General features: G+C 36.3%; 5 protein-coding genes and 1 pseudogene across 5 annotated transcripts in view; 5 read left to right on the top strand and 1 right to left on the bottom strand.

Moving 5' to 3' along the window:
• Positions 1-6,723: 6,723 nt before the first annotated feature.
• On the top strand, positions 6,724-7,659 carry LOC116592473 (olfactory receptor 6C3). The gene has a single exon (XM_032345664.1). It carries the CDS (start codon positions 6,724-6,726, stop codon positions 7,657-7,659), a length of 936 nt encoding a protein of 311 aa, XP_032201555.1.
• Positions 7,660-17,657: 9,998 nt separating this feature from the next.
• Positions 17,658-18,596, top strand: LOC116592474 (olfactory receptor 6C1-like). Its single transcript, XM_032345665.1, has one exon. The coding sequence runs from the start codon at positions 17,658-17,660 to the stop codon at positions 18,594-18,596; it is 939 nt and encodes a 312-aa protein (XP_032201556.1).
• A 5,903-nt stretch (positions 18,597-24,499) lies between these two features.
• On the top strand, positions 24,500-25,436 carry LOC116592475 (olfactory receptor 6C3-like). The gene is given in 2 exon segments (XM_032345666.1): positions 24,500-24,900; positions 24,902-25,436. Coding segments are annotated over 2 exon segments (936 nt in total).
• Positions 25,437-28,490: 3,054 nt separating this feature from the next.
• Positions 28,491-29,128, bottom strand: LOC116592476 (annotated as a pseudogene).
• An 18,858-nt stretch (positions 29,129-47,986) lies between these two features.
• Positions 47,987-48,925, top strand: LOC116592477 (olfactory receptor 6C75). The gene has a single exon (XM_032345667.1). The coding sequence runs from the start codon at positions 47,987-47,989 to the stop codon at positions 48,923-48,925; it is 939 nt and encodes a 312-aa protein (XP_032201558.1).
• A 22,760-nt stretch (positions 48,926-71,685) lies between these two features.
• Positions 71,686-72,089, top strand: part of LOC116593579 (olfactory receptor 6C65-like) — a 939-nt gene continuing 535 nt past the window's right edge. The window contains exon 1 of the mRNA XM_032347869.1: positions 71,686-72,089. This exon is cut by the window's right edge and continues 535 nt beyond it. Within this exon, the coding sequence (XP_032203760.1) occupies positions 71,686-72,089 (404 nt within the window).

A 72,089-nucleotide genomic window follows, 5' to 3' on the forward strand; every position in this document is an offset into this window, starting at 1 on the left:
ACTGATCTTCTCATCCTTGATGAAATGAATAAATGTAAATAATTGTGATTTCTCCAGGAAAATGATCTCCAAAATAATTATGAAGAACAGTAAAAGACAATTCCAATAAAATAATTCTTCCAGTCACTCAGTGGAGTCAACTGTGGAGATTTTGTTTCATTCAGGCCGAGTTTTCATATGATTTCTAGTTAATTTGTCAAGAATATCTGAGTAGTGCCAGAAGAGTATTTCAGTGTTACTATCAAGCTGAGCTAGATATTGCCCATAACATTAATTAAATTCTTTTTCTTTCCTCTAATATATTAAGATGAATGTGAACAACTCATTCTGAACAATTTAATAAAGGAAAAAGAAACACAGTAACATGACCAACAAAGCAAATTTCTTTGGAGCACTCTCTGAATATATTTTTCTAATGACTTCTAAAGGGCTTTAACAAAGGGTAAGTGAATAAATATATAAGATTTAAAAAAAAAAACAAAGTTAATGCATTACTAAGGGAGACTTCCATCCAGCACAACATAAAGAATTAAGTTTTTTAATTTTAAGATACCTGAAATGAAGTGCCACCAGTCAAAAGTCTTCTCTCAGACTGACAAAGGGACATCTTTGAGACTTCAATCTCATGTATTTTTTAAAATAGAGTTAGTTTCTTACCTTGGACATCAATGAAATTGCCATTGACTAGCTTATCAGAGGTACTAATTAATCACCATTCATATTTACTTGATGGTAAAAATTTCAAAAGTATAAGATATCAACTTTTTTAAAAGATTGTTTTTTTTTTTAATTTCAGAGAGAGATAGTGGGTATGAGCTGGCAGAACAGAGGAGACAGAGAGGGAGAGGGGAAAAGAATCTGAAGCAAACTCCATCATGGTCATGGAGACTGACTCAGGGTTCCATCCCACAATCTTGAAATCATGATCTGAGCCAAAACCAAGAGTGGGTCGGTCATTCAACTGACTGAGCTACCCAGGCATCCCATGATACCGATGTGTTAAGAACAAAACCTCTGAAGATGCTTTCTAGACTTCTTATTTAGCCAATATTCAGTATTATGTTTCAATTTCAATTCTATTTAATATTTTAAAAAATTATTTGTTTTTGTGAGAGAGAAAGAGGGGGGGGGGGGCAGTGGGAGTCACAGAGAGAATCCCAAGCAGACTCCTCGCTGAGCACTGAGCCTACCTAACACAAGGCTGGATCTAATGACCCTGAGATCATTACCTGGACCAAAACAAAGAGTCAGTGGCTCAACTGACTGGGCCATCCAGGCACCCCTCTAGTTTCACTTTTCAGTGGCTCAGTGAATCTGTCTCAGGAATCCTTAGAAAGCAAGTCAAAATTGTTTGAAAGGAGTGGAAGGAAATGTGTATCCTACTGGCATAAGCCATTACACTGAACTGGAATAAATATATTAAATATATATTTAGTTAGTGTGATAACCAAATGAGGCGGAATTATTCCAAGAGATCTTAAGTGCTATAATTGAACTGTACGTCCAAGTAGGATTTAATCTAAGAGCAAAAACACTAGCTTAAAAAAAAATCTTAAGTTGTTTCTAGGTAGGAATAATATGGTGGATAGTAGTGCTGTCACTGTTATTCTAATGCTGCTCTATATGCAGTGTGAGGAAAAGAAGCAAATGAAGATCAATACGATATTAGAATCTTCTCTAATTCCATCCATAGCCAGGGTTCTCATTATGAGATAAAAAAATATATAAAGGGGTGCCTGTGTTGTTCAGTTGGTTATGCATCTGCCTTCAGTTCAGGTCATGATCCCAGAGTCCTGGGATTCAGCCCTGCACCAAGGTCCTTGCTCAGCAGGAGAGTCTGCTTCTCCTTCTCCCTTCACCCTTACCGCCTGCCACAGGTATGCTCTCTCTCTCAAATAAATAAGACTTTAAATTAAAGAGAGATATATATATATTTATTTTATTAATAAATATATATTAATATATAACATATATATGTATATGGTAGAAGGAGTTTCATAACAATATTGTAGTTCTAAATTTGAATGATAGGTTGAAATTGCCCTCACAGGCATTTTACTTTAAAAAAATATATACGTGTGTGTGGTACCTGGGTGACTCAATGGGTTAGTGGCTGCTTTTAGCTGAGGTCATGATCCCAGGGTCCTGGAATTGAGCCCCACCTTGGGCTCCATGCTCAGTGAGTAGTCTGCTTCTCCCTCTCCCTCTGTTCCTCCCCCCATTCACCCGCCACCATCCACTCATGCTTTCTCTCTAACCTGTGCTCTTTCTCTCTCAAATAAATAAATGACATCTTTTTTTTTACTTTTTTTTATTTAATTTCTTTTCAGTGTAACAGAATTCATTGTTTATGCACCACACCCAGTGTCCCATGCAATATGTGCCCTCCATAATACCCACCACCAGGCTCCCCCAACCTCTTACTCCCCACCCCTTCAAAACCTTCAGATTGTTTTTCAGAGTCCATTGTCTCTCATGGTTCATCTCCCCCTCCAATACATCACCACTAGCCATCAGGGGAATTCAAATTAAAACCACATTGAGATACCACCTTACACCACTTAGAATGGCCAAAATTAGCAAGACAGGAAACAACATGTGTTGGAGGGGATGTGGAGAAAGGGGAACCCTCTTACACTGTTGGTGGGAATGCAAGTCGGTGCAGCCCCTTTGGAGAACAGTGTGGAGATTCCTCAAGAAATTAAACATAGAGCTTCCCTATGACCCTGCAATTGCACTACTGGATATTTACCCCAACAATACAGATGTAGTGATAAGAAGGGCGATCTGTACCCCAATGTTCATAGCAGCAATGGCCATGGTCGCCAAACTGTGGAAAGAACCAAGATGCCCTTCAACAGATGAATGGATAAGGAAGATGTGGTCCATATACACTATGGAGTATTATGCCTCGATCAGAAAGGATGAATACCCAACTTTTGTAGCAACATGGACAGGACTGGAAGAGATTATGCTGAGTGAAATAAGTCAAACTGAGAGAGTCAATTATCATATGGTTTCCCTTATTTGTGGAGCATAACAAATAACACAGAGGACATGGGAAAAAAAATGAAATCTTTTTTTAAAAATTCTGTGTTTTGGCCCTATGCACTGAAAATACCTAGAAAAAATGATCAAACTCATAGTTATTTTCACAGCTAGTACCCAGTTTCTTACCTTGACTCACATTTCCTAACCAATGTAAGGAGGCCTCTTTGGAGAAATGACTCAGTCCAGTTCTAATACAGAAAAATGTAGCATGAGCCTGGAAACACTTGTCCTACAAGATGTGAAGGAAACAACCAAAGAGGAAAATTGTACTCCCCAAAAGAAAAGGGTCTCCCCCTGACTAAAGCACTCTAAAGAGAGAGGGATGACAATTTCAATCTCCCTTGAAATACATATGTCAATCACTAATGTGACCTACAACAAATACAAAATTTATAGAGCTGTGTATTCCTAAAGATACCAACAAAAAGATCCTAGACAACCAACTCTGACTACTGAGTAAAAATGAAGTAGGGCTTTTTCATGTAAACTGGTACAATGAATAAGCAAATGATAAATAACAGATTAAGAACATAGTCATTTTGTAGCATATATGAATTAAAGGATCCAGCCATTGATCAACAGTAGCTGCTAAGAATAAAAAAAGAAGACTAAGCATGTATCTCCTCTTGATAGTTGCAAAAAATTCCCAAACCTACATTTTTGCATAAAAAAAGTCCCCAAATCTAAACCTGGATTAAGAATCTAAATAATGATTACAGGAAATCCTGGGAATGAGAATGCAGTCAAATGAGCATTACTGTCCCTGTGGCCCCCAAGAATATGAGAGAGTTTCTTGTTACCTATTAATTGGGCTTTTAGGGTAAAAACATGACACCATTTCATTCTTGCAACAGAACTGATCTACAAGATTACCATATTATATACTTAAAGTTGCTGAGAGAGTAAAGCTTAAATGTTCTCACCATAAAAAAGAAAAGGTAAATATACAAGTGAAAGATGGGCTAACTAACCCTACCTTGGTAATCATTTCACAAAGCACAAGTGTCTAAAATCAACACATTGTTCCCTTCAAACTTACACAATGTTATATAGATCAATTCTAGCTTAACAAAACTGAAAAAAATATAAATGAAGTGGACAAGGGTATCACTCTCTATGATATAAAGCCACATCTGACAGCATGCTCCTTTACTGACTGCTCCTTTAAGTAAGTTAAATAAATATAGTATGCAGTCATTAAGTTGAGTTATGCCTACCTTTTCCTTCCATTTTTCACCATACTCTGTTCTAATTCCCTTCTAGTAAGTAATTTATTTCCAAATTGCATCCTACCTGTGATTTAGTTCTGAATTGGTGACTGTATTATTTGATAATATAAATTCATTATTATGTATTTTATGTTAAATGTATGTTTTGTTATTTAATTTAGACATATAACACTTATTTAATATTAAGTAGTTATTACATCATATCTATTTATAGGAGTGATGATAATCCTGACTCCATCTCTCGTCCTTCATTTCAAGAGTAATGAAGTCCCTTGGGCTATGATCCAGAACCCCTGAAGTTTAATGTATGCCCTGACTAGAATGAAGGAAGGCTCCTTCTGAGGTCCTTAAATCAGCACACAAGAAGGCACCACTTGAGATAAAGGCCAAGATGAAAATTAAGATGATCAAACTGACTCTGCAATTAACTATTGCTATTTGTATTGAGGACTAAATTGGTTAACCAATGTAATAATATTTTTTAAGACTGTGAGTATGATATGTGCATTATAATAGTTATTATTTGACTTAGAATTATTAAATGGCCTTTCTTCTTGATGCCTCAACATTAACAAAGCCTAAGGATAAACAACAGCAAAAAAGGGTATATGTTGAAAACTTTACATTCCAAGAAGGTTAAATATAAATTAGATTATGATTTATTTTTGTAAGAAAGATTTCACAACTGTTTTTGCTATTCATGAAATATTAAGTAATTGTGATTAATGAAAGTAATTATTCCATAGAAGTCAACATCACAGGTCTTCTGTGAGATACAGGATGAACACAACCATTCTCAAGGGAGATTCACTATAGAGAAGAGTTAAAAAGCTACTGAGAAATGCAAGAAAGGCTTCCAGAAATCCCTCATGGTCTATAAATATACAGTCTGACCTGGACTTGGTCTTGTTCCCAGGAGATCCATGAACAACCTTATTTTAAGGTCAAAACAAGTAGTCTTGGAAAATTTGAGGTATAAGTCCAAGTGAAGGGAAATCAATCTAGTTTAAGAATATACCAATAATGTTATATCCCTTTCAGTCTTCTCTTTAAATCATGCTTTCCTAAATTTTTAGATTAACTTTATTGAAGAGGACTATTGTATTATTTCCACATTTTTAAAAGTTTCTGACATTCCATTTTTACTTCCTGAATTATTTTCTTTGAGCCATCGTAAAATAGAGACAAAGCGAATCAAATTTGATTAGAGTGAGTGTTGCTGGAGTCTGGCAGAGAAGCAATGATTTACATTCTATTCTTCATGCACAAATTTGACAATCTAAAACAAAAGGGAGGACTGTCTTAAACTTAAAAATCAAAATCTACAGCACTGGATATCTAGCACAGCTGGGAAATAGCTGAATAGGTTAGAAGAAATGGCAGAGGTTTTCCTATATGCTTCTGGAATAACTTTATAGGTAAGTTTTCTCATGTAAAAGGTAAGTGTGCAGCAGAATTACAAAAGCATCAAACATTTCTCATAAAGCTAATAAGTAAGATCAGATGGAAAATCTGGGTGACAGCGCTGCTAAGATCTGAGGCAAGTACTCATTTTTTCAATTTGTAGTTTAGTGTAAAATGAAAAAATAGATAAATATTGCATGTCCCTTTAAGCTCAAATATAAAAATGTTTCTATATATACATTTCTAGCAAGTCACAGAAGATGTCAAACATTAATGATTTCAATGAACTTGTAAGACAAACCAAGAAGTAAGTGAATATGTTCTCTGTTAAATAAAATATTTAGGTTATATATTTTATCATACAATACATACATATATATTACTATATAATATATATAGACTGCTCACATACAGTATAGAAAACTACACTAAAACCTATTAATATAAAGTAACTAATTAATTTAAATAATTTATAATTAATACTGTGCTTCATTTGCTAGGAAAATTATTAATTGATTTCTCATCTCATAAAACCTATAACTATACTGGTTGTAAATTTAGTCTTCTAAATTTCACTTTAACCTTGTGATGGAATTAAGATCATCCATTTCTATTTTTTAGGTGGGAGTATCCATTAACAAATATGTGACAGAAAAGAAAGAAAAATGCCTATTTCTCTTAATTTGTCAACAAAAATCAATAATATACATAAATTGGACAAAGGAAGAAGTACTGATTTTATTTACCATCTTTCAATGATGTGAGTTATTGTATAAAGGTTTCCAATTTTCTCCTGCTACATTTCTTTTTTTTTTTTTGACTCCTGCTACATTTCAAATCATGTAAGAAAACTAAAAAAGCAAAACTCACAACCAAATGCAAACAAGACGATCAAAAGAAATTAAGATCATCAAGGACTATAGAATGTATTTTACAATGGTATCAATGATGGTGATATTGATCATCATGAGTTATAACTTGCATCTCCTCCCTTTAATTCTCTTGCCACCTAAATACCTTTAAAAGAAGAAAAGGAGGAATGAACCACACAGTGATCACAGAGTTTGTCCTGCTAGGCCTTTCTGATGATCCTGACCTTCAGATTGTGATTTTTCTTTTCTTATTTATCACATACTTATTAAGCGTCACTGGAAACCTGACTATCATCACCCTAACCTTGGTGGATCCTCATCTGCAGACACCAATGTATTTCTTCCTCCGAAATTTCTCTTTCTTAGAAATCTTATTTACAACTGTGTGTATTCCTAGATTCCTGGGAGCAATTATCACCAGGGATAAGACTATTTCCTATAACAACTGTGCAGCCCAACTCTTTTTCTTTATTTTCATGGGGGTGACAGAATTTTACATTCTGACTGCCATGTCTTATGACCGCTATGTTGCCATCTGCAAGCCCCTTCATTACACCACCATCATGAGCAGGAAAGTCTGCACAGTGCTTGTGCTCTGTGCGTGGCTGGGCGGGTTCCTGACCGTTTTCCCACCCCTCATGCTTCTGCTCCAGCTGGATTACTGCGCTTCCAATGTCATCAATCACTTTGCCTGTGACTATTTTCCCCTTCTACAACTATCCTGTTCAGATACGTGGCTCCTAGAAGTGATTGGTTTTTACTTTGCTTTGGTTGCTCTGCTATTCACTTTGGCACTGGTGGTTTTATCTTATATGTATATTATCAGAACGATTTTGAGATTTCCATCTGCCAGTCAGAGAAAAAAGGCTTTCTCCACATGCTCCTCTCATATGATTGTCATTTCCATTTCTTATGGAAGCTGTATATTTATGTATGCTAATCCCTCTGCAAAAGAAAAGGCATCATTGACAAAAGGAGTAGCTATTCTCAACACCTCTGTTGCCCCTATGCTAAACCCCTTCATCTACACTCTGAGAAACCAGCAAGTAAAACAAGCCTTCAGAGATGTGGTCCATAAAGTAGTATTTTCTTCAAGTAAATGAAATATTTCTCCTGGGGCAGGGTGGGGGAAGGAGAGTCTAAAGAGTAACTAGGTAAAATCCTGAAATTCCTACATATCTCTATCAGTATGCTTCTTCTTGTAGTCTCTTATATGCCCCATTATAGTTAAATATTTTCCTGCCTCATTTCTTCCACTTCCATACCAAAGTGTCTTCATGCATTGTTTATTGACTTATTTTAAAATATGGTAGACTTTATTTTTCCTACAAAACTTTGTCGAAATGAAGTGCATTTCTTTTCTGTTTTGTTTTATTTTGTTTTAAGATTTTATTTATTTATTTATTTGTCAGAGAGAGAGAGAGTGAGAGCACGCACAAGCAGGCAGAGTGGCAGGCAGAGGCCGAGAGAGAAGCAGGCTCCCGGACGAGCAAGGAGCCCCATGCGGGACTCGATCCCAGTGCCCTGTGATCATGACCTGAGCCGAAAGCAGCGGCTTAACCAACTGAGCCACCCAGGCATCCCATGAAGTGCATTTCTATAAGACATACTTTATACACGATATAGAAAATAGTATTAATTCTTTAATAAATTCCCCAAGTGGCACGTATAGTTTCAAAATTAGTGTGTGATCTCTTTTGTTTTTTCAAGTAGTTCATTGATGATCTCTTAACATTAAAAAAAAAGACACTTAATCTCACAAAACAAACTGAGGGTTGCTGGGGGTGAGGTGGTAGGGTGGGGTTATGGACATTGGGAGGGTATGCGCTATGGTGCATGCTATGAAATGTGTAAGCCTGATGATTCACAGACCAGTACAACTGGATCAGATAATACATTATATGTTAATTTTAAAAAGCTACACTCCCAAACTATTGTATATTAAATTCCATTCTTAGAAGTAATAAGAAGCTGTGATTTGCACTTTAAATGTAGAGCTTTTATTTTGTGAAATTTAGTGCATATCACAAGGTAAATATTGATCATGATTTGAGGACTATTTATAGAATTTCCATGTTCTCTAACATTTTTTTTAAGTATTTATACTTGGGGCATCTGAGTAGCTCAGTCAGTTAAGCATCTGCCTTCCATTCAGGTCATGATCCCAGGTCCTGAGATCAAATCCTGCATCAGGCGCCCTGCTCAGTGGAGAGCCTACTTCTCCCTCTCCCTCTGACTCCCGCTCTCCCTATTTGGGCCATCTCTCATTCTCATTCGTTCTGTCAAATAAATAAATAAAATCTTTAAAAAACTATTTATACCTGTTAAAGATTTGAAGCAAATGCAATAAAACTAAAACACATGCCACTTTCCTAATTCATTGAGCATCTTATGACAGTTATTTTGAATAATTTGTCAGATGTGCCTATATTTCTCTAGACTCTGCTAATGAAGATTTTGTTATTTGATTGGAGAATTTTCTCTGTTTCTTCATGCTTCTTGCACCTTTGGGTTGATACTTACACATCTGAAAAAACAATGGCTTCTCACAGTCTCATAAATCTGGAAGACCATCACCCTTCAGTCCAGCTTCAGTCCACAAAATTCTGGGGGCCTCTCAAAACTTTTCCAAGGATGTGTCTTCTCACACTTCCACGGGGATCTTCCCAATTCAAAGACTTTACCCATTTCCTTATTTTCTTATTTTATGGAGTTTGTAATCTCTTGCTCACTCTGTTTCTGTGTTACCTCAAGTCCTTGAAGCAACATCTTGCCATCCAGATCCTTCTTGTTCTCAGCAGCCTACAGTCACCTAGGGTATGTCAAGTGCCCTAAGTTAACAAACTAATGCTTTGTTTTTGTGGATTTTTTTTTTAAAGATTTTATTTATTTATTTATTTGACAGATAGAGATTGAAAGTAGGCAGAGAGGCAGGCAGAGAGAGAGGAGGAAGCAGGCTGGCTCACTGCTGAGCAGAGAGCCCAATGAGGGACTTGATCCCAGAACCCTGGGATCATGACCTGAGCTAAAGGCAGAGGCTTTAACCCACTGAGCCACCCAGGCACCCAACAAACTAATGTTTATTTTTTGTTGTTGTTGTTTTACCTTCGACTCTTCTTTCTGCAGTGTTCTTCCTTACTTTATGTAAATCTCTGACACAGTGAATTATATTATTTTCCTTCTTTTTAAAGCATTTCTCTTAACAATTCTGTCCAGTCTGGATATTGACTTCACATACATTTAATTTCTGTTTGTCTAAGAATTCTGTATTTTTTCAGGAATTGTTTTCGTTGTTGGTGATGGTGGTTTTTTTTTGTTTGTTTGTTTGTATGGGGTTTTTGGATTGTAACTCTGTGCATATCTTTTCATTCTGTTCTTGCTTTCCATCTACTTTACCCCCTAGATCCCTTGTGATATTAATCATATTTATTTCAAATTTCCAGCCTTAATATTCTAATACCTCTGCCATGTCTGGTTCTGAATCATGCTCTGACTCTTCCAATTTTTTTTTTTTTTTTTTTTTTTTTTTTTTTGCCTTTGTTATGCTTGTACTCTTTTCTTGACACCCAGACACGATGCACTGGGTAAAAGGAACAGAGCAAGCAGACTTTTAGAAATGTGATGGTCAGGCATGGGAGGAGGGGAAGAATTCTATAGTCCTGCAGTTAGGGCTCAGTGTCTTAGTGAGCCTTGGCCTCTGGGCTGTAAATTTTGTAAGTGTTTCTCAGTTTTTTTCCTCCACTTTAGTAGAACAGGAAGGTTAGAGTGGGCTGGAGTTGGGTGTTTCCTTTTTCCCACATGGAAGTCTAGAGGATACTGGAGTTGGGTATTTCCGTGTCTGGGGTCAGTTAAGCTCTATAGTGTCCCAGCAGGTTAGGCTCTGGTTAGCTAGATTTCTGTGAGGGCTGGCTCTCTTAAGAGCACAGCACTCTCATGTATTTCAAAACGGTCCCTTTTCCTCTTCCCATGAAGAAGCATGAGGTGATTTTTCTGACATTATATTGAGGTTTTCCTACTCTAGCACTGGACCTTATGGCAGTTCCTGCTCATGAGCTTCTACTCCCTTAAACCTTCACTTCTTATATTTATCTGTCTGATTTTCAATCTTGAGAGCAGTGATTTGCCTGCTCTAAGGATCCAAAAGGAGTTGATTTTTCAGGCTGTTCATCTTCTTTCTTTCATTAGACCCAGGTGGTGATTTGTGACTTCTTACATGCAGAACTGGAAACTGAAGGTGTCATATGTCTTAGAGCACATTATTTTTTGTTTAATCTCACATTTCCATATGCTCTTTGCATGACTATTGATCTGTCTCAAGCTACTCCTTCTTTTGAAACAGAAAGCTCCACATATTATGTTTTACTTAATTTGTTAAAAATTTGCATTGGGGGCGCCTGGGTGGCTCAGTGGGCTAAAGCCTCTGCCTTCGGCTCAGGTCATGATCTCAGGGTCTTGGGATAGAGCCCCGCATCGGGACCTCTGCTCAGCAGGGAGCCTGCTTCCTCCCACTCTCTCTGCCTACCTCTCTGCCTGCTTATGATCTCTCTCTCTCTGTCAAATAAATAAATAAAATATTTTTTAAAAACTTGCATTGTTAAACCAGTTTTAGAAATGAAGAAAGAAAGGCCTTTAACAATTTTCCAGTCTTATAATGTGAGTAAATAGCAAAGCTTGAATTTGAACCTATCTCTCTTGGATCTAAAATTCCATTAAGAAAAAAGATCTTTGGGCACCTGGGTGGCTCAGTTGGTTAAGTGACTGCCTTCGGCTCAAGTCATCATCCCAGAGTCCCAGGATCGAGTCCTGCATCAGGTTCCCAGCTCCATGGGGAGTCTGCTTCTCCCTCTGACCTTCTCCCTCTCATGCTCTCTCTCACTCTCTCTCTCTCAAATAAAGAAAATCTTCAAAAAAAAAAAAATCCTTGTGATATACTGTCTTCCATTGATATTCTTGTATACCATAGGCACTTATATATCAAACTAAAAATATTTTTGATCCCTAAAGTAACAAAATTTTGTATCTATGAAACTTTTAATAGAAATTAAAGATACCTGTTTAAATAGCTTTTTTCACAGATAGGCAGGTTATACTGATTAACTGTGATATAAACAATTAGGTCATCCTCAAACATAATTTTATTAAATACTATGGTTGAATAAGAATAATATAGAATATTTAGCTAAGTCACTGGTTTTGGACTTTTGGTAAATTTCAATCAACATAAAAACTATAAAATATTAAAAGTAAATTTTGGTATACATTCATATTCAAAAAATGACTAAATATAATGAAATATATATATATATATATATATATATATATATATATATATTACTTAGTATAACGGAGAAAGCTTCCTCATTAAAAATACCTTGGCATAGTATCAAAGTTCTGAAATGAGAGGTTACCTTACATATTTTGGGACACTGTTATTTATTTTTAAAGATCATATTGATTTATATAGAGAGGGCAAGAAAGAAAGCATGAGCAGGGGGAGGGGCAGAGAAGGGAGAAAGAATCCCAAACAGACTCTGCACTGAGCTCAGACCCTGAGGTAAGACTCAATCCTAAGACTCTGAGATCATGACCTGAGCTGAAGTTGAGTCAGACGCTAACCAAATGAGCCACCCAGGTGCTTCATAACTTTGGCTATTATTATGTGACATTATTTGGGTCTTTTTCTCTCACTGACTTGCCCTTAATCTTCAGTAATTGCATGTCAGTGGGAATCATATCTATTTTGATTCCATTTTATCCCCAGTGTTTTGTGTACTATTTAAAGATAGCAGATCCTCAAAAGATATTTGTTGAAAGATATTTTGTCATTTCTAAAATGAAACAGAAAGAAATCAGAGTTGTAAAATCCTACCAAGTTCCTAGATTTTATGCTTGCATTAATTACAGGGTTAAACCCAACACAACTTTCAAATAGAAAGGGACCTTCTAGGTAGTAGATACTTCTCCATAAATAGCACCATAACTATGATGGGAGAATAATTTCAAGTGATTCTTGGAAAAGATTGAAGAGTTCAATGAGTATTTAATCCATAGTTTTTAATGTCTTTCAATGGGAAATCACTGAGCATTGAACTCTATCCCATTCTTTTTATTGTTCTGTATTCCGAGTTTTTGAATAATTTATTTGATATCTACGAGCTTGGAGAGCCACTTTTATGGAGACATTTCAGTATATGATAAAAATGTAATGTTTTCATATAAGATTAAGTTGTCCGAGTATTTTACTCAGCAAAAGAAATGGGAGCATCTAATCTTAAGAGAAATCCTGATTTAGGAAATTCAGGAAATCTCTCCCAAAAACCTTGCACTTTAGTTGTTTTCTCATTTAGATCATATGCAAAATATTCCATATGCTTTTGGCTGACTTCTTATGCCCTTTCTATCTCTTTGGGCATTATCCCAAAAAGTTTCCTGTTCCAATATTGGTGCAACTGTTGATAACATTTGTACAATCCCTAGTGTATTTTCCTCTAAGCCCTTGTTGGCATATTTGATTCATTGGAGTATTTGCTGTGAGACATAGGCATATACAGTAAATAAAACATGTGCCTCATGCAGGGGAAAATCCATATAGAATCTTCATCCAGAAAAACCCAAAGTAATTCCAAGTCTAACTTCTCTTCATTGTTTTTGTTACTGTAGCTACAATGGAAAATGTGTAATAGAAAATTAGCTATAGAAATAAAGTAATACCAAATGTTTTTAGAGTGATTTTTAGAAATACTGAATCTCTTAACCTAAAACTGAAATAGTTGTCAATGTGCTTTTTGTATAATTTCAACCAGCTGATGCAGTACATTTATATGACAAATACAGGTAAGATTATAAAACTGAAACCAATGATAAATTTCCTTTTCTTAGCACTAATTCATTAACTCTTAACTCAACTTTTCATCAGATCATGCAGAATAACTTGAGGTTGCTATTTCTTTCCATATATGTCTAGTGTTATAAAAAATGAGTATGTTACATTTCCTGTTTGTCATAATAATTTATTTTTATTAATTTTCAGAAAATTATTTTCTTGCTTTGGTTTCTCCCACTGACTGTAGGTTTACTAAGTAGCCCATGCTCCATTTCCCAGCACAAAGAAATTAGTATTTCAATTCTACCATTTAATAGCTGATTGTTTTTATGTCGCTTAACCTCTCTCATTGTCAATTTCTTCAGATTAACATAAGGTTATCAAAAAGAATAAATGAGGTTAAAAGCATACAGCATTAGCACTGTCTCTCAATGAGTGAGAAAAAAAATGGTTTTGTGATTTTGTAATGGAGCTGTATTCCTCAAATGTGATAACTGATTTTATTTGCTAATAAGATATTAGTAACTACTGTCTAGGAATACATGCTATAATATTTTGGTACAATTTAATTGTGCTTATAATTAAATTAGTCCTAACTAATTCCATGATGATATTCTCATTTCAAAATTAAAAAAAAAGAACTAAAATAGAGATTAAAAACCTGTCAAAACTCACAATACTATAATGTAGCTAAATTACAGTTTAAAATAAAAAAATATTTATTTATATATTTTAGAGGGAAAGACGGAGAACCCAATGGGGAGAAGAAGAGGGAAATACAGAGAAAATTTCAGACTCCACGCAGAGTGCAGACTCCAAAGCAGGGCTCAATCTCATGTCCCTGAGATCATGACCTGAGTCAAAACCAAAGGCAGACTCTTAACCAACTGCGCCATCCAGGCACCCCTAAATTGCATTTCTAATCTATTTTGCTTTGAATGCAAAGCCCACAAGTTGCCCTAAAAATACCACACATTATACATTAAGTTCTGATGCCATACATTTTATAAGAATTCTTTTCCTTTTTTTTGAGTTGAAAATCATCTGCAAATGTAGATACTTTGTTAATAAACTCAGATAATCATGATATAAGTAGAACATCTCTATGACAATCTACAGATTGTGAACGGATTTAAGTGATTACTGTTTTTCCTTTGTTATTCCTATTCATACTGGTCGATCTGACTTGGGATTCAAACTTCCCCTTTCCATTAGGAAAAAAAAACAAGGTCATTTCTTTTTTTCAGAGGATTCAGGTAAAGTGCATTCCAAACTAATTTTGGTACTACTCTAAGGCATTGCTAAAGTAATAGTCTGAAAAAAAAAAAAAAAAAACTACATTGTTTCTTATGACATTTTTTGCATTCAGTCGCCATGAAGTTCTTACATGAGATTAAGTGTCACTAAATATTTTTTCATCAAAAATGGAATGAATCATTGCAGGAAAAAAAAAATGGTACTTGGGGGCGCCTGGGTGGCTCAGTGGGTTAGGCCGCTGCCTTCGGCTCAGGTCATGGTCTCAGGGTCCTGGGATTGAGGCCCGCATCGGGCTCTCTGCTCAGCAGGGAGCCTGCTTCCCTCCCTCTCTCTCTGCCTGCCTCTCTGTCTACTTGTGATCTCTCTCTGTCAAATAAATAAATAAAATCTTTAAAAAAAAAATGGTACTTGGTATAAACCAAGAAATTAATCAAGATATCAAATTAAACCAAAATTTTGCACTCTTCTCTGACAAATTAGCCTAGCATATAGACCTAACACCAAGAAAAAGAATGTCAATGAGAGAGAAAGAGAATTGGAAAACTGTGTATTCATGATATGGGTGCAAATTGCCTTGAAGATATATATATTCACAACTTTTTTAGGACTTCTAATTTAAGAAGAGAGATTTCAGCACATATAGAGAATGCAGAATGGTAAAGTTAGTGTCCAGTTGTGGAATGTAGGGAGCTTTTACCACTACTCTAATTATTAAAAAATAAATAAATAAATAAGCACTTTCTCAATCCTTAATAGGTCTTTTTAAATAGTTGTATTTTTAAATTGGACAATTTAGGAGATGATACCATTCTTTTCTCAAGAAGGCCGTCCTTAAAATTCATATGAAACAACAGAAGAGTCCTAAAAGTCATTTACTTAAATAAATAAAATAACTGGTTTGTGCTTATTATTTTATTCACATATCTGTTATTTCATTTAACATGATAGCAAGTATTTGTTCATTAAATTGATTAAATTTCACTTTCAATGGGCTACACAGGTAATTCAACAGTAAGATATCAGGACAGGTTAGAATTCATTGAAACAAAAAGAACCAAAGGACACACTAAACTTGTGACCATAACTTATATGTGACTGGGAAAAAGAAACATGAATGAGTAGTTAGGAAGGAAAGCCTAAAATTATATATCTTCAAGTCTCAGGTATATGTTTCATTTCTCTACCAAAAACATCACAGAAATGGTTGAGAGATCAGAGTCTATACACAGCTGTTAATTATAGAGAATTGTTCTTTGAGAACAATGACTTTTATGATTGAAATATCCATCATACACTTGAATTGCCATAAGTTTGTTTGCAAAATGTCATTGCGATGCCTGTTTCTCTTGTAAGTGCTCTTTAGCCTGTTTTCTCCAGTCCTGAGAAATAATAAAAGAAATATTCATTTCTTATGAATCTCACATGCTTTCCCAGTAGCTTTGGCAGCATCCATCTCAGTTGGAATTTGCCTCAAATAATCAACAGCAATATTTTTTGCAAAACAGTGAAGTGAGTGAAAAGAGAACTCGGGCATGTAAGGGGAAAAAAGAGCAAGAAATTTCATAGTATTATGAGGCATTATATACCAATGATCAACAATTCTATATCTTGAAACTAAATATCTTATTGCAAGATTTCTCTCATGACTCTGAATTGAAAATTTTATTATTTAATGAGAATGCACAGAATAAGGGATAAGAAAATGGATTGGTTCAATTTATTGAGGGGAATTTAAACTTCACTCTAAAATGCATTGTTGTTGTTGTTGTTGTTGTTGTTGTTCAGGAAGAGAAGATAAAGGGATTTCATATATGATTCATTGATTACTCCAGGGTTGATAAAACAAAGCTTCTATAAATGAATACTGATGTAAATAAAATGAAAAATATAAAAATGTAATATGGGATGGAAAGTAGAATACATACATAGGGAGAATACACTAACAACATTTAGATGGAAAAAACTTGGAAGGAAAAACTATTCTGGAGAAGACAGAGTTTATTTTAAATGCTCATCCAATTTTGCTTCTTTAGCCAATGAAATATGTAGATCCAATCTACTAAATTTCTCTGTCTTTTCATATTCTGTACTCTATAATATCTGAGGACAGTATGTCAATGAATTCATTGCCTACAGCTTAAGATCAGGAGTAAGCGGTTGAAAGGAGAATGTGAGTCAGAGTGAAAACACAGAAATCTGTTACATTGTTAAAGATTTAACTTCAATGAATTTCAAATTTAGAGATACCTCCATTTTAGTGACTTTTTCCTTGACATGTCATCTTTTCTATGTTACACTAGTACAGTGAGTAATAGTACAGGAAACTAAGGGACAGAAATGAGGAAAGGAGACACTTTTATTGTTTTTGGAAAAAAGACAAGTAGTTGTAGTTTCCCATTAAGAAGGGGACCCATGAAAGAAGTACATTTACATCTACAGGCAGCATTTCTATTCCAGTTATCAAACATGCAAAAAAAAAAAGAAAAAAAAAACTAACTAAAACCCCTGTTCTTCTCATTTGGAATACATGGTTTGGATGAGACTTTTTTTTTTTTAAGATTTTATTTATTTGACAGACAGAGATCACAAGCAGGCAGAGAGGCAGCAGAGAGAGAGATGGGGAAGCTGGCTCCCTGCAGAGCAGAGAGCCCGATGCGGGGCTCCATCCCAGGGCCCTGAGATCATGACCTGAGCGGAAGGCAGAGCCTTTAACTCACTGAGCCACCCAGGCGCCCCTGGATAAGATTTTTAAAAATCTTTTTAGATTCAGTTTCCAATCTGTGAAATAAGGATTTTATGGAGAAACATTCTATGTAAAACACAGAGAGCAACACATGATAAAAACTTACTTATACATGTCACCTATTTATTAAGATGTCTTAAAGATCTACTACATCAAATTGGTATGGCATAATATATTTATTTCCAGAGATAAACTCCTGAACTATCCGTGGATAATCCTCTTTTCTACAATCTGCTTGGTTTTATTTTTCCCTCTAGATTATACAAGAGAGGAAATAAATGAATAACCACACAGAAATAACAGAGTTCATCCTCCTGGGATTGTCAGATGATCCACAGCTTCAGGGGGTGATCTTTGTCTTTCTGCTCATCACCTACATGCTCAGCATCACTGGGAACCTGACCATTATCACCCTTACCCTGCTGGATTCCCACCTCCAGACACCCATGTATTTCTTCCTCAGAAATTTCTCCTTGCTAGAGGTTTCATTCACAACTGTCAGCATACCCAAGTTCCTGGGCAGCTTGATTACAAGAGATAAAACCATTTCCTTTAATGACTGCATGGCTCAGTTCTTTTTTTTCATCCTCTTGGGAGTCACTGAATTTTGCCTTCTGGCTGCCATGTCCTATGACCGTTACATTGCCATCTGCAAACCTCTGCATTACATGACCATCATGAATCCCAGAGTCTGCAAACTCCTTGTCTTTGCCTCTTGGTTGGCTTCATTCTTAATCATATTCCCATTACTCATGCAGTTCATACAGCTTGATTACTGTAAGTCCAACGTTATAGACCATTTTACCTGTGATTATTTCCCCTTACTACACCTTTCTTGTTCAGACACAAAATTCCTAGAGATAGTGGGCTTTTCCTGTGCTGTGTTTACTCTACTGTTCACTTTGGCATTAATAATTCTGTCCTACATATATATCATTAGAACAATTTTGAGGATTCCTTCCGCTAGTCAGAGGACAAAGGCCTTTTCTACCTGTTCATCCCACATGATTGTCATCTCCATCTCGTATGGCAGCTGCATTTTCATGTACATTAATCCAGCAGCAAAAGACAGAGTGTCTCTGAGCAAGGGTGTTGCTGTGCTAAACACCTCAGTAGCCCCCATGCTGAACCCCTTTATTTACAGCCTAAGGAACCAGCAAGTCAAGCGAGCCTTCATGGACAGGGCAAGAAAGATTGTATTCTTCTCAAACAAATAAAAAATAAAGGATAAAAGTGTTTTCATAAATTAGAGGCATAATAAAGAACAAGGAAACAAAAAACAAGGTCCCTCAAATGTCTATGAATATCAACATAGTCTCACTACAGTTTTACTTCATTGTTTGTATTTCTGTTGCCAACAGTATACAGAGGATATTTGAATATATATTTTTTCCATTTAAAAACCAACCACTGGGGCGCCTGGGTGGCTCAGTGGTTTAAGCCTCTGCCTTCAGCTCAGGTCATGATCTCAGGGTCCTGGGATCGAGCCCCACATCGGGCTCTCTGTTCAGTGGGGGAGCCTGCTTCCCCCTCTCTCTCTGCCTGCCTCTCTGCCTACTTGTGATCTCTCTCTATCAAATAAATAAATAAAAATCTTTGAAAATAAAAAAATAAAAAATAAAATAAAAACCAATCACTTTCTCATGCATTTCCCTTCCTTTGAGTTAGTCTTTCCACTCTATAACTATAAAAATGACCTCATTTTCTTCTTCTAAATATTTTTAAATTCCAACTTTTCCACAACAATTCTTAAAAATTAAGATACATAAAAAGAACAAGAGCATAAGAGAGAAACTGTTATATGATTCCATCAGGAAACACACCTTCTAGAAATTCAGAAAATATTAAGTCATGTTTAACACTTTTAATTTACTATACAAAGACCATAAATACAGTCATGGCTTAGAGTTATAACATTCTCTTACTTTTTCTGGCGATTTTGATATAACAGTTTATACATACAATTCATTTAAGTGCAAATGATGCAAAATCTTATTTGTTTCATGATATACTTTGTTCACAGAAAAATCATTTTAACAAAAATCAGTTACGAACTCACTATCATTGTGTTTATTCAGTACTATACTGGATGGTCTAACCAGGAGACTAACAGGATAAGCACCAATACATTTACTAATATTAGAAAGGAAAAAACAAATAAACCTTTCTTAGCAAATCACATGATATTTCCTCCTAAGGCCTTAGTGCATTTACACGAGATGGTTCTTAAACCAGACACACTCCTCTCCCAGATATCTGCATGTCACCTCAATAAGGCCTCCCCCAATTTCTCTACATAAAATTATAGTAGGCCCCTACTTCCAAAGTTTTTCAGTTTTCCTTTACAAAATAGTTACTAATTTATAAAAGACACTATAATTTAGGAATCAATCATGCTCATTCCTTATTGTCTGTTTTCTCTCACATCCTTCAGCCCAGGAGAGCAGAGATCTCTGTATCCCCTGCAGACAAAATGTTGTGGTCCACGCAGAAGGGTGCAGGGCCTGACTAGATGCTTCCCAAAAGCCAGTTGTGCTGTGTCTTCTCAATTCTGCATTCAGAAAGCCCACATCAGTAGCTTGAAACCTGCCATGTGAGAGACTTCACATCTTGGAACAGGATCAGCTCTACAGATCAGCCCCTCACCTCCACCCCCTGAAAAGCAGTTGTTAGACTTTTACCAGAAGTCACTAATACTACTCCCTTAGAACCTGCATCTGCCATGTAGTGGGTTTTCAATAAACACTGAGTACATAAAAACATTTGAATAATTTAGAATGGTTCCAACGCTCTGGTGCTCTGACTAAATATTTTACCCAACATAAACATATGTAATAATGTACGTAACAGTGAGCTAGCTTTAAAACAGTGATCAAATAAAATGTGCATTTTATCATAACTAGACATTTTTTATGACAAAGAAATACTTATTGAATGTTTTCTAATGCATTTGTTGTTCATTTTCCTCTTTTATTTTACATTAGACCTTTTGGCAACTATGCAAAGATCAATTTATTTGATGTGTATTGACTTTTCATGAAGTTATTGAGAACAATTCTTGTTAAAGATTGCATTGGAACTTTCTAATGGTAGGAACTCCTATGATGCAAACCCTTATTTATTCCACACACAAAAAGATTCTCTTAACTATATGGGTTACACCAAGTAACTTATCAGATCCAACATCATCTGTCAATCATTACACTTCTGAGATTAAAAATTCAATTTATAGAATAATAGCTCAATTAAATGATGGTAGTCAGTAAGTAGGAGGCCAACCAACATCTTGTGGAGTGGCTTACCTCCACAAGAGCATGATAATATATCACTGAAAATGATTAGTAATACATACTGGAAATATTCAGTAATACGATGCCAGTTCAGGTTTTAGAGAAAGTCTTAAAAGAGTTGGATCCCTTAACCATTTGATTTAACAAATTTTGTCTTTTGATTTAGAACATGTTACAGCAAACCATTACTTGTAATTAAAATCCATCCTCCATTCTTTGAGGAGAGTGAAACCTGGTAGCTTGAACGATGTTTCATTGACCTAAAACATAGTCACTCATCAACCTCAGAATACATGGTGGTAATTGACACATTATTAAAAAGCAGATGCCTACTAGCTTGTGGATAGGAGGGTAACAGATGTAATCAGTCTTCATTAAAAGTAAATTATTCTGAGGCCTAGAGAAAAGCTAAACAGCTATTAGGAAGTAGGACTAAAGCAGTAAGGATAGAAAGTTAGAGAATGAGAGGGTGATTAAGGAGGAAAGAGAGAGACAATCCAGTATCTAGGAGCTTGAGAAAAGACATGGAGAAGAAACATGTCTAGTAGGATATTTCATGAAGTACAGTGCTTTGTGAGATAGAAATTCATTCCCTTTCCCTGTGAGTCACTAAAGATTGTGTTGCTCCAAACACACAAATGGTGGACATCAGACACTTTAACTTCTTTCTGCCTCAGACTCTTTCTTTACCTGAATAATAATAGCACTGACCTCAGACGGTTTTGTATTGTCTGCTTGTTTGAAAAAATGAGACAATTTTATGGTCAGTGCCTGGTAATCAATAAAAGCTCTGAAGAAAATACAAAAAGAATTGCTATTTGGATACAAAACTAAAAGCAAAGGAATAGAATTTTCATAAGTAGAGAAGTAGTTTCACCATCTCCACTGAAATATCTTGAATAAATATTTTCAATGCCTATTTTAATGTGTAGCAGTTATAAATTCTACACATCTCAGCATCTACGTATTGTCCTATGTGTGAGCCAGTGGTTTGTTCATCCTTTCCCACTTCTTTCTTTTGTCTTTCAAATACTCTCATCTCTCAATCCTGTAAATAATCCATACCCCGCTGCCCCACAAATAGTGTTAATCTGCACTACTGGTATTAAATGCACACATGTTTTATGTCCACATCTATAACTGCAAAGAAAATAAAGATAACTCATGAAATATAAAATTATATTACACATATGAGTACATATGGCATTCATATGTATTTATTTTATTTTTTTATTTTATTTTTTTATTTGACACAGAGAGAGAGATCACAAGTAGGCAGAGAGGCAAGCAGAGAGAGAGGGGGAAGCAGGCTCCCTGCTGAGCAGAGAGCCTGATATGGGGCTTGATTCCAGAACCCTGAGATCATGACCTGAGCTGAAGGTAGAGGCCCAAGCCACTGAGCCACCAATGTGCCCCTATATGTCTATAATATATTACCCTTCTAGGAATAAAAATGACATCTCTCATTGAAGGAATTGTGGATTAAACAAGTTCAAAATATCCAATGCCAGATTTCCAGATATTTATTTTATTGATTCATAAATATTCTCAATATGAGAAGATGTCATATGCACAAATATAAATAACTGTTTAATGGAAGTAAATAGCACAGTGAAGAAAGTCGTCAAAAGGCAATAAAAGCCACATTAGGGAGGGGCTTGGGAATGGCTTTCCTAAATTCAAAGGGTTAATATAGTTATAAACCTTCTTGTCAGTCTTTAAAAGGTTGTCCGTTTCAGAAGACAATCAGTCATAATAGAAATCCACAGCAGTGTTTTCCACCATTTCATCCTCATAAAGAATTCTTCTCTAGGTTGCCAAAATTCAGAAGATATCAGCACACTAATTCTACTGAAGACAAGTCCAGTTTGTGGAAGAAAAATGTGCATTCCTTATGCAGTCACAGAAGAGTGAAATTCTACACTTGATCTTAGCCAAAAGGCCGAGAAGCAATAGAAGTGTGAAATTCTAAATCAAGCTTTCACATACTTAGGATCTTGCCACTTGTACATTTGTCTATTTTCCTGAATCATTTTACTTTTTGTACTTTTTAATCAATATTTATAAAACTGATTCACCTCTGTCTAATGATTATTCTCCTTGGCACTCTATTTACTTAATGAATTCCCCCGGGTCAACAAAAAGACACAGATAAAATAAGTCCAGTTCTATTTGTATGTCAGACATAGAGAAGAACATTCCATATATTCTGTTTCTCAAAACAGTGTTTGCAGGAAAATATAGCAGTCCATGAACTTGAGGAAAATATTACTTAGGTTTCACAGATGTATAATCATAGAATTACAAGATATTTATTTTAAATGTTTGCATGAGTAGAAAGAAAAATGATTGGATAAATAACTGTTTTGTAGTATATGAAAAGAGGCAAGTGGAAAAGTAGTAGTCAACCTAGGTGTAATTGAATTTGTATGTGGAGTTTGACAGATGAAAAGCAAGAATGAGTTGAATTATAATAAAATGTTGTCAGCATTTTATAGTATCAGGAATGAAGGATATCATGAGTTGAAGAGAATTATAATCCCTAAGAACCATAAAAAAGTTAAATCAACACACTTGTTTTGAGAGCACAATAGAAACCAAATATTTTGCTAACTCAATTTACCAGCTCTGAAATTGTGTAAATATTTAAGCAAATCAGATGATAAAATTTGAGACAAGATCATCAAGAAGAATCAGGAAGTAAGTAAATTTTTTATTCTTCAATATAAGATATGGAATCTTCATTTTACATAAATGTTTTAAAATCGTGTTTGCATATATGTTTGTGGATTTACAACCATTTCAATATTAAAAATTAAATAACTGCTTACTACCAAGAGACTCTTAATAAAATCCTAAAGCAGGAACACAGAAATTAATCTTGGATTGTTCAGTTTTACTAATTTGAAAATGTATTCTGTTACATACACAAGATTATTATTAAAATTCCCTATTGGAAAAAATATCTGCTTCCCAGTTGGTATTATTTTGACCATCTACTTGTTCATTTTCCATAGAAGTATTATTTAAAAAAAAAAAAAAAGGAAAAGAAAAGAAAATGATTATGCATTGAGTGAATTCAACTACTTCTAGGCAACTATTTAATTTAGTAATAGAATGTTACCTTATTGTACTTCTAGCCTATTTATCAACAAGGCAAAAATATATATATAAAAGTGTGATAGCATCAACCAAACTCTTAAAGTAATTCATGAAAGAATGTCAACAAAACATTCCCATGCATAAACATGCACACTGTACAGTGAGATGATTACTCACAAATTAGATGACGAATTTTGCAACCTTGTGAAAGCTTCCTAAACTATGTAGGTCTCAAATTGTGGAGGCAGGCCTAAATCACCCCTGTGAGATTTGAAACCCTGTATTTAGATGAGCCATAATGCAGACTAGTTTTTATAATATTGAGGAAAAGAAAAATATCAATCAGAATATCTTCATGATTTTTTAAAAAGGAGCTAAATATTTTCAAGAATAATTAGAATCTTAATATTTAAAAAAACATTAGAATAAATAGCATCTGCTTAAATGTTATCACAAGATTTTTTTTTTTTTACCCATGGCCCCTGACAGCACATTTTTAACAAAAAGAAATCAGTATTTAACTTCAAATAATATGTATTACTTGAATGTGAGGTCAGTAGAAATTGGAGAGTTGCTGAAGGAAAACATTTCTTTTTGGGTTTCATAGATTATTCATCACTGTGGATATTTTTAAGATTCTGTACTCTAACCTCAATCTTGTTTTAAATTTTTATGTCCTACAGGGGAATATACAGTTTCGCTCTAAAGGGGGGAAGAAAGGATCAGCAATGAAAAACCACACAGTACCCACAGAATTCATTCTTCTAGGGCTATCAGATGACCCAGAGCTTCAGATTATGATTTTTCTCTTCTTAATTATCACATATATATTAAGCGTCACTGGTAATCTGACCATCATCACTCTCACCTTGGTTGACTCCCATCTGCAGACCCCCATGTATTTCTTCCTCAGGAACTTCTCTGTATTAGAAATATCCTTTACAACTGTCTGTATTCCTAGATTTCTGGGCACAATTATCACCAGAGACAAGACGATCTCATACAATAATTGTACAGCTCAGTTGTTTTTCTTCATCTTCATGGGAATAACTGAGTTTTACCTTCTAACTGCCATGTCCTATGACCGCTATGTTGCCATCTGTAAACCCTTGCATTATACCACCATCATGAACAAGAGTCTGCATTTTACTTGTCTTTTGTGCTTGGCTGACAGGATTCTTAAATATCTTCCCACCAGTTATTCTTTTTCTCCAGTTAGATTACTGTGGTTCCAATGTCATTGATCACTTTGCTTGTGATTATTTTCCCCTCTTGCAATTATCTTGCTCAGACACATGGCTCTTAGAAGTGATCGGTTTTTACTCTGCCATAGTGATTCTGCTTTTCACTTTGGCACTAATAATTTTGTCCTACATGTTCATCATTAGAACAATTCTGAAACTACCCTCTGCCAGTCAGAGAAAAAAGGCATTTTCTACATGTTCCTCACACATGATTGTCATTTCCATCTCTTATGGAAGCTGCATATTCATGTATGCCAACCCTTCTGCAAAAGAAAAGGCATCATTGACCAAAGGAGTGGCTATTCTGAATACTTCTGTCGCTCCTATGATGAATCCATTTATATATACCCTCAGGAACCAGCAAGTAAAGCAAGCCTTTAAAGATACTATCCAAAAGGTTATGATTTTCTCCAGTAAATGAAAGTGTAAGGAGCACTAAAAGGATGACATTCTTGTAAATACTATTATTCACACTTTCTCGAAATTCCCTTTCCTTTACTAGAGTTATGTATTTTCCCCTTTTTTCCACTCCCATATTAAAGTTCCTAATCATTGAACTCAAACATTTGAGGAACTGAATATTGTTTCAGAATTTTCTGTAAATTCAAGTGTTTTTTTTTAATGCAGTAGAACATCTGGGTTAATAATTATGATTCTGATTTTAGCCATTCTGACTGGTGTGAGGTGATATCAGAATCATAATAGTTTACCTTTGAAGAGACACTGGGCATTTAGTTTGATGGAAAGAGTGTCAGGATTGATGTGGATTTCTGAACTTTTCATTCTTATCCAGTAATAGATAGTGTTATTAGAAAACTTTGATTCTCTTTGTCATTTCCATGAAATCAAGTAAACACAATCACCAGAGGACTGGGAATAAAATATAAATATCTACTTTAAAATATTAAAAGATTAGAGACTCACACGTACTAAAAAATATTTACACCGTTTATCATAATTAAGATGCTAATGAGGAGGAAGAGAAAGGAGGTAGAAGGGGGTGGGGATAACAGAAAAATTTTCAGCAATTTCTACCTTCTAGAGCTATTGTTTTCTTTGTATTGACTCATTTAATCCTGCCAACGACTTTATGGGGTGTTATTCATTACTAATCTCTCTTAGAAGTATTTTTCCTTAGGCAGATCAAATGTCTCCAAAAATTAAAAAATAGGTGAAGAACAGACAATGTAAAAATAAACCAAACGTATAAAATGGATGAAACTATGATAAACCACTGGAAGTTCACCTTTCTGGAGAACGGAGCTTTATTTGTGGCATCTAGAACGGACTTTAGGGTTTTGGGAAGTACGGAAGAGAAATAACATCTACTGATAATATTCTACACGCTCTACTCTGTATTAAGCAAATCACATGCAGTATTTATTTTACAAAACTTCTTAGCGAACATTATTGCTTCTGATTTATAGGTGAATGAACATGATGAAATTGAGGCTGAAATTTCAATGTACAGAGATTGCAGCTTTCAGAACTGGCATTTCAATCACTTTCCTTTCATCTCAAAACCCAGACTAGTTGGGTTACTTTCATCTTCACCCTGACTTTCACTTGTAGTAAATTAGGAATAAAAGCTCATGTTCAATATTAGGATTGTTACATTAAAGGACTTTGTAATGTTTAAGGAATTCATTCAGGCTTTTCTTACTTATGGCAAGCTTTGGGGATTCAGTGATGAGAAGGAGGATTCTTGCTCTAACTTATCTCAGATTCTAGTGGGGGAGAGAAACTACATGAAATTAAAATTTAACTTGATCAATGCAGTAACTTAAGCATGAGAAGCCTATTGGCCAGGTAATGATATCATTGTCAAAGAAAATGTCAGTTTTCCTGCCTTAGCACAATTAGTGTCAGTTTCACTATAATTGCTAAGGGTTGATTCTTTTTAACCCAAAGTCACATGCATTTAAGACAAACCTTGTCTGCTTTGACTGTTATCTCAGTTTTCACCTTTATTTTATTTCTTGGTCATAATCACATATGTTTAAAAAAAAAGTCATGCTCTTCCCTCAGTAATAGGGGTTTTTAAAAAATGTTTATTTATTTATTTGACAGAGAGAGACACAGTGAGAGAGAGAACACAAGGGGGAGTGGGAGAAGGAGAAGCCGGCTTCCCGCCAAGCAAGGAATCCGATGCAGGGCTCAATGCAGGGCTCCATCTCAGGACCCTGGGATCATGACCTGAGTGGAAAGCAGACACTTAGCAATGGAACCACCCAGATCCCCCAGTAAGAAGAGATTTTGAGAATAGGATATGATACTCTCCAAGACTCTCCAGCAAGCCTCCCTTTACCCTCAAATGGCATTGTGGCTCATTTATTCATCTTACACTCAGTTAACCTGGTACCACACTCTATCTATTACTATCTCAGATCTATTTTGAAAGAATTCATATCAATGACCATAGTCAAGATTTCTAAGACTTTTTCAGGCATTTATCAATGTACATTAGGAAACACTGAGATATATTTGATAAATTAAGTCCATGCACAAACTAGGTAAATATTTATTTAATTTAAATATTTAACTATATTTAATACCTATTATGTGGATATTAACAGCTTACTATAAGCAGATTAGGAAACTCACAAATATAATTTCTTCCTCCTTTTTTTTCTTACCTATTGTACTTCTTAATGCTTTATAGCAGCAAAGGATGAAAAGTTTTTTTTAGCTCTCCAAATTCTGTGTCTTCCTTTGCCTTTGCTGTTGCATTTTTTTAAACATATAATGCATTATTTGCTTCAGGGATACAGGTCTGTGAATCATCAGTCTAACACAATTCACAGGACTCACCATAGTACATACCCTCTCCAATGTACATCACCCAGCCACCCTATGCCTCCCTCCCCACTCCCCGGCAATCTTCAGTTTGTTTCCTGAGATTAAGGATCTCTTTTAATTTCTTCCTAATTCTTATATTGAAAATCATTCAGATGTTATTTCTGAAAAGACTTTCAAAGCAAATACATTGCAGGCATGCACTAGCCATTTGGATTAATAGAACAGATCATTTCCACCTTATAAGATTTTGAGCAACAGATAAAAAGGGAGACTTTTCAGTATGGAATTAATCTTTTATAAAAACATATAGCCAGGGCCATATGAATATAAAATATAGGACTGCTCACAACATTTCCAACAATGCAGTAAGAATTCCAAGTAAAGGTAAGAAATATAATTTAATGGATATCTTGGACAAAAATAATAATGATCGCAAATTGCAGCTGTCAAAGTGAGTGAAGTGAATGAGAATTGCGTGGTTAGAAACAGAAAACAGCAAGTAGTCATTACTTCTATTTTATGCTTTCTATGAAAAGCTGATTTTATTGATTCAATTTATTATGCACAGAAAAAAGTTATGTTATAAAACCAATACTAGTGATCCTCATATGGATAGTATATATTTCTTTCTTTTTTTTTTTCCTAATGTTAGTACAAGGGTTTATCAAGGTATGCCTTAGTACAGGTGCTGGGACTTGCCCATGATGCTTTTGTTGCATAAAGCGCAGACCTCCTGCCAATCCTTCTTGAGCAACAACACCTGCAAGTTGACAGCTAAGTGGATGTTGCATACAAACTCATCATCTGTCATCTTCATGTGGCCAACAGCCACTGACAGACATAGCAACTTCATCTGGAATTGGACTGTAGACTTCACTTTATCCACTTTGACCCCCATGTTCTCATTGTGGGTCAGCATGAAAGGGAAATTGCCAACTTTATTCAGGCCTGGACCCAAAACTTGTGGATTCTGCTTGATCAGAGATTCTGAAGCCAAAAAGGCATCACACTTCTTGATCATATTCTTGACTAACTCTTTTTTCTTGTTGAGTTTCTTCAGTGTTTTAGTGTCCATGTGGGAAATATCCACAATCTTGAACTCATCACAGTGCTGCTGGTCCCCCAAAACTTGGGGCAGGGAGTGGACTTGAGCCTGAATGTGCCTGAGAAGCATTTGTCCTTCTGTGGGTTGTAGGTCTTCAAGCTGATCTGCAGCTCCACCATCTCCAGAAACTTCTGACACTGGCACTGATTCCCATTCAGGACTTCCAACACCACCAGTACAGGGTGTCGCTTGGATACTTTGCTGCTCATGGTGCCTCATGACACAATAACCAGATGAAAGAGCAACATTATATGTTTTAAACTCTTTTTAACATTTTACCTACCCCCCATAAGATATACCCCTTTAAGTGGGTATACTTTTTTCCTCCTTTTAAAGTAAAAGGCAGATATTCATAGGAAACAAATAATGTATATATCACCAATATGCATCTGAAAAATGATTCAGATCACAACTGTGTCCCCCAAAGCAGCAATTGTGCCAATTTCTAGGGGAGGTAAGAAATTTTTCAACATGAACATACACAAAGAAATCTTAGATTTTCAGAATAGGATGCTATTTCTTCCACAAAAGCACTTTCTTTCACAGGAGTACTAAATAAGCTCATCTAAAATGCCAGGCTTGGCTTATGGGGATTTCTTTCCAAAATAACATATCTTAGAAAATTAAAAATTCAGAAGACAACTACTCTTTTGGAATTAAACTTAAATCCCTAAACTTACATGCAGAATATTGCTTTCACTAAAGAAGCTTAGATCCCAAACTCTTCCACTGGTAATCTCAAATATAACATATGCCTGTATGATACTACCATTTCTCGTTTGAAAGAGTTTCTGTCATTTTTGGATTGAGCACTGAGTTATCCACAACAACAACCGCAGCCATAATCATAGATTATGGGACTAACAACTGATTCTCTCACTGATAGATAATACTTTGTCGTTCTCCATCAGTCTGATTTGAGTCACAGTAAGTCTTTGTATACTTAAATAATCAGATCTCTTTGGTGTTCATCATGCCCTCTACCACTCTGTCTGATGGTAGATCTCCAGCGCGAAAGTCCTCAAATTCGCATTGCCCTCTTTGCTCCATCTATAAAGTTGGCTTTGTATTGCTGTAATTCATAGTCAAATAGGATTACATGAGCCCCATGATACAGTATGTTTATCAATATGATTAGAAATTTTCACCATATACTGGAATGTCATCTTTCTCGATCCTAGATCTTTACAGACTATGAACATTTTGTAGAAAAAGGGATACTTTGTTCATTATTGCCTACCAAAGGGCTTACCATAGTGCCGTCATTTAAAATGACGGCATTTAAAATATTTGTTAATCAACAAAAGGATGGAGGTCTCAAAAAGCCTATTCCTATATAAACTATTAATACCTCCTGCCTTAAAATTATCATTGCTCTGCTCTGATATCCTGTTTGAATAATTTTTTATGACTCGGTTTTCTAGGATGCCTTGTTTTTCAAAACCATGGACAGAAATCACTATACCCCTTCAACAATACAGTTGTTGAACAGCAGCTCCTCTTACACTCATTACTCAATAGGCAGAAACTCTCTTTTCTGGGCGCCTGGGTGGCTCAGTGGGTTAAGCCGCTGCCTTCGGCTCAGGTCATGATCTCAGGGTCCTGGGATCGAGTCCCGCATCGGGCTCCCTGCTCAGCAGAGAGCCTGCTTCCCTCTCTCTCTCTCTGCCTGCCTCTCTGCCTACTTGTGATCTCTCTCTGTCAAATAAATAAATAAAATCTTTAAAAAAAAAAAAAAAAAAAAAAAAGAAACTCTCTTTTCTTTCTAGGTCTACCTCCCAGGATCTCCACTGGGGACAAATACAGGGCAAAATTATATCTTTTAATCATGGTACCAGATGGAACCCTATGGTTAGACTTCCATGAGTATTACAATTTTAATGTTTTCTTAACTTGATATGTTTTCATAAAGACAATAGTGAAAATCACAATGGTACTCAACAATATTATTCACTTAGCACATCAATGGCTTTCTTGACATGGATTCCTTCAGGTCTCAGGAGCAGCTCATATACTCCATCATTCACTCCACTAAGTCTCCATTTGTGCAATCTTGGAAAAATTAGTGAAACTCTCAGTGAGTTACTTATTGATATAAAAATTAAAGAGAATAATGGGAATTACCTCAGAGGGTAGTTTAAATATTTATTTAGACATGGCTAACAAACATGCCTGGTACCTCCCAGTGCTTAATAAATTAAAACTATTACTATTATCTTAAGTACTGTTAGTTTTAATTAAATGTCATAAAGCCAGCAACATGCAATTTACTAAAAAATAATTTGCCTTTATGCATCACAACAGTGTCTGTAGGACAACTGTCCTTGTAGAGTACCTTATGTGGTATTCCTTCGTCTGTAAATTGAGGATGACAATAATATTTACTTCATTTATTGATGAGTAATTTAGATGACTCTTTTACATTTCATTACTCTACTAGTGTTTTATTATGAACATATACATTTTGCATCTTCTAAATTCCATCACATATGTTTATCTATATGCAAGGACTGCAAAGGCTACATTTTCAGTTATCTTTGAAGCTAGGATTCTAAACATCATTTCAGTTCTGCAATTCAGATAACTTCATAAAAGATACGAAATTTAAACATTGTTATAGGGGTGCCTGGGTGACTCAGTTGGTTAAGCGACTGCCTTCAGCTCAGGTCATGATCCTGGAGTCCCAGGATCAAGTCCCACATCGGGCTCCCAGCTCCATGGGGAGTCTGCTTCTCCCTCTGACCTTCTCCCCTCTCATGCGCTCTCTCTCTCTCTCAAATAAATAAATAAAATCTTTAAAAAAAAATTGTTATAGCTAAGCATCTACATTGCTGGTGTAGATCATAGCAGATTCAAATGACCCTAAATTTTATAGCAATAGCACTAGATTCCCGAGGAAGAGTTATCATGGGGACTTAATTTTGTGAAGCAGCTTTAAGGTCATTCCACGAAGCTCATCTTAAAATCTGCCTTCAGGGATGCCTGGATGGCTCAGTCAGTTAAGTGCCTGCTTTTGGCTCAGGTCATTGTCCCAGTGCCCTGGGATCGTGTCCCGCATCAGGCTTCTTGCTCAGTGGGGTCCTACTTCCCCCTCTGCCTGCTGCTTTCCCTGCTTGTGCTCTCTTTCTCTCAAAGAATTAAAAAAAAAATCTTTTTAAAAATCTGCCTTCAGGGCACATGGGTGGCTCAATGGGTTAAGCCGCTGCCTTCGGCTCAGGTCATGATCTCAGGCTCCTGGGATCGAGTCCCGCCTCAGGCTCTCTACTCAGCAGGGAGCCTGCTTCCCTCTCTCTCTCTCTGCCTGCCTCTCTGCCTACTTGTGATCTCTGTCTGTCAAATAAATAAATAAAATCTTAAAAAAAAATCTGCCTTCAGCTCTCCTGATAATTCCTTAAACCAACAATTACTTGATACTAAATAGATTTATTTTTAATTAACTTCCTTAAATACTGCTCTCTGCAGCTGCAGTTGATATATAGAGAACCTATCCCAGGAACAGACTCTTAAACCAATAAAAATCTGGAGCCAATTTATTAACCCGGTTTTGTCTGATATCAGCAATGATTCCATTAGACACATAAACATTGATAGTCTACATTGACACATTTATAAGGGAGAGTTCATCTAGAATTAAAAGCCTACTAAAAGCAAGGTTGAATAAAACTGAACAATGAAAACAACACTTATTTAGGAGCTAGCTGCTTCCAAATACATTAGACAGTTCAAAAAAAGAAAATGTAACTTTAAGGTTTCAATTATGTCATAACTGAAGAGATGATATAGCCAGTATTAAATCCTTATCCTACAAGTTCCTTAGTTATAAAGCTGATTTAATTCACAACTTCTTCACATGTCTTATGTGAATGCTAAGACACTGATTGGGAAAGAATGGGGATTGATCAATGGAATGAAGGTATCTCTGTGGATTCAGATGACTCAGAGTACCTGAAAGTGAAAGCACCACCTAGACTCTCTTGCCAACAGAAGGAACTATATTTATCTTCCTCTGCTTCGTGAAACTATAGAACCTCTGTAGTTACCACACATGAAGGAATTAGCTTTAAATTTTTCCTTATGTGTACAGTCACCATGCTTATTTTCTGACCTATAATATGTATCAGAATCTAGTCTTACCAGGAAGTGGTAAGCAAGCACAAACTCAGGAGAAGGCATAATTACATTGAAAAATTTTACCTGATTTTGATAATTTATCAAAATTAAATATGGGAACTTATGTTAGGATGGATTCTCATGGCACATATCCAGGAGAGAAGAAACAGAATTTTATATTATGCCAAATTCATTGAAATAAGTGCCTCTATCAGAAATTGGGGGTTTGGAGGAGTCAAGATGGCAGAGAAGTAGCAGGCTGAGACTACTTCAGCTAGCAGGAGAGTAGCTAGATAGCTTATCTAAAGATTGCAAACACCTGCAAATCCATCAGCAGATCGAAGAGAAGAAGAACAGCAATTCTAGAAACAGAAAAACAACCACTTTCTGAAAGGTAGGACTGGCGGAGAAGTGAATCCAAAGCGACGGGAAGATAGACCCCGGGGGGAAGGGCCGGCTCCTGGCAAGCCGTGGAGCAACGGAACACAAAATCAGACTTTTAAAAGTCTGTTCCGGGGCGCCTGATTGGCTCAGTGGTTTAAGCCGCTGCCTTCGGCTCAGGTCATGATCTCAGGGTCCTGGGATCGAGTCCCATATCGGGCTCTCTGTTCAGCAGGGGCCTGCTTCCTTCCCTTACCCTCTCTCTGCCTGCCTCTCTGCCTGCTATGATCTCTGTCAAATAAATAAAATCTTTAAAAAATTATTTAATTAATTAATTAAAAAAATAAAAGTCTGTTCCGCTGAGGGACATCGCTCCAGAGGCGAAACCGGGGTGAAGCCCACGCGGGGTCAGCGTGGCCTCAGGTCCCACAGGGTAACAGAAGGATTGGGGGTTTGAGTGTCGCAGAGCTTGCAGGTATTGGAACAGGAAAGCCGGCTACAGAGACAGAGCTGACAGTAAGCTCACAGCTCGGGATTACCTTGAACCGGTTGCAGCCTTGGTGAGTTCGGAGCGCGGCCGGAGGTCAGGCAGACTGGAGTTAATGGACGCTGTTCTCTGAGGGCGCACCAAGGAGTAGGGCCCTGGGCTCTCGGCTCCTCGGGCCAGAAACCAGGAGGCCGCCATTTGTATTCCATCCTCGGGAACTCTACGGAAAGCGCTCAGGGAACAAAAGCTCCTGAAAGCAAAGCTTTGACACTTGAGAATCACTACAACAGGCCCCTCCCTCAGAAGTTCAACAAGAAATCGAGCCAAGACCAAGTTCACCTACCAAGGAGTGCGGTTTCAATACCAAGGAGAGCAGAATTCCAGAGGAGGAGAAAGCAAAGCACGGAACTCATGGCTTTCTCCCTGTGATTTTTTTAGTCTTGCAGTTAATTTAATTTTTTTTCTTTTTCATTTTTTTTCTCTTCTTCTGCTAAAATTTTTTTAACTTTTACCCTTTTCTTTTTTAACATTTTTTAACTATATATTTTTTCTTTTTTATACTTTTCTTTATTCGTTTTCTTTTTTCAATTTTTTTCTCTTTCTTTCTTTTTGAACCTCTTTTTATCCCCTTCCTCCCCCCTCATTATTTGAGATCTGTTCTGATTTGGTTAAAGCATATTTTCCTGGGTTCTTGCCACCCTTTTAGTATTTTACTTGCTCCTTCATATACTCTTATCTGGACAAATGACAAGGCAGAAAAATTCACCACAAAACAGAGAACAAGAGGCAGTACCGAAGGCTAGGGACCTAATCAATACATACATTGGTAATATGTCAGATCTAGAGTTCAGAATGACAATTCTCAAGGTTCTAGACGGGCTTGAAAAAGACATGGAAGATATTAGAGAAACCTTCTCGGGAGATATAAAAGCTCTTTCTGGAGAAATAAAAGAACTAAAATCTAAACAAGTTGAAATAAAAAAAGCTATTAATGAGGTGCAATCAAAAATGGAGGCTCTCACTGCTAGGATAAATGAGGCAGAAGAAACAATTAGCGATATAGAAGACAAAATGACAGAGAATAAAGAAGCTGTGCAAAAGAGGGACAAACAGCTACTAGACCATGAGGGGAGAATTCGAGAGATAAGTGACACCATAAGAAGAAACAACATTAGAATAATTGGGATTCCAGAAGAAGAAGAAAGAGAGAGGGGAGCAGAAGGTATACTGGAAGAATTATTGGGGAGAATTTCCCCAATATGGCAAAGGGAACGAGCATCAAAATTCAGGAGGTTCAGAGAACGCCCCTCAAAATCAATAAGAATAGGCCCACACCCCGTCACTTAATAGTAAAATTTACAAGTCTTAGTGACAAAGAGAAAATCCTGAAAGCAGCCCGGGAAAGGAGTCTGTAACATACAATGGTAAAAATATTAGATTGGCAGCTGACTTATCCACAGAGACCTGGCAGGCCAGAAAGAGCTGGCATGATATTTTCAGAGCACTAAACGAGAAAAACATGCAGCCAAGAATACTATCCAGCTACGCTATCATTGAAAATAGAAGGAGAGATTAAAAGCTTCCAGGACAAACAAAAACTGAAAGAATTTGCAAACACCAAACGAGCTCTACAGGAAATATTGAAAGGGATCCTTTAAACAAAGAGAGAGCCTACAAGTGGTAGATCAAAAAGGAACAGAGGCAATATACAGTAACAGTCACCTGACAGGCGATACAATGGCACTAAATTCATATCTCTCAAAAGTTACCCTGAATGTTAATGGGCTAAATGTCCCAATCAAAAGACACAGGGTATCAGAATGGATTAAAAAAAAAAACAAAACCCATCAATATGTTGCCTACAAGAAACTCATTTTAAGCCCAAAGACACCTCCAGATTTAAAGTGAGGGGGTGAAAAAGAATTTACCATGCTAATGGACATCAGAAGAAAGCAGGAGTGGCAATCCTTATATCAGATCAATTAGATTTTAAGCCAAAGACTATAATAAGAGATGAGGAAGGACACTATATCATACTCAAAGGGTCTGTCCAACAAGAAGATCTAACAATTTTAAATATCTATGCCCCCAATGTGGGAGCAGCCAACTATATAAACCAATTAATAACAAAATCAAAGTAACACATCAACAATAATACAATAAGAGTAGGGGACTTTAACACTCCCCTCACTGAAATGGACAGATCATCCAAGCAAAAGATCAACAAGGAAATAAAGGCCTTAAATGACACACTGGACCAGATGGACATCACAGATATATTCAGAACATTTCATCTCAAAGCAACAGAATACACATTCTTCTCTAGTGCACATGGAACATTCTCCAGAATAGATCACATCCTCGGTCCTAAATCAGGACTCAACCAGTATCAAAAGATTGGGATCATTCCCTGCATTTTTTCAGACCACAATGCTCTAAAGCTAGAACTCAACCACAAGAGGAAGTTTGGAAAAAACCCAAATACATGTAGACTAAACAGCATCCTTCCAGAGAATGAATGGTTCAACCGGGAAATTAAAGAAGAATTGAAAAAAATCATGGAAACAAATGATAATGAAAATACAACAGTTCAAAATCTGTTGGACACAACAAGGGCAATCCTGAGAGGAAAATATATAGCGGTACAAGCCTTTCTCAAGAAACAAGAAAGGTCTCAGGTACACAACCTAACCCTACACCTAAAGGAGCTGGAGAAAGAGCAGGAAAGAAACCCTAAGCCCAGCAGGAGAAGAGAAATCATAAATATCAGAGCAGAAATCAATGAAATATAAACCAAAAAAAAACAACAGAGCAAATCAATGAAACTAGGAGCTGGTTCTTTGAAAGAATTAATAAAATTGATAAACCCGTGGCCAAACTTATCAAAAAGAAAAGGGAAAGGACCCAAATAAATAAAATCATGAATGAAAGAGGAGAGATCACAACTAACACCAAAGAAATACAAATTATTATAAGAACATACTATGAGCAACTCTACGCCAACAAATTTGACAATCTGGAAGAAATGGATGCATTCCTAGAAACATGTAAACTGCCACAACTGAACCAGGAAGAAATAGAAAGCCTGAACAGACCTATAACCAGTAAGGAGTTTGAAACAGTCATTAAAAATCTCCAAACAAACAAAAGTCCAGGGCCAGAGAGCTTCCCAGGGGAATTCTACCAAACATTTAAAGAAGAACTAATTCCTATTCTCCTGAAACTGTTCCAAAAAATAGAAATGGAAGGAAAACTTCCAAACTCATTTTATAAGGCCAGCATCACCTTGATCCCAAAACCAGACAAGGATCCCATCAAAAAAGAGAGCTATAGACCAATATCCTTGATGAACACAGATGCGAAAATACTCAACAAAATACTAGCCAGTGGGATTCAACAGTACATTAAAAGGATTATTCACCACGACCAAGTGGGATTTATTCCAGGGCTGCAAGGTTGGTTCAACATCCGCAAATCAGTCAGTGTGATACAACACATCAATAAAAGAAAGAACAAGAACCATATGATACTCTCAATTGATGCTGAAAAAGCATTTGACAAAGTACAGCATCCCTTCCTGATCAAAACTCTTCAAAGGGTAGGGATAGAGGGCACATACCTCAATATCAACAAAGCCATCTATGAAAAACCCACCGCAGATATCATTCTCAATGGAGAAAAACTGAAAGCTTTTCCGCTAAGGTCTGGAACATGGCAGGGATGTCCATTATCACCACTACTATTCAACATAGTACTAGAAGTCCTAGCCTCCGCAATCAGACAACAAAAGGAAATTAAAGGCGTCCAAATCGGCAAAGAAGTCGTCAAATTATCACTCTTCACAGATGATATGATACCAAATGTGGAAAACCCAAAAGACTCCACTCCAAAACTGCTAGAACTGGTACAGGAATTCAGTATAGTGTCAGGATATAAAATCAATGCACAGAAATCAGTTGCATTTCTCTACACCAACAACAAGACAGAAGAAAGAGGAATTAAGGAGTCAATCCCATTTACAATTGCACCCCAAACCATAAGATACCTAGGAATAAACCTAACCAAAAAGGCTAAGAATCTATACTCAGAAAACTATAAAGTACTCATGAAAGAAATTGAGGAAGACACAAAGAAATGGAAAAATGTTCCATGCTCCTGGATTGGAAGAATAAATATTGTGAAAATGTCTATGCTACCTAAAGCAATCTACATTTTTAATGCAATTCCTATCAAAGTACCATCCATCTTTTTCAAAGAAATGGAACAAATAATTCTAAAATTTATATGGAACCAGAAAAGACCTCGAATAGCCAAAGGGATATTAAAAAAAAAGCCAAAGTTGATGGCATCACAATTCCAGACTTCAAGCTCTATTACAAAGCTCTCATCATCAAGACAACATGGTACTGGCATAAAAACAGACACATAGATCAATGGAACAGAATAGAGAGCCCAGAAATAGACCCTCAACTCTATGGTTAAGTAATCTTCGACAAAGCAGGAAAGAATGTCCAATGGAAAAAAGACAGCCTCTTCAATAAATGGTGGTGGGAAAATTGGACAGCCACATGCAGAAAAATGAAATTGGACCATTTCCTTACACCACACACAAAAATAGACTCAAAATGGATGAAGGACCTCAATGTGCGAAAGGAATCCATCAAAATCCTTGAGGAGAACACAGGCAGCAACTTCTTTGACCTCAGCCACAGCAATATCTTCCTCGGAACATCGCCAAAGGCAAGGGAAGCAAGGGCAAAAATGAACTATTGGGATTTCATCAAGATCAAAAGCTTTCGCACAGCAAAGGAAATAGTTAACAAAATCAAAAGACAACTGACAGAATGGGAGAAGATATTTGCAAACGACCTATCAGATAAAGGACTAGTGTCCAAAATCTATAAAGAACTTAGCAAACTCAACACCCAAAGAACAAATAATCCAATCAAGAAATGGGCAGAGGACATGAACAGACATTTCTGCAAAGAAGACATCCAGATAGCCAACAGACACATGAAAAAGTGCTCCATATCACTCAGCATCAGGGAAATACAAATCAAAACCACAATGAGGTATCACCTCACACCAGTCAGAATGGCTAAAATTAACAAGTCAGGAAATGACAGATGCTGGCGAGGATGCAGAAAAAGGGGAACCCTCCTACGCTGTTGGTGGGAATGCAAGCTGGTGCAACCACTCTGGAAAACAGCATGGAGGTTCCTCAAAGTGTTGAAAATAGAACTGCCCTATGACCCAGAAATTACAATACTGGGTATTTACCCTAAAGATACAAACGTAGTGATCCGAAGGGGCACGTGCACCCGAATGTTTCTAGCAGCAATGTCCACAATATCCAAACTATGGAAAGATCCTATATGTCCATCAACAGATGAATGGATAAAGAAGAGGTGGTATATATACACAATGGAATACTATGCAGCCATCAAAAGAAATGAAGTCTTGCCATTTGCAACAACATGGATGGAACTAGAGTGTATCATGCTTAGTGAAATAAGTCAAGCGGAGAAAGACAACTATCATATGATCTCCCTGATATGAGGAAGTGATGATGCAACATGGGGGCTTAAGTTGGTAGGAGAATAATAAATGAAACAAGATGGGATTGGGAGAGAGACACACCATAAGTGACTCTTAATCTCACAAAACAAATTGAGGATTGCTGGGGAGGGGGGTTGGGAGAAGGGGGGTGGGGTTATGGACATTGGGGAGGGTATGTGCTTTGGTGAGTGCTGTGAAGTGTGTAAACCTGGCGATTCACAGACCTGTACCCCTGGGGATAAAAATATATGTTTATAAAATAAAAAAATTAAAAAATTAAAAAATTAAAAAAAAAAGAAATTCTGGGTTTGCTAAGCCATCTTGAATAGGTAGAAGTTCCAGTGGAGGGGTACCTGGGTGGCTCAGTGGGTGAAAGCCTCTGCCTTTGGCTCAGTCATGATCCCAGGGTCCTGAGATTGAGCCCTGAATAAGGCTCTCTGCTCAGTGGGGACCTTGCTTCTCCCCACCCCCACTTCTGTCTCTGCCAATTTGTGATCTCTGTCAAATAAATAAATAAAATCTTTAAAAAGAAAAAAGAAGAAGAAGTTCCAGTGGATTCTCAAGAGATCACTGAACTGATAATTCTGAGTTAAATTATAACAAAAAAGTTGAAATATTATAAATTCCTTAATATAATTATAATCAGTATATTGCTGATATAGTTTGGAAAGCATTCAGCAGGTTTAAGCTATTCACTGACCTCCAAACTCTATTCCCTAAGACACCAGGAATTGAAACAAATACAATGACTTTCTTTTTTAAAAAACTGAGGAGGGCACCTAGGTGGTTCAGTTGGCTGGGCAACTGCCTTCTACTCAGGTCTGATCCTGGAGTCCTGGGATCATTTCCCACATTGGGTTCCAGCTCCATTGGGAGTCTGTTTCTCCCTCTGAACTTCTTCCATCTCATGCTTTCTCTCACTCTCACTTTCTCTCTCTCAAATAAATAAACAAAATCTAAACAATTAAAAAATTAAAAACTGAGTAAAGGAGCACATAAGTGTCTCGGTCTGTTGAGCATTTGAATCTTGATTTCAGCTGTGGTCATGATCAGGGCCATGAGATCAAGCATCCTGTCATGTTCCACACTCAGCAGGGAGTCTGCTTGAGAATTCTCTTCCTCTCCATCTGTCCTTCCCCTGCTCATGTTCTCTCTCTTCCTTTCTAAAATAAATAAAATCTTAAAAAAAGAAAAAAAAAACAGGAAAAATGGAATAAGGGGTAATGACTAAAGTGGGAGGTACTTTTAGTGAAGGAGCAATTGAGCATCCCCACTAATGTCTCCTTTAAATCTTCAAATGATGTAAGCAAGGTATTATCCAATACCCAAGGATGTCTAGATTGGTAATAAAAATTATAATTGACAAAATCGACCTTGCTATAGGAGATTCTTCATGAAAGTCTAAGAGAGAAATAAATGGCCAACCCACTGAGGAAACTCTTATTCATTAACAATAGCAGCAACCACAATAAACATAATTTTTTGTGAAAGCCTGACCTGAATTACCATGGTTAATCATGAACTTTCATCCAATGCAAATCTGAATCAATTTCCAGAAAAAGAGCATCTTCTGTGCAGCAGAAAGTGTTCTGTTACAACTTAAGAAAGACCCTGCAGATTCACAACATACATACAATGAATTTCATTGTCAATTTATAGTGGCTAGTTACCAGAGGAAGAAAAACCTGAAACTGGTTGACAGACAATTCTGCATCATATAATATAAATGCAATAAATAATGTACTGAGTCAATGAATCTCACTCAGGAATGGCCCTAAATCATAGGATAGGATGTTTTTCCAGTAGACTCATTTTCAGAAGCTTACAGATAGTCAGAGGTTAGGATTTTGTACTGTTTCATTAACATTAGTTGATGATATATTGGGTAGCAAGAGGCTTAGAAGAAATATTGGAATATCAAAACAAAGAGAGTTAGGAAATTGGTACTTGAATGAGACTCTCATAATGGAACCAGAATATTTAGGTGTTTGTGAGCCATGTGACTTTTCAACAAAAACTCATCTGAAAAGGAGATTTATAATAAGAGGGATAAGATGACCCATTTTACGAAAGCCATTCACTTTTCCTGAACCTTTTATTTGAATACTTCATTACTAAGTTAATGAAAAATATGGCCATGAAGGCGATGATTAAATTTATGTAAAAGTTACCTGGATGTCAAACCTGCCAGTACCCAGGATCATGCTGAGCTTTTGATATAGCTCATATGCTAGAGGGAACAACCAGCTACCTGACAGAAAATTGATAAGTTTACACCACTTTCTTCATTGAGGGGACTCCAATTTGTACTCACTGGAAGAAAATTTTTTCTGAATATTTGCTTCTGTTTCCCACAAGTCTTCTTCCTGAAATACCATCTGTAGGGTACTAAATATTTTATCCCAAGTCACAATGACCTAAAGAAAATTGGTTCTGAAAATGAACTCATTTGAGAGTAAAAGAAGTGATGCAGTGACATGTATACATATTACTAGGTACTATATCATCTAGAAATGACAAACACAAAATAGCTATGATGATAAATTCTGGTCATTCATGAAAATTATGAGTATTAACCCAGTAACTGGGGTTTGTGGAAAATGTCTAGGTGCCAAGTATCTGCAGGGGTCTTACTAGCATCACCATTTAAGGGGTAAATTAAAATGGAATGTACATGAGAGATACAGGAAGCATTCATGTAGGTAAGACATTTTGGTTTCTCGGAAATGAGGTTTAGGTCACCATACCAATAGCCAAGCAAGGTGCTGACTGAAGAAAAAAAAATGTATATATATACACTACATAATGATAAAATTAAGAAAATATCATTTAAGACATCTTTTTTTCTGACTTGGGGAGAAGCTCTTAGGACGTGCTAAGAAGCATTGCTTTGTTTACAACAGAAGATACAATGAACAAGGTAAATCACACAAGCAGAAAGGAGTTTATTAATATGCCATCTATAGATCTGACCATTTTTTTAACCTGTCTTTTGCTTATTTATAATTTTATATATACTCATTAATTTTCATTTATTCATTTTTTTATTTCATTTCAACTTTATAAAATGAAGGAAAATACTAGATATTCATATTTTTTTTAAATTGTGCATACTGGATAACTAATTGCTGAATAGTACCATGTCTATCACTGGGGTAAAAAATATGGTGTCAGGTGTAAATTTAAAAGTAAACTAAATTAAAACCACATTGAGATACCACCTTATACCACTTAGAATGGCCAAAATTAGCAAGACAGGAAATAACATGTGTTGGAGAGGATGTGGAGAAAGGGGAACCCTCTTACACTGTTGGTGGGAAAGCAGGTTGGTGCAGCCACTTGGGAGAAAAGTGTGGAGATTCCTCAAGAAATTAAAAATAGAGCTTCCCTATGGCCCTGCAATTGCACTACTGGGTATTTACCCCAAAAATACAGATGTAGTGAAAAGAAGGGCTATCTGTACCCCCAATGTTTATAGCAGCAATGGCCATGGTCGCCAAACTGTGGAAAGAATCAAGATGCCCTTCAACGGACAAATAGATAAGGAAGATGTGGTCCATATACACTATGGAGCATTATGCCTCCATCAGAAAGGATGAATACCCAACTTTTGTAGCAACATGGACGGGACTGGAAGAGATGATGCTGAGTGAATTAAGTCAAGCAGAGAGAGTCAATTATCATATGGTTTCACTTATTTGTGGAGCATAAGAAATAGCATGGAGGACAAGGGGAGATGGAGAGGAGAAGGGAGTTGAGGGAAATTGGAAGGGGAGGTGAACCATGAGAGACTATGGACTCTGAAAAAGAACCTGAGGGTTTTGAAGGGGCAGGGGGTGGGAGGTTGGGGGAACCAGGTGGTGGGTATCAGGGAGGGCATGGATTGCATGGAGCACTGGGTGTGGTGCAAAAACAATGAATACTGTTACGCTGAAAAGAAATAATTTTTTTTTTAAAAGTAAACTAAAGCTAAAATACAAACAAGTCTTATCATCAGTAAAATGATATGGCATACCATAGACTTAACACAATCTTCAGTCTTTGATGGATTTGTCTTTAATGTGTAACAATCATTATTGACATAACAATCATTATTTATATGGTTATTCTTAATTTAACAGATTTATTACTTATATTCTGTCAATCTTTATATATTGTCCTACAATCTATTATTGAAGATATTGATATAAAAGCAGATTCTACTAAAAAGTTTGAAAGTAAATAAGTTACTATGCTCACTGGAAATATGTTTTTGTTTAAAATTGTTTTTAGAAGTATTTGTTTGGGAGCACCTGGGTGGCTCAGTTAGGTTAAGCCTCTGCCTTCAGCTCAGGTCATGATCTCATGGTCATGGGATTGAGCCACTCCCTTGCTTCCTGCTCAGTGGGGAGACTGCTTCTCTCCTTTCTCTCTGCCTCTCCTCCTGTTTGAGCTCTCACTCTCTCTCTGAAATAAATAATTAAAAGCTTTAAAAAAAAAAAGAAATATCTGTTTGGGTACTGTACTGTGTTGCATAGTATGCTTCAAAATTCATCTCTACCTAGAACCTACAGAAATGAGCTTATTTGGAAATAGGATCTTTGCAGAGGTAACTGAAGGGGAGCAGAATAACATTCCAAAATATGCCTTTTTGGCATAGGATTATTTTGAGCTGGTTACTCTTAAAAAATAACAAAGGAAAAGCTCTGAAAACTGAGAAGTTACTTCTTTGGAAGACACATTTTTTTTTTTTTATGTTCAGTTAGCTATTGTAAAAAAAAAAAAAAAAGAGAGAGAGAGAGAGAAAATATTTAAAGGAAGAGACAAAAATTACTCAGTCCACCACCCAAAAAAAAAAAAAAAAAACCTTGCCAAATTTCTAATGTATTTTTCTTCTGTTCTTTCTCCTATCTACAGATTGTTGTTCACTTTTCATAGACATTTCATGTTAAACACCATATGTTTAATATATTATCCTGATGAATATAAACGTTTCCTATATCATTAAAAAAAGACACTTTTATATGAGGAAGCTCCATTTTTAAGGTTGTCTCCCTCTCTGTACAGCAAAGTGGAGGATAATCAAATCTCTAGAGACTCTTATCAAAGGAGAAGGTGGCTACTCAAATCTACATAACAACTATACCCTCCTTCACCGTTCTTTCCCCTGATTACTTCCTGTAACTGGCTCTCTCTCCACCCCACAACATCTTCCTTTAGCTTTAGGGGAAGATATTATTTAGGGTGGTGGCCTTGGGCCATTTTGGCATGTTACTCAGTTTTCCTGGGTCTCTGCCCTGTGTACAGGAGGTATTTGTGCTATTAAACTTCTGTTTATTTTTCTCCTATTAATCTGTCTTTTGTTACAACATGCTCTCAGCCAAAAATCTAAAAGAGTAGAGGGAAAGTTGTCTTTCCACCCCTACATAATCAAATGAAAATGCGGTCATACACATTAAAGCGATTTTCCATGTCTCTGGATGTAAGAAGAGTTTCCCCATAATGTATAATTTTAAATATTTTTGGCCCACATAGACACCTGGGTGGCTCAGTCGAGTTGTTTGCTTTTGTCTGCTTTCAGCTCAGGTCATGATCCCAGGTCCTGTGATGGTGTCTCACACGGAGCACCTTGCTCAGCAGGGAGCCTGCTTCTCCTTCTCCCTCTGCTGTTCCCCCTGCTTGTGCTCTTTCCGAAAAATAAATAAATAAAATCTTTAAAAAATATTTTGGCCCACAAATAAACATCATATAAATATTATTGTGACAATGTTTATAATGAAACATGAGCATATTTATGACACATTCAAGTTCTTGATTTTTATCATGAATAGATTAAATATTTTGAGTTTAAAATATCTGCTCTGCTTTTACAGTCTCCTTCAATGCGCACTCTGTATTCCTTAGTCATATACCTTGATTAACTCCATGTCTCAAAAACACACAGCAATATCTTAAAATCTTTCTTCAGGAAGTGCCTGGCATTTTAAGATCATCAAATAATCCCAATTTTCACTGAATGTAAATTATTTATATGCTTTATGGAATTCCAGGATTAAATAGCAACTAAATATAGGTCTCAAATATGAATGTAAATGGGATAGTATAGATGGCTTTAGAAATAAAATGATGCATGGGATGAGGGAAATATTGCTTGTATTGGACACGAGAAAAGGAATCTGACATTTCTAAAATAATATAGAATTCTCACACTTTGCTGCAAGAAGTGAAAATTATGCACACAGATATCTCTAGCATTTGTGCGCTCAAAACCTAAGCTTGAGCCCAAGACATAATAAGCATCTAAAAATAATAATTGAATCAGTAAATGGAATGATTTAATCATGGTCAGGCTTTCTATGTCATCATTCAATGAAAAGATATAAAACCTTAAAGGCAAGCCTGACATCTCTTATGGTGTAGAGTCATAGAAACCTCAACCCCCGTCTAAATCATCACAGTGAATTCTTAATATTTCCCTAAGATTGGAGAAAAACCCACTATTCACAACCTAAATCTATTGCCATTGAAAAATTGCTTATCTCTTACTCCATTAAGTTTCTTCTCTTTATAAAGTTAGGGATTATTATAAAAATTTAAATCTTGTTTTATATTTTTCTGTTCTGAATTTAGGCCACTGTCACCAAAATATTCTATTCTAAATTGTGTACTAATTTGGACTATAGTTTAATGCTGGTGTCTTGAGAACACCAATCTCCATGGTACCTTTTGTTTATTCTTTCAACTAATCCCCCTGAGTCCATTGTGAATGGAGCAGATAATATGGCTAGTCTAATGACATTATTAAAATCATGTCATCTTGCCCACCAAACAGGAAGATATTATATTCGCCTTCATTTCAACTATAATTTATTTCAAATATCAAGTTAAACCCTTAAAGTAGCAACACATAGGACATCTTGGGACCTCAGATCCTTAGAGAAATTTGGGTTGATGTATACCCTTTATGAAAAGTTTTAGAGGAGTTCCTGGAATTATTCTTTACTATCAGTGTTTTGAGGATCTGGTTACAAATATAAGTTGACATAGAAGAAACCAATTGCAAAGAATTTTGAGAAAAAATCTCAAAGCACTTGTGTTTAAACAAACTAAAGAAGCCATTAGAAATGACATTGTCTAAACCAGTCATATATACCAATAAGTAAGTATGTCTTCAGTAGTTTCAGAAATAACTTTGCCTTAATAGGGTAAATTTATGCTTTATACAAGTACTCTCAATTATGCACAATGGTATATGTGAATAAATTTAAGCCACACAATTTATATGAAATATATAAATGAAGAAATTTTTAAAACTGTTATAATTTAAGAGTTTTATGCAACCATTTATGTTCATTATAACATAAATATTTTGTGACCGTTAGGACTACATGATGGTTTTGTGTTCTTATCTAAGTATCTTTCAATAATTTTTAATATAATCAATATTAGAATAACTTGTAATCATTTTTGTATGAGTCAAAGTAATTTATTCTGTATGTCTTAACACTGAGCAGATCTACTTTATGTTTTAGTTTTGCACAATATGAATTTTATAGACTGAAGGTTATCATCCATCATAATGGGACAGAACCCCCCAAAATGCATATCTTATGACCAAAAGAGGACGATGATGGAAAATAGAAATAATTTCCTCCCAGGAATTTTGTAGGTAAAGAATTTAATAAGTTCATTAATATATTAAGTTAATTGGCTAATTGTGAGTAGATATTATTCCTTTTGAAGGCTCTGAAAGATACAGAGAACAACTGAGACATTACAGACGTAGCCAGGCTGTCTGGAAAGTTAAAACTTTCTTAAAATAATTTTAGATGATGGCACTTCTAAAGATTTTATAGAAAATAATAATTTTAAACAGGAAAAACATTAAACAAATCCTGTAAAGCATCAAGAGTTGTGTTAAAGCTAAAAGTAAAAAAAAAAAAAGAGTAATAGGAAATAATCTTTGCCTCCCAAAAGCTTACCTTGAACGTTTACTACGTCTATATACTGTTATCAGATGCACATTACTCTACCAGATGGGCAAATGGTTTCTGTAGATTGCAAAAAGTTGAATGGGAAAAGAAAACAGAAATACGTATTCAAAATAGAAATGTTAAAAATATATGAAGAAGAAAGCAACAAAAAAAACCTTCAAAATTTTGCAATATGTTGGGAGTAAGCTCTGAGTTTTAGATTTTTGTCTCAGAGGTCTCTTTTTTTCTTTTGTTTTCAGGAATATATCAAAACATTCAGAAGACAAGGATTTATAATGAGATATATGAGAATACAATGAAAGAAATATAGGAATAATTAATTGATACATTACATAATAATATGTCAGTCAGTTTTAATAAGTATTTTGTTTCTACATACCACAAAATCATTTCTCTCTAAAAACATAAGACAACAATGATTTTTTTTTTAAAGCATGTCTATATTCCTGTGTGTGTGTGTGTGTGTGTGTGTGTTTCTTTTCTGGTGTCATAACTTTCTTATTTTTTCATCTACTTTTCAGCTGAAACAAAGAATACCATCATAAAGAAGGAAAATAATGAGAAATCACACAACAGTGACAGAGTTTATTCTTCTCGGGTTGACAGATGACCCACAGTGGCAAGTTGTACTTTTCATATTTCTTCTTGTTACCTACATGCTCAGCGTGACTGGGAACCTGATCATTATCACCCTCACCCTTACAGATCCTCACCTGCAGATTCCAATGTATTTCTTCCTTCGAAATTTCTCATTCCTAGAAATATCATTCACATCTGTCTGCATTCCCAGATTCCTTGTCACTATCATGACGAGGGACAGAACCATTACCTACAACGGTTGTGTGACTCAGCTATTTTTCTTTATCTTCTTGGGGGTGACAGAGTTTTACCTTCTGGCTGCCATGTCCTATGACCGCTACGTGGCAATCTGCAAACCTCTACATTACATGACCATCATGAGCAGCAGAGTGTGCTTCCTTCTTGTCTTTAGCTCATGGCTTGCAGGATTCTTGGTCATCTTTCCACCAGTAATGCTGCTGCTGAAGTTGGATTTCTGTGACTCCAATATAATCAATCATTTTATCTGTGACTCCTCTCCAATTCTACAGCTTTCTTGCACAAATACTCACTTTCTAGAACTCATGGCATTTTTTTTAGCGGTGGTAACACTTATGGTCACCTTAACACTAGTTATTCTCTCTTACACATACATCATCCGGACAATTCTGAAAATTCCTTCCACGAGTCAAAGGAAAAAGGCCTTTTCCACTTGTTCCTCCCACATGATAGTGGTCTCCCTCTCTTATGGTAGCTGTATCTTCATGTACATTAAGCCTTCCGCAAGGGAAAGGGTGACTTTAAATAAAGGAGTAGCTGTGCTTAATACCTCAGTGGCTCCTCTCTTGAATCCTTTCATATATACACTAAGAAATCAGCAGGTAAAGCAAGCCTTCAAAAACATGGTCCAGAGAATGGTCTTCCCTTCAAATAAATGAATGTGGTCATGCAAAAAGTAAATCCCTGAAAACAAAGTTGAATGAAGAATTCTGTCTTTTTCTACCTAAATTCTCTAAACACCTTAATTCATTCTTTCAGACCGGCATATATACATCATCAATGCCTCTTTTCCTTATTAGCCTAAAAACCAAGTCTTGACTGGTTTTCTAAATAGGAAACAGTCAATCTCTTCCTGTGTAACTAAATTTCAGATGTCAATAATCTACATTGTTTCTCACATCAAAGCAAAGCTGCTTATATGTTCATAGAAAAGATACAGGTTGCTATACTGTAAGAAACTACTAAAAACCACATACAAATATATACCATATTTTATGTCAAATAAAAATATGCATCAATTAATATTTCTCAAATTTCTTCTGTATCACCAAGAAAACAGTCTTAGAGATTTTATGTATTTTTCAGAAAGAGAGCACAAGCAAGGGGAGTAGGAGGCAGAGGCAAAAGCAGGCTTCCTGCTGAGCAAAGAGCCTAGGCAAGATCAATCCCAGGACCCTGGGATCACGACCTGAGCTGAAGGCAGCGCTTAACCAGCTAAGCCACCAAGGGGTCTCAAGAAAACATGTTTAAAAATTAAAAGCATTATTAAAATGTCTCCATGAATTTACCAATAAAATGTGATTAAAACATGTTGAAGAATTAAATATAAATTTAAGACAAAAATCTGCTGTCAGATTTATCTTTGCCATTTGAATGAGGTTGTATCCATTTTGTATTAATTTTTTGAGAAAAAATAGCAGTTTCAGTGTAAAAGAAAAGATGAAATTTACTTTATGTTCTAAAAATATAGGTTAACTGAAGATTTCTCTATTTCTGACAAGAATATTTGAGAGGGAAAAGAATGGTCTATAAAAGTAAATTAAGCTATCCTAATAGATTCCGTATTTATGTTCAGACTCTTCCAACTGATACCAAAATGGTCTTTTCTACTGACATGAAAATGACAAATTCATAATCTAGAACAGTGTGAGAGGTAGACTCCAGAGAATATCTTGGAAATGATATATGAGTTCCTTAGGCTTTAGTTTTCCTTTAGCAGCAAATCTACATACTGTCTCTATCTTTCTATTGTCTCTTTCACAACAGGTTCTCTCTCTCACCCAAATCCAAGAAAATGACTCTTGTAGGTGTCAGAGAATGTAAAAAATGTGCCCAAGCCTGGTTCCTATAGTTAATGAGCCCCTTGACTCCAAGGTATTAGTAAGAAAATTGGTTGACAACAGTAGTTGTGAATCTAACTCAATACCGCGTAAGTGGATTTGACTTTGGCTTTTTGATCTCCAGCTTAGCCTAATACATAGGTTGAGGTAAAGAGCTCTACACAGTTTGTAAGTCCAAGATAGAATTAACTTTTCTTATTTCTTATGGACAGACAAGAGTGTCCATGAGCACTCACTCACTTCTTACCATTGTCTTTCCATGGAATCGGTTACATTTTTTAAAGAACAGATTTAACATATTACTACAAAATGAAAATTAAATGATAATTTTATTCAATTTAAATTCTTTATTGGATAATTTGTAAGAAATAAAATTATATAGGTTTGCTTTCTTAAGAATGTAACAAGAAAGCAAAAATGCAAAAGTAAAAATTAGGAGAGTATACAAATGATATGAAAATGTTAAGTAAATAAATATATACTGTATATATGGCATATATAATAGATAGGTATGCAGGTAGACAGAGAAGTAAAGAGAGGGGAAGGAAAATAAGGGTAAGGGAAAGTTGATCCTCTTAATCAACAGAAACTTCTCTGAAGATGTGGTTTCTAATATTCACCTTGTTAGTAGGTTTAAGTTGAAATACTATTGTAAAGTATTGCAAAATAATGAAATTTCTATTGCAAATGTGATGGTTGGGGAAATGTATCAGATATATGCTAGAGGTCATGTTTTTAGAGGCTTTCAAAATTATTTAAATTCCTATTATTGTTCATACTAATATTCTAAAATACTATTCCTTTAACAATAGGGAAAATTACATGTATGTAATGACCACACAGAGCACACCTGTGTCATAATCTTTTTAAAATTCAAATGGCAATTACTGTCACATTCTTGTTTCATGGTTATGGAAAACATAAATAGTAATTTATTTCCCTTGGTTAATTATCATCTTGAAAGTGGATTCTGATAAACATAAAGTTAAATGGGAGTTTAGAATAAAAATTTCTTTTTTTTAAATTAATTTATTTATTTTCAGAAAAACAGTATTTATTATTTTTTCACCACACCCAGTGCTCCATGCAATCCATGCCCTCTATAAGGCCCACCACCTGGTACCCCAACCTCCCAACCCCCGCCACTTCAAAGCCCTCAGATTGTTTCTCAGAGTCCATAGTCTCTTGTGATTCACCTCACCTTCCAATTTACCCCAACTCCCTTCTCCTCTCTAACACCCCTTGTCCTCCATTATATTTGTTATGCTCCACAAATAAGTGAAACCATATGATAATTGACTCTCTCTGCTTGACTTATTTCACTCAGCATCATCTCTTCCAGTCCCGTCCATGTTGCTACAAAAGTAGGGTATTTGTCCTTTCTGATGGAGGCATAATACTCCATAGTGTATATGGACCACATCTTCCTTATCCATTCATCCGCTGAAGGGCATCATAGTTCTTTCCATACTTTGGCGACTGTGGGCATTGCTGCTATAAACATTGGGGTACAGATGGCCCTTCTTTTCACTACACCTGTATCTTTGGGGTAAATACCCAGGAGAGCAATGGCAGGGTCATAGGGAAGTTCTATTTTTAATTTCTTGAGGAATCTCCACACTGTTCTCCAAAGAGGCTGCACCAACTTGCATTCCCACCAACAGTGGAAGAGTGTTCGCCTTTCTCCACATAATCTCCAACACATGTTGTTTCCTGATTTGTTAATCTAGGCCATTCTAACTGGTGTAAGGTGATATCTCAGTGTGGTTTTAATTTGAATCTCCCTGAGGGCTAGTGATGATGAAAATTTTTTCATGTGTCTGATAGCCATTTGTATGTCTTCATTGGAGAAGTGTCTGTTCATATCTTCTGCCCATTTTTTGATATGTTTGCCTGTTTCGTGTGCGTTGAGTTTGAGGAGTTCATCATATATCCTGGATATCAACCTTTTGTCTGTACTGTCATTTGCAAATATCTTCTCCCATTCCGTGGGTTGCCTCTTTGTTTTGTTGACTGTTTCCTTTGCTGTGCAGAAGCTTTTGATTTTGATGAAGTCCCAAAAGTTTATTTTCGCTTTTGTTTCCTTTGCCTTTGGAGACATATCTTGAAAGAAGTTGCTGTGGCTGATATCGAAGAGATTACTGCCTATGTTCTCCTCTAAGATTCTGATGGATTCCTGTCTCACGTTGAGGTCTTTTATTCATTTTGAGTTTATCTTTGTGTATGGTGTAAGAGAATGGTCGAGTTTCATTCTTCTACATATAGCTGTCCAGTTTTCCTAGCACCATTTATTGAAGAGACTGTCTTTTTTCCATTGTATATTTTTTCCTGTTTTGTCGAAGATAAATTGACCATAGAGTTGAGGGTCCATATCTTGGCTCTCTACTCTGTTCCACTGGTCTATGTATCTGTTTTTATGCCAGTACCATGCTGTCTTGGTGATCACAGCTTTGTAATAAAGCTTGAAATCAGGTAACGTGATGCCCCCAGCTTTATTTTTTGTTTTTCAACATTTTCTTAGTGATTCAGGGTCTCTTATGATTCCATACAAATTTTTGGATTATTTGCTCCAGCTCTTTGAAGAATACCGGTGGAATTTTGATTGGAATGGCATTAAAAGTATAGATTGCTCTAAGCAGTATAGACATTTTAACAATGTTTATTCTTCCAATCCAAGAGAATGGAATGCTCTTCCATCTTTTTGTGTCTTCTTCAATTTCTTTCAAGAGTGTTCTGTAGTTCCTCCAGTACAGACCTTTACCTCTTTGGTTATGTTTATTCCCAGGTATCTTGTGGTTCTTGGTGCTATAGTAAATGGAATCGATTCTCTAATTTCCCTTTCTGTATTTTCACTGTAGTGTATAAGAAAGCCAATGATTTCGGCACATTGACTTTGTATCCTGCCACGTTGCTGAATTGCTGTATGAGTTCTAGTAGTTTGGGGGTGGAGTCTTTTGGGTTTTCCATATAAACAATCATGTCATCTGCGAAGAGAGAGAGTTTGACTTCTTCATTACCAATTTGGATACCTTTTATTTCTCTTTGTTGTCTGATTGCTGTCGCTAGGACTTCTAATACTATGTTGAACAAGAGTGGTGAAAGTGGGCATCCTTGTGTTTTTCCTGATCTCAACGGGAAGGCTGCAAGCTTTTTCCGATTGAGGATGATATTTGCTGTGGGTCTTTCATAGATAGATTTGATGAAGTTCAGGAATGTTCCCTCTATCCCTATACTTTGAAGCATTTTAATCAGGAGCAAATGCTGGATTTTTCTGTATCAATTGAGAGGACCATGTGGTTTTTCTCTCTTCTCATATTAATTTGTTGTATCACATTGATTGATTTGCGAATGTTGAACCATCCTTGTAGCCCAGGGATGAATCCCACCTGATCATGGTGGATAATCTTTTTAATGTGCTGTTGGATCCTGTTTGCTAGGACCTTGTTGAGAATCTTAGCATCCATATTCATCAGTGATATTGGTCTTAAATTCTCCTTTTTGGTAGGGTCTTTGCCTCGTTGGGCGATCAGGGTAATGCTGGCTTCATAGAAAGAGTCTGGGAGCTTTCCTTCTGCTTCAATTTCTTGGAACAGCTTCAGGAGAATAGGTGTTATTTCTTCTTTGAAAGTTTGGTAGAATTCCCCAGGGAATCCACCAGGTCCTGGGCTCTTGTTTTTTGGAAGGTTTTTGATCACTGCCTCAATCTTGTTATTAGATATTGGTCTATTCAGGTTGTCGATTTCTTCCTGGTTCAATTTTGGTAGTTTACAGTTTTCCAGGAATGCATCCATTTCATCTAGGTTGCTAAGCTTATTGGCATATAACTGTTGATAATAACTTCTGATGATTGTTTCTACCTCCTTGTTGTTAGTTGTGATCTCTCCCTTTTCATTCATAATTTTAGGAATTTGGGCTTTCTCTCTTTTCTTTTGGATTAGTGTGGCCAATGGTTTATCGATCTTATTGATTCTTTCAAAAAACCAGCTTCTATTTACATTGATATGTTCTACTGTATCTCTGGTTTGTACCTCATTGATCCCAGCTCTAATCTCGATGATTTCCATTCTTATGTGTGGAGTTGGTTTGATTTGTTGTTGATTCTCCAGTTCTTTTAGGTGTAGAGACAGCTAGTGTATTCTGGATTTTTCAATTTTTTGGAGGGAGGCTTGGATGGCTATGTATTTCCCCCTTAGGACCGCCTTTGCTGTATCCCATAGGTTTTGGACAGAAGTGTCTTCATTCTCATTGGTTTCCATGAATTGTTTCAGTTCTTCTTTGATCTCCTGGTTGATCCAAGCTTTTTTAAGAAGGTGGTCTTTAGCTTCCTGGTGTTTGAGTTCCTTCCGAAATTTTCCTTGTGATTGAGCTCCAGTTTTAAAGCATTGTGATCGGGGCGCCTGGGTGGCTCAGTGGATTAAGCCGCTGCCTTCGGCTCAGGTCATGATCTCAGTGTCCTGGGATCGAGCCCCGTATCGGGCTCTTTGCTCAGCGGGAGCCTGCTTCTCTCTCTCTCTCTCTGCCTGACTCTCTGCCTACTTGTGATTTCTCTCTCTGTCAAATAAATAAATAAAATCTTAAAAAAAAATAAAGCATTGTGATCTGAGAATATGCAGGGAACAATCTCAGTCTTTTGGTATCAGTTGAGTCCTGATTTGTGACTCAGTATGTGGTCTATTCTTGAGAAAAGTTCCATGTGCACTTGGGAAGAATGAGTAGTCTGTTGTTTTAGGGTGGACTGCTCTCTATATATCTATGGGGTCCATCTGGTACAATGTGTCATTCAATGCTCTTTTTTCTTTATTGATTTTATGCTTCAATGATCTATTTCTGAGAGAGGCGTGTTAAGATCTCCTACGATTAGTGTATTCATATCAATATGACTCTTTATCTTGATTAACAGTTTTCTTAAGTAATTGGCTGCTCCCATATTGGGGGCATAGATTTACAATTGTTAGATCATCTTGATGGATAGTCCCTTTAAGGATTATGTAGTGTCCTTCTGTATCTCTGACTACAGTCTTTAGTTTAAAATCTAATTTATCTGATTTGAGAATCGCTACCCCAGCCTTCTTTTGAGGCCCACTGGCATGAAAGATGCTTCACCATCCCTTCACTTTCAATCTGGATGTATCTTAAGGTTCAAAATTGGTCTCTTGTAGACAACATATGGATGGGTCCTGTCGTTTTATTCAATCTACAACCCTGTGCTGTTTGATGGGTGCATTTAGGCCATTCACACTGAGAGTGATTATTGATAGATATGTTTTTATTGACATCAAGTTACCTTTGAAGTCCTTCTTTCTGTAGACTTTCTCTATATTTCTGTTCAATGCTATTCTTAGGCTTTTTCTTCTTTTATAGAACCCCCCTTAATATTTTCTGCAGTGTCGGCTTGGTGGTTGCATAGTCTTTTAAGCCTTGCTGGTCTTGGAAACTCTTTATTTCTCCATCCATTTTGAATGTCAGTCTTGCTGGATAAAGTATTCTTGGCTGCATGTTCTTCTCATTTAGTGCCCTGAATATATCTTGCCACCTTTTTCTGGCTTGCCAGGTCTGTGTGGACAGGTCTGATGTTATTCTGATGGGCTTCCCTCTGTAAGTAAGGAGGTTCTTTGCCCTGGCAGCTTTCAAGAGATTATACCTACAATTATAATTCCTCAATTTGACTATCAGGTGTGGTGATTTTTTTTGGAATGTATAATCTTGGGTGGAGACCGTTCAGCCTCTAGTACATGAACGTTGGTTCCATTCACGAGATTGGGAAAATTTTCATGAAGTACTTGTTCCACTATATCTTCTAGACTTCTTTCGTTCTCCTCCCCTTCAGGGATTCCAATAATTCTGACGTTGGAATGCTTCATGGCATCATTTATTTCCCTGAATCTGTTTTTGTGGCTTCTAGGCTGTTTGTTCCAGGCTTCCTCCTGATCCTTTCTCTCTATCTGTTTGTCTTCCAGATCATTAATTCTATCTTCTGTCTCAGTTACCCTAGCTTTGAGAGAGTTTAGATTAGATTGGAACTCATTGAGAGCATTGTGAACCTCCTCCCTGGTAGCTTTAAGCTCCGCCCTAACATTGTGAACATCCTCTCTCGTCGCTTTCAGTTCAGCCCTAATCAATTCCATTTTGTCATCCACGGCTTTCTCCAACCTAGCTATTGCCTGGATAATTGTTAGCCTGAATTCTCTTTCTGACATATTGTCTATGTGGATAGCCATTATTTCTGTTGCAGAAGGTCCATCCTCCGTATTTTTCTTCTGTTGGGCATTCCTCCTCCTAGTCATTTTGGTGGGAGATGAGTGAACGGATGTAGCTGGATGTATCAACTGTGGTGCAGTCAAGGTGCACCCTGGAACACTTAGAGCAATCAGGATTCCCCACCCAAATGAGAGACAAAAGAAAAGAAAAAGGAAAAAAAATGAAAAGAAAAAAAAAGAGTGAGAGACAGGAAAGAAAGGGAAGATGAAAGAGAAGTTTCAGCCCAGATGGGCCCCAAGGTAAGATTTATGAAGTAGACAAACAAAAAGAGACAAAAAGACTGATACAAGTATATGACAAGAGAAAAAAATATATATGCAAATAAAGGAAGAACCTTGTCAAAAAGAACCCCAAGTGTAAGGTTTATATGCTATCAGGACATACACAAAAACACAGAAACACTGGTGGAAGAAGAAGATGGGAGAGTTCTTATAAATTCTCAGTGTGTTCGAGGAAGGTTGTTTTGATTCTTCCTGGATGTATCTTGATATCTTTGTTAAAGGACTCAGCTTTCCTAATATAAAGGGGATTAAAAATTGGTTTACCTATATGGGTAGTATTGATTGGGGAAAGGGGATTACTTTGAAGTTTAACTCTATATGAATATTAGAGGATAAAAATATAAAGGAATAAACTAGACTAAACTAAAATTTAAAAAAAAGGAATTCCAAAAATAAAAATGCAAAAGAAAAAACATAGGTGTATGTATCAAAAAGTTCAGGTTAGAAGGGTATTATGGAATTTGATGTACTGTACAGCTCGCTGTGATGGTAAATAGGTTAAAAAAATTACCTATGTGTGAAAAAAAAATGAACTGGAATAGTGGGAACGAGTGAACAATACAAGTTTGCCTATGAAGTAGTGGTTGTTCTCTTGTAGTCCTTTTTTTTTCTCTCTCTCTCTTTTTTTTTTTTTTTTTCTTTCTTGGTTTGTTTTCTGGGGGAGAGGCCTACCACATGGGTTGTCAGTCAATGATGTTTCCTGAGTTAAGTCCTCCCGCCCCCCTCAAGGGGGTGGTCTCTGAGGAAACTGGGTTTTTTCAGGCTTTTGTTCTCTGGCTGTTTTTATGTTTGTTCACTTTTTTTCCCTCTCATCTTGACCGCCTTTGATGTTTTTTGTAGTTTTAGAGGAGAACAAACCGCACCCTGATCTCCCCCTCAGAGAGAAGCCTCAGTCTGGGTGCAGAGCCTAAGTAAGTTCCCCCTTAGCCGCTGGCAGAGCAGGTTCCAAGTTGCAGACCCTGGGAGTGCAGGATCTTTTGCTTGTACCAAAGCCAAGGCAGTGGCAGCTGTCTGGGAGCTCCCGACCGCCAGATAGTTTCCAAGCAGCAATCGCACACTCAGATTTTGCCGCTGGCCCAAGCTGGGAGTGCCTGGTCTTACTGGGGCTTAGAGTGCCCAGCTTGCGCGCACCTCTTTCAGGGGCGGCTGTGGGTCGCGCACGCGTCTCAGGCACTGAGAACGGGGCACCGATCCGAAAGCACCGGGCTGGGCTTTTGCGCACCGCTGTCATGGGAGAGTTTGGGGCATGTGGCTTAGGCTTTGAAACAAAGGCGCAGGTCAAAAAGCGCTGGCTGGGCCTTTGTAACTCTCTCAGGGGAGCATGAGGGACGTGCGCGCGTATCTCAGGCTTTGTAGTAGTTCTCGCGCATTCTGCTGATGCGCCTGGCTCCCATCCCCTCACAGGAGCCAGAACCCACGCATTCTGGAGCGCGCTGGCGGCTTAGGGACCAAGACCTGATTTCTCAGCCGCACTCTCTGCCTCAGCGCTGGGGAGGCTGTCCTGGGACCGGGGACTTAAGCCCCTGTCCCTAGCTGCCCCGATTCCCACAATTTCCCCCCGCGATCCTTTGCTCTTTTGGAGTGCTTTCAACCAGTCTCCAAGTTAATGCTGGTTCCCAGAGGCAGGGCACTCTAGCTTGTATTGGGGTATTACTTTTCAAACGGTCGCCTCTGGTGGCTCCCTCCCCCTTTTGTTTATCTTCTGATATCAGTCCGCCTTCCCAACCGCTTTACCTGCCCACTGGCGTCTTCTGCCCCTGTAGAGATCCAGACGTGTATAATTCTGAATGGAGTTCTTTGGTAGGTAATCAGCTCACTTTGGGGTACGGGCTGGAAAGGCGCCTCCTCCTACTCCCTCCTACTCTCCCGCCTACTCTTGTCCCTTAAGCAAAAATTTCTTAATAATATTTCTTATATTTCTTAATAATAAATAATAAGAAATAATTTCTTAATTATAAATAATAAGAAATAATTTCTTAATTTCTTAATAATACTACAAATTAGAATTTCATTGACTCATATTCCCAGGAAGCATTCCTCAAATTCTGGAGATTACAAAATACTCCCAACAGACTATTAGTCATTTATTGACTACTGAATCTCTTGGGATATTAATAACAAGCGATGAATGGCTGAAGGAAAAGTTATAATCACTAAAACTTACTGATGACAAAATCTAAGAATCACACAAAAAGACAAATTTAGAAAAGCCTTCATTTTGTCTTATGTATAAAAATTTTCAGAAGGAAAAGTGAACCAAATGAACCAACAACTTAATTAGAATAGAACTGGAAGACACAGCTATTTTATACGTTTCATGGAATTTCTGCCTTATCTTAACCAGGCTACCTGTACTCAGATTCTTCTAAGTATGAACAGAATAAATGCGATAATATTTTCTAAGACATTCCACTTAGTTATGTTTTCTGTAAAAGGCAAACTACATATTTCTCTTCTCTAGAGGCAACATTATAACATAGGAGAGGGGGTATTTTCTAGTTCTCTATAACTACTTTTTATACTATCCATTTGTTTTAATAAATATTCAGTTATTTTTTATCTCTAATTCATGCAGTACTAATAGAAACCTTTCAATACAAGCTTTCAGGAATTCTGTCTTAAATCCCTGCTTAAATTGAAATCCTTAATATAGTTTAGTTTATGAGGAGAGAGGCAGAAATAGGTGAAAAGGCAGAAAAGGAAGAATCGAAGAGCACAGAAAGAATAACAAGTTTTGCTGTAAAGAGGATTGGGGTTGGACACTCAAATGAAATTATTTACTATTCGAAATAACATGCAGAGAACATTGGACAAAGCATGGTCTTTTCTCCCATTTATGTGGCCAAACATGCTATCTGGCAAATTCCACATGAAAAGAATCACTTATTAGAAACTGTTTACTAGTTAAAAACTATGTGAATAGATTTTACAGCATATTCAATTGCTAAAGGTTTTCTCCTTTTATTTACACTGAGATGATTAAAAGCAATAAAGATATTATCTTAAATTCATTGATTGCATAATAAGTGATCTGATGACTTGCTGAGTTTTTAAGAAAGAGTGAATACTCTGAGCTGGAAGTAATATGCAGTTTGAATGAGGAAAACTTCATATCACTAACCAGGTACTAGATTCCACAAATCTAATGGACAATGTTTTTACTGAAGAAATGAATGAATGAGTGGGTGAATGAAGGCTTGGAAGGCAGTTGGCTCTGGCAATAGCAAAAAGAGGTCATTCTCAGTATCATCTCTTTCTTTCCAGTTTTCTAGGATATGGTATTTGCTGCTATTTTTCCTGTTAAGTTTTCATTTTCCAGCATACATAAATCTGTAAAAACAGTGATATCCTGTATGCTATCTTCTTAACTGTGTGTGTGTGTGTGTGTGTATGCAGTATCCCATATTAACACCAAAACTAAATCTTTCTGTAAAAATTTGAGAGCATAAAATAAAATAATTTTATTTTTTTAATTTTATTTATTTATCTATCTATCTATTTATTTATTTTTGAGAAAGAGAGACATTAAGCAGGGAAGGGCAGAGGGAGAAGGAGAGAGAGATTCTCAAGCAGGCTCTATGCCCGGCATAAAACCTGACAGGGGGCTCAATCCCATGATCCCAAGACCAAGATGCAAGCCAAAATCAAGAGCCAGATGCCCCACCAACTGAACCACCCAGGTGCCCCCTTGTGTGTACTTTTGAGATGACCTGAAGGTTTCAATACAATGAACCTTTAGTTTCTTAATAAGGAAAGGAATCATTCTTCTGTATATACTGTGAGTCAAAATTGACTCTGCTGTAATAAACACATAATTAACTTCTTATCCCATGTGTAAATTTAATGTTAAAAATTATCATTTTTAGGGGAATCCTCTTACACTGTTTGTGGGAATGCAAGCTGGTGGAACCACTCTGGAAAACAGCATGGAGGTTCCTCAAAAAGGTGAAAATAGAGCTACACTATGACCCAGCAATTGCACTATTGGATATTTACCCTAAAGATACAAACATAGCGATCCAAAGGGGGCACATGCACCTGAATGTTTATAGCAGCAATGTCCACAACAGCCAAACTATGAAAAGAACCGAGATGTCCATCAACGGATGGATAAAGAAGATGTAGTATACACACACACACACACACACACACACACACACACACACACACAGGAATACTATGCAGCCATCAAAAGAAATGAAATCTTGCCTTTTGCAATGATGTGGATGGAACTAGAGGGTATTTGCTTAGTGAAATAAGCCAGTCAGAGAAAGACAACTATCATATGATCTCCCTGATATGAGAAAGTGGAGATGCAACATGGGGGTTTTGGGGAGTAGGAAAAGAATAAATGAAACAAGATGGGATTGGGAGGGAGACAAACCATAAGTGACTCTTAATCTCACAAAACAGAGGGGGCTCTGGGGGAGGGGGAAGGGGTAAGGGGGTGGGGTTATGGACTTTGAGGAGGGTATGTGCTATGGTGAGTGCTGTGAAGTGTGTAAACCTGGCGATTCACAGACCTGTACCCCTGGGGCTAATAATACATTATATGTTTATAAAAAAAAATAAAAAATTATTTTTAAAAAAGATAATCATGTAGCCATTTCCAAATATAAATAAATAAATAATAATAAAGTCTTGACTCACAAAAAAAAAAAAAATTATCACTCTCAATATTAGAAATAATTCCAAAAACTTTTTCCAGGCACCAACTTGGATTTTTCCTATAGCAGTTAGTACTCATTGAAGGGGTATAGCAGATAAAAATGAACTCTGGTTACAATGCATAGGACAACTTGAAGGAAGGTCAGGGTTTTGTAATGGTTCAAACATAGAATTGTAAGATCCAGGACTAAAACATCAGTTCTGAAGATGTAAAACTAAAAAAATAAAAATAAATAAGAGGGATTTTCAGGAAACAAAACTTTCTTGAAGTGATGGTGGGGTACAAATGCAATACTGTGGGGATAAATAGAGGAAGTGATGACATCTAGGAATCTCTCTGAAGAGACACAATTTATTGTGAGCTTTTCAGTGAAGACAGGGAAAGCAAGAAGAGTAGATAGTGGTGCAGATAAGGAGTGAAAAAATGCCAATTGCTGTCATATTCACTTCAGGGATGAAGTAGTAACAAGGAACAAACTACGTGTAAACATTTTGAAGACAATATGACGTCAGATAAGGAACGTTGTGGAAAGTACTAAAACACATAAAACTATCTCTTCTAATACTACTTCTTAGCCATACCCAGGGTTAAATTTATTATTCTCTGGAGACTGAGTTTCATGCAGTCTCTCTGCACCCTTGAGAATGTCCTTACACTCATCATTTGAACCGCCCTAGAAAATAACACTTTTAAGTAATATGGATGACATGGTCTAAAATGGCATTGCATCTCAAAATTAATGGAAAAATGGGAAGTAGGGAGAAGGAGCTATCAGGGAACAAGGGCCCTTTTCCAGGACTTTCTCCATTCTTTATGTTGTTCCTTCCCAATTTCTAGAAATATTGAGCAAAGACTTAATCTGTTACCTAATGAAAAAGAGTCTTTCCATACACTCATCAAAATCAGTAAGCTTCCTGGAGGGTATAGTCCACAGATAAATAACATGATCTGAGCACACCATAAGCCTGGCAACAACATTATGTAGTCAATTCCATAACTATATAAGGGACAGTATTACGAATGCAATAGCATTTTAAAATTTTGTTCTCATTTGATAACAGTAACCAAGAAAACCTTATGCCAAAGCAAGAAGTACTAATCCAAACTCTACATTGATATCAGTCACAGTATGTTCCATGTATTGAATGTTAACAGTGCAGAATACATTTACAATTGTTTGATCACAGCAAATGTATTGTCTCATTTAATCCTTACAGCCACCTTATCATCATTGCTGTGTTTCAGGTAAGTAAAATCAGCCTTGCCTTTTCTATGCTCCCTGTCTCCCAATCACCTCCTTATGGTATAATGTTTCTGTAACCATATAGTATTGCAAAAGCTTTGAAAGAACAGGACCTCCAGGAAAATTAAATTCCAACAGGTGTCATGCTCATAAGTGGAAGAGCTGAATCTCAAAGTCTGCTTTCAATACACAGAAGAGAGACTCATACTTACACGTGAAAAACAGTAATTATATAATTTTTAATTAAGTAGATCTACAGATAATTTGAAAATAAACTATATGACCCATCGCAAAGTTTCATTTCACATTTGGCATTTTATTGTAAGCAAATGGTAGGAATACTTAAATGGTATTGACAAATTGTTGAGAATAAGTGTGGACTAGCATTAGAAAATTCAGAATGACCTCACACTTTCATGGAGGTTACCTGCAGACATTTTTGTGAAAAACAGAAAAACCCCTTCCTGCTGAAGGAAAAATAACCTTGTCTAGACACACCAAAATTGTTCTCCATTACAAAGGCTTATTTTTCAGTGAACTTTATTATATCATTATCCTAATTGGGCAAAGCACATTACTCACAATCCAATCCTCTCTAAACCTTAGGTCTCAACTCAAAGGCAGATGTTTGGGACAATTATACTCTAGAGAAACGGTTGTGAAAATCACATCATAGAGACACAAGCTTAAAATGTTGAAGGCAATCATAAGATTCCCAAACACTATCCTTTTCCCACAACTACTACCACACAATATACAATGTAACAGTGGATTACAGCTGTAGAGCTCTTCTCTTTCTTGGAAAGAATACTTACAGAAAGGGAGATAAAAAGCAAAGACACTAAAGGATATGAAAACATCTTCAACCTACAGTTCAGCTGCAGTAAATATTAAACACATCCCAGCAAAATTATCTTAACAAGATTATCCTAAATCTTCATATTAATGGCTTGTCTACATCAGTTTATATTTCAACAATAAAAAATTGCAATGCATAATAAAGGAAAAAAAAATACCCTACCTACCATCTGATGATAAAGTAAGCTACAGAATTAGAACAAATATAACACAGATGTTAAAGATATCTAGCAAGGAGTTGAAAACAACTATGATTAATATGGTAAGGACTCTAAAAGAAAAAGTAGAAAGCATGCAGTGACAGATGACAAAATTAAGTGTAGAAATGAAGCCTATAAGAAAGAGTCAAAGGAAATACTAGGAAAAAAAAAAAAAAACATTTACAACTAAAATGAAGAAAGCCTTTGATAGGCATGTTAGTAGACTGAACAAGGTAGAGGAAAGAACCAGTGATTCCTGAAGACAGGTCATAAAAACCTACCAAACTAAATGCAAGAGAAAAAAAAATTAACAAAACAGCATCCAAGAATTTGGGACAAACCCAAACTTGTAACAAAGGCATCATTGGAACACCAGAAAAAGAAGAGAGAAATGAGAAAAAAATATTTGAAGAAATAGTGGTTGCAGAACTTTCCAAAATTAATGACAGAAACTAAACCATGGACACAGGAAAATTAGATAAACTATGTGCACAAAAATTCAACTACCCATATAATATTCAAATTCAGAAAACACAAAGAAAATCTTCAAATAAAACATGGGAAAAATACAGTTTATCTAGAGAAAAATGTAGAAAAAGGAGAGAAAATCCTTAAATAAAAGATGGGGAAAATATAGCTTATCTAGAGAAAAACAAGTGTGAAATTACAGCACACTTTTAATCAGAAAATATGCATGCAAGAGGAGAATAAAATGAAGTATTTCAAGTGCTTAAAGAGAAAAACCACTAACCCACACACAGTTAAGTTATACTTCAAAGGTCAAGGAGAAATAAAGACTTTGTCAGACAAACAAAATGAAGGAATTCATTATCAGCAGGCCTGAACTTTAAGGAATTCTTCAAAAGTTCTTCAGGCATAAGAAAATTATACCTATCAGAAAACTTACTCTACATACACAAAGAAAGGATGAACATGGAAGAAGAACTAATTAAAGGTCAAATACAATATTCTCACTATAAAGATAAATTAATGAAGACAGCAGGGTATTGATAATAGAATATACATAAAGATCAATGAAATGGAATAGAAATTCCACAGGTAGGACAACACACATACAGCTGATCTTTGAAAAAGAGCAAAGGCAATTCAACAGAGAAAATATTTTCCACAGATGTAGAATTGGACATTCATATAAAAAAATCTAATCACAACAATAGCCAAACTGTGGAAAGAACCTAGATGTCCATCAACAGATGAATGGATCAAGAAGATGTGGTATATATACACGATGGAATACTATGCAGCCATCCAAAGAAATGAAATCTTGCCATTCGCGACAACATGGATGGAACTAGAGCGTATCATGCTTAGTGAAATAAGTCAAGCAGAGAAAGACAACTATCATATGATCTCCCTGATATGAGGAAGTGGTGATGCAACATGGGGGCTTAAGTGGGTAGGAGAAGAATCAATGAAGCAAGATGGGATTGGGAGGGAGACAAACCATAAGTGACTTTTAATCTCACAAAACAAACTGAGGGTTGCTGGGGGGGAGGGGGTTGGGAGAAGGGGGGTGGGGTTATGGACATTGGGGAGGGTATGTGCTTTGGTGAGTGCTGTGAAGTGTGTAAACCTGGTGATTCACAGACCTGTACCCCTGGGGATAAAAATAAATGTTTATAAAAAATAAAAAATTTAAAAAGAAAAAAAAATCTAATCACAGACCTTTCACAAACTTAACTCAAAATGGATCAAAGACCTACCACAGAACTTCAACAATAAGTAAATGGGTGGTTATCAGTGGAGCCAGGATTCTCACTTTTGGAGTGGGAGTTTACAGAGAAGGGGAGGAAGGTTGCATATAGTAATACTTATGTATTTATATACAAGTTATTAGGATCCTATATATTTCCTGGCTCTGTCCTCTTAGAGGGTCTAGAAGAAATGACACCATGGTATCAATGAACAAACCTAGAGCCCAGATCTTGGTTTCTAATACCATGCTGGTCCAATAAGAGTAACTAAGTATTATTGCACAAGTATCTTATTAGAGGGCTCTGGTAAGAGATATGTAAGATGACCCTGAAATATCTTATAGTACCAGAAAACAAGGAAGTGATTTTTTAAAAACATACTATGGGACGCCTGGTGGCTCAGTGGGTTAAAGCCTCTGCCTTCGGCTCAGGTCATGGTCTCAGGGTCCTGAGATCAAGCCCCACGTTGGGCTCTCCACTCAGTGGGGAACCTGCTCCCCTTCCTCTCTCTCTGCCTAATTCGCTGCCTACTTGTGATCTCTGTCTGTCAAATAAATAAATAAAAATCTTTAAAAAAAAAACACCATACTATGGTCATTGGATATCAAATGGAAGAGTAGCTAATTAAAAGGCCTCCCAATGGCCAAAGCTAGATAAAATTAGCAACAAAATAAATTGTATTGGCTATAACTCAGAAGTATAAAATAAGGATCCATGAGTCCATACTGGATATAAATAAATGGATATTTATCAGTAAATTAATAAATGGGGAAGAACACAAATTTCCCATGTAAAGGAGTTCCAAATAATTTATACAGATACCCTATCTTCTAGGCAGAGCATAATTCCCATTCCTTCAATGTCAGCTGTTCATAGTGAATTCCTTCCACAGAGTAAAATGTGGAAAGTGCAGGATGGGAGGACAGCAAATTTGTGGAGGACCCTAACAATTAGTGCCTTTATCAGGTGATCAAAGTTCCCATGAAAAATGATAAATTATTCTGATAGTAAAAAAACTCATGATATAGATGTGATGAAAATGGCAAATTTAACCCCATGGGCTTCTTTTCCAAAACACATAACCCTAATTTAATATGAGCATAACATCATATAAATCCCCATGAAGGTCTATTATACAAACTACTTGATCAGAGTTCTTCAAATTCTTAAGATCGTCAAAATTCTGAGAGAGTGCCCCATCCAAAGAACCCTCTTAAAGAGATGATTAACGTACTGTAGTATTCTGGAAGAGATCCAGGAACAAAACAGAAACAGTAGGTAAAAATCAAGAAAATCTGAATAAATTAGGTTATTTATAGTTAATAATAATGTATCAATCCAACAACATATCAATAAATGTATCAGTTCACTGATTGTAATGAATCTAAAATATTAACATGATAATAGGAGAAATTGTGTTAAGGACATATAGGGAACTCTACCTTCACATTTTTTATAGTTCTAAAACTGTCCTAACTACATAATTTATCCAAAAAAAGAGAAAAAAAGAACCTTGATGATATCTTAATTTGAGTTTTGTTGAATCTATCAATACATTTGTTAAATATTGATACCTTAAAAATATTAAGCCTTCTAAAACATGAGGATTTCATAACTTTCTGCTTAATTATATGCTGATGTTTTAAATTCTACATCACAAAGAATTGGTTTACTTATTTTTCATTGAAACATAACTAACATACATGTTATATTAGTTTCAGGTATACAACATATCCAACAATTCTACACATTACTCAATGTTCATCACAATAAGTAGTATACTATATATTATCATAATAATATTTACTATACTCCTTATGCTGTAGTTTTCATCTCCATGAATTATTTATTTTATAACTGGAAATTTGTGCCTCTTAATCCCCTTTATTTATTTCACCCATCCTTCCATCCATCTTCCTACCCTGGCTGGCAACCACTAGTTTGTACCCTGTAGTTAGAGGTCTGTTTTTTCTGTTTAATCACTTGTTTTGTTTTTTAGATTGCATATATAAGTGGTATTTGTCTTTCTCTGACTTCTTTCATTTATCATAATACCTTCTAGGTCCATCTATGTGGTTGCAGATGGCAAGCCCTCATTTTTTCCTTTTTTTTGGCTGAGTAGTATTCCATTGTATATATATCACATCTTTTATTTTCCATTCATCTATCAATGGACACTGGGTTGCTTCCATATCTTAGCTATAATGAATAATGCTACAATAAGTGAGAGGTGCATGTATCTTTCTGATTTAGTGTTTTTGTTTTCTTTGGATAAACATGCAGTAGTTAGATGACTCAATCTTATGGTATTTTTATTTTTAATTCTTTGAGGAGCTTGCATGCTTTTTTCCATAGTGGCTATCACAATTTAGATTCCTATCAAAGGGCATGAAAAGATTCTCTTTTCCTGCACATTCTTACCAGCAGAGTTTCTTGCCTTGTTGATTCTAGCCATTCTGACAGTTGTAAGGTGATATCTCATTGTGGTATTGATTTGTATTTTCCTGATGATTAATGATGTTGAGCACAATTTCATGTGTCTGTTAGCCCTCTGTACAACTTCTTTGGGAAAATCACCTACTCAGAATCTCTGCCCAATTTTTATTTGGGTTAATTGAGGGTTTTCTATGTTGAGTTGTATAATTTCTTTATATATTAGGATATTAACTCCTTATTGGATATATCATTTGTAAATATCTTCTCCTATTCATGAGGTTGCCTTTTCATTTTGTTAATGGTTTCCTTCACTGTACAAAATGTTGCAGGTTTTCTTTTGTTTGTTTGTTTGGTATACTCCCAATAGATTGTTTATTTGTTTATTGGCAATAGATTTTTATTAACAAAATATTTGAATTGAACATTTTATATCCTTGTGGCCCCTTCTTCTTGCAGTTTTCTGCTTCTTCACAAGTTTACCTGTAATTGAATTATAGTGCCTCAGCAGATGTTTATCTCAGGTAAAAATAATATAAGACTGAGCACCTGGGTGGCTCAGTTGGTTAAGCAACTGCCAGGTCATGATCCCAGAGTCCCATGATTGAGTACCATATCAGGCTCCCATCTCACATGGGGAGTCTGAGTCTGCTTCTCCCTCTGACCTTCTCCCCTCTCATGCTCTCTCTCACTCTCTCTCTCCCAAATAAATAAATAAAATCTGGTTTTTTTAAGATTTTATTTATTTGACAGACAGAGATCATAAGTAGGCAGAGAGGCAGGCAGAAAGAGAGGAAGAAGCAGGCTCCCTGCAGAGCAGAGAGGCTGATGCGGGTCTCAATCCCAGGACTCTGGGACCATAACCTGAGCCAAAGGCAGATGCTTTAACCCACTGAGCCACCCAGGCTCCCCAATAAATAAAATCTTTAAAAAAATATATATATATATAACATTGACAATATGAAAATTCCAAGACTGCTTTTCCCTCACTGCTATTCTCTGCACCTCTACACCTCTTTGACATTTAATGTGTTTTTGGAGGGGGAGACGAACCATGAGAGACTGTGGACTCTTGAAAAACAATCTGAGAGTTTTGAAGAGGTGGGGGGTGGATGGATGGGAAGTTGGGTGAGCCTGGTGGTGGGTATTACGGAGGGCACGTATTGCATGGAGCACTGGGCGTGGTGCATAAATAATGGATTCTGGTACACTGAAAAGAAATTTAAAAAATTTAAAAAATCATTTCCCTAGGCTACCTAATTAAAATTATTCAACTAAACGTTAGAATATACTCCTCAGGAACATCTCTCTCCAGAGACATTTTAATTGCTTTTTCTAAGAATCTCCTGTGACTATTTTGAGGGGTGGAGGGAAGATAAAACGAATCTGTTTGTTTTGGAAACAAGAGTTGGAAAACCAACTTTTCCCACTGGAAGGGAAGAGTAAGTTTTTTTTTGTTGTTTTTTGTTTTTTTTTTTTAACAAAATTACAACTCATCTTTATTTCACCAAAGTTACTGGGAGTCAGGTAAAATGTTATATTAATAGGTCTCCCTAGAATCTAGAGTTAGGATATTTTTCTTTTCTTTCTTTCTTTTTTTTTTTTTTTTAATTTATCTATTTGACAGATAGAGATGACAAACAGAGAGGCAGGCAGAGAGAGAGAGAGAGAGACAGAGAGAGAGGAGGAAGCAGGCTCCTTGCTGAGCAGAGAGCCTGATGCTGGGCTCCATCCCAGGACCCTGAGATCATGACCTGAGCTGAAGACAGAGGCTTTAATCCACTGAGCCTACCAGGCACCCCAGGATATTTTTATTTTCATAGAAATTTTGGGAAATAAGGGGTACTAAATGCTGGCTCGTGAACTGTGTAACTTAGGATAGTTCCCTTACATTTCAAGGATTTTCTCTCTCAAACATTTTTTTCATTCCTATGCAGATCACCTCATTCCTATATCTGTTATTTCTTGATTCTCACTCATGGCTTTAGCCTCTCCTTTTGAATGAAGAGCAGCAAAATATGCAACTTCGTCACCTCTATTTGCCTATTTCACGGTAACTAGTGCCTCGATCCACATTTTGCTCCTTCTTTTACTTATTTATTTTGAGAGTCTAACCCACATTCCAGGAAAGTTCAGTCTCTAGTTCTCCATGTTACCAGGCAGAAATTTAGAGCAGAGGTCCATTTTGCTGCTCCTCTCTCCATAACTCTGGCTTTACTCCTAAACAACAGCATAGTGCCAGAGATACTGCTACCCAATGAAAAACTTTTGCAAGACCATTTGAGTCTCAGCCTTTCAAACTAAACATGGATTGACTACATGAAACAGTCTGTAAACCTGTTTCCACTGTGTCACCAGCTGTTTCCTGGATTACCAGTTACAGATCCTCTTGAATACTTTGTTTGCAGCTTCTACCAGCAACTGGGGCTGTGTCAACTTTCTATGAGGGCTTCCCCAATGTCAGGAATAAACTTTTTCCTAAAGTTATTTTTCAATATGTGTCATCTTTCTCTATGTGACCAGGATCATCCTGCCAAATTCCACCTACACACTACAGAAATAGCTTCTTGCATAATGAAATTAAAGGCAGAAACAAATTGTGAAGTCTATAAAAAGCTCCAGAAGGAAAGACTCAAACACAGACAATTAAACTAAGGCAACAGAACATTTGGATTTGAGAAGCCAAACTGTTACCACAGAAGATTATTTAACTGTAACTATATTTTTCATTTCTTACCTCATTTACTTTTTTCCATTTTCTAATCAATTTGTAACTTAAATCACTTAAATGTTTCCCTTTGAATATCTTCTAAAAAGTAGTAGACTGTTATTTAATTTAAAAAGGAAAAGTTTTAATTCTTGGTTTGTTTAGGATTATATAAATTTCAGATTTTATAGCTTTGATTCTTTTGTTAAGTTATTAATTCTCTATTTAGGCAGGATGGATATGAAACATCCTGAGTAAACTGTAGAAACTATTTTAAAAAGCAAATTTCAAATGTTCTTTTTTTTTTTAATTAATTTTTTATTTTTTATAAACATATATTTTTATCCCCAGGAGTACAGGTCTGTGAATCACCAAATTCATTATAACATGGTCATTAGTAAAATATTTTAAATAAAAATAAAATAATATCAGGTGCCTGGGTGGCACAGTGGGTTAAAACCTCTGCCTTCAGCTCAGGTCATGATCCCAGGGTTCTGGGATGGAGCCCTGCAATGCGCTCTCTGCCCTAAGGGATACCTATTTCCTCCTCTCTCTCTGCCTGCCTCTCTGCCTACTTGTGATCTCTGTCTGTCAAATAAATAAATAAAATCTTTAAAAATAAGAGAGAAAGAAAGTGTTTGAAATAAAATAATATCTTATATTTTATAGTTTTGATACACATAAGAACAAATTTTTAAAGAAAGTAAAACATTTGATAAGTATATTTTTCATATACAGATGTGTTCATGAGACCTATCAAGTGACTTACTCAATGTTAAATGGCTAATGGTCTAAAAGGAAGATACTAGGGATAAGTTTCTTTGTGCTGGCTCATATATATTTTCAAAATTCAATGCAATTTGATGGACAATTCATTGCTCCATATATGTCTTACATACTTTTTAAACCAGCAGAAGTGTAAAAGAAAATAAATAAATAAATAATCCTGGGGACGCATGGGTGGTCAGTGGGTTAAAGCCTCTGCCTTTGGTTCAGGTCATGATCCCAGGGTCCTGGGATCTAGCTCTGCATCAGGCTCTCTCTGCTCAGCAGGGAGCCTGCTTCCCTCTGTCTCTCTGCCTGCCTCTCTGCCTACTTGTGATCTCTGTCTGTCAAATCAATAATTAAAATCTTAAAAAAAAATAATCCTGAACTCACAAAAATCATTGTTTTTTGTTTGCATTTACAGACTTAGAAGAAGTCAGCAGTAAGAAATGAAAAATCAAACATCTGTGAAAGAGTTCATTCTTCTGGGATTAACAAATGACCCAAAACTAAATATTTTGATTTTTCTATTTCTGTTTTTCATATATATACTGAGTTTAGCTGGAAACCTGACAATTATAACCCTCACTCTGGTAGATCCTCACCTTAAAACTCCCATGTATTTCTTCCTTAGGAATTTCTCTTTTCTAGAAATCTCATTCACAACAGTTTGTATTCCTAGATTTCTGGTCAGCATTTTAACGGGAGATATGACCATTTCTTATAATTCCTGCATGGCACAGGTGTTTTTCCTCATACTCCTTGGCACAACAGAATTTTTTCTTTTGACTGCTATGTCTTATGATCGGTACATAGCTATCTGCAAGCCACTGCATAACACAACAATAATGGA

This window comes from Mustela erminea, chromosome 6 (assembly GCF_009829155.1).
Source record: "Mustela erminea isolate mMusErm1 chromosome 6, mMusErm1.Pri, whole genome shotgun sequence".
Lineage (NCBI taxonomy): Eukaryota > Metazoa > Chordata > Mammalia > Carnivora > Mustelidae > Mustela > Mustela erminea.

What these genes read in the sequence shown, in the direction of transcription:
- LOC116592473 (XM_032345664.1), top strand. Translation starts at nt 6,724, where the DNA reads ATGAACCACACAGTGATCACAGAGTTTGTCCTGCTAGGCCTTTCTGAT.
- LOC116592474 (XM_032345665.1), top strand. Translation starts at nt 17,658, where the DNA reads ATGAATAACCACACAGAAATAACAGAGTTCATCCTCCTGGGATTGTCA.
- LOC116592477 (XM_032345667.1), top strand. Translation starts at nt 47,987, where the DNA reads ATGAGAAATCACACAACAGTGACAGAGTTTATTCTTCTCGGGTTGACA.